General features: G+C 42.1%; 1 protein-coding gene across 1 annotated transcript; it reads right to left on the bottom strand.

The window, feature by feature from the left end:
- Positions 1-5,566: 5,566 nt before the first annotated feature.
- bcl9 (BCL9 transcription coactivator) lies at positions 5,567-54,959 on the bottom strand. The gene is given in 12 exon segments (XM_010886034.5): positions 5,567-7,083; positions 7,085-8,013; positions 9,286-9,567; positions 12,767-15,065; positions 15,293-15,392; positions 16,130-16,292; positions 16,533-16,643; positions 19,192-19,505; positions 25,699-26,064; positions 40,724-40,787; positions 48,618-48,786; positions 54,480-54,959. Coding segments are annotated over 9 exon segments (4,680 nt in total). The 5' UTR covers positions 25,995-26,064; positions 40,724-40,787; positions 48,618-48,786; positions 54,480-54,959; the 3' UTR covers positions 5,567-6,897.
- Positions 54,960-64,614: the final 9,655 nt, after the last annotated feature.

Here is a 64,614-nt window from a genome sequence, read left to right as displayed (position 1 = left end):
TTGCTACTTTATCCTTCCTGATGGTTAAGAAGTCCCACACAGTTCTGATTTTAATTTATGTGCTGTTGACCAACTTGGGAGTGTGAGGTGGGTGATGAATAAAATATTTGTTATATTTTACATACATGTTCTGGTAAATGTATATACTTATTTGCTACATGTGTATATTTCAGGATATGTCATGTAATTTGCTAGGAGAAAATGTCTGGACTGATGATCTAACAGAATCACATTTATTATATCTGAGAAGGGGTTGATGAAATAAATATATAATATTTATAGCAAGCAAGTTTATTTATATAGCACAATTCATACATGGAAGCAATTAAATGTGCTTTACAAAGAAAAATATATGAAAGTTCAATAACATAATACATAATACCTCACTGTAAAACTAAACGTCGGTGTAGAACCCTGCTGAAATGTGTTGTGCACATTTAAGATTTCACGGAACAGTTGGAGCAGGTAAACACAAGGTTGGAGAAAATTGTCAAGTTGACTGGACAGAAATTAACTTAGCTGTACATAGCTGTACATATGAATAAAAATCATTTAAGAGGAAAAGGGCACTGAATGGTCAACTGGATAGGATGCCTGGGATTTGCGATTACCGACGACCTTATAAATACCATGTTGCTACAACATGCTAGCGACCAACAACTTCGCTGCTACCTAATTTCGGTCGCCAGATAACGTCATAACAACATTGTGACAACGGAAAATTGTTAGCTGGGTTTTTACCAAGTAATGTCGATAGACGCCATTATGTGTTAAACTGAGTAAAGTTTCTTATTAAGTTTACCTCCACCACAAATAGCATCTATGAAATGTATGGCTTTTTCCACTGGCCGTTTTAACAGCTTATTAGCCATTCGTGGATGACATTGATACAATAACTACTCTATCAATATAGGTGACTATAACAGACTTTTTCGTCAAGTGAAAAGACAAGAGAATCATGTAGCCAGTGAAGTGTTTGCCTATCCTGAACAAATCCTGAGACATAATTCAAAAATCCACCAGATATAATCGCAGTATAGTAAACAGTTGAATTTTAGGCTTCTACTCAAGGTTGTAGCCAGTTTTTGTCTATCCTGAACAAATCCTCTTCTGCCACTGGCCATTTTAACAGCTAATTAGCCATTTGTGAATGACATAGATACAGTATCTATTAATATAGGTGACTATAGTGATGGCCATTCCAGGCTTCATTTGCGTTATTTTAGCAGCAGGATATTATGTTGGCAGCACTCATATTTTCTTTTCCACAATAAAAGCCATAATTGAAATGTATAAGACAACAGTCTGTGAAAAAGAACAAACAAAAATAACATTGGAACGGACATTAAACATAACATTTACAGACAAGATTGTGAACTATATTAACTTATATAGTTCAATTATGGCTTTTATTTTTAAAAAGTAAATCTGAGTTAGCACGATTAGCATAATATCCTGCAGCTAGAAGAACTGTAATGGTCATCACTAACGACAACTGATTTTTTTTGTCAAGTGAAAAGACGAGAGACTCGTGAAGCCAGCGAAGTGTTTGTCTGTCCTGAAAAAATCCTAATATCCACCAGAACCGTTTTATTTTAGGCTTCCTATTACGTAGCTACTTAAAGTTGTAGCCAGCGACGTTTTTTCTCTCCTGAACCTCAGGCATAATGCGATTTGACAAACGCGGGACCTGCTGTTTCGGAGCCCATGTCTCTAACCACTGCGCTATTTAACAAGGCTCGGTCAGTCGGTCGGTTGCTCGCTCGCTCACTCACTCGCTCAGTAAGAGACATTCGCGACATTACGCGATCCGGCAAAAATCGCTTCTCTTTAGGTTACATTCATTGACTAGTACTACGTGTGTTTAAGGATTTTTCAAGCAACAGGGTCAATAATTTGAGTTTCTGTATCAATGTGACCGTCCTATTTCATGACTTCGTGTTATGTAGTCATATTAAATGTGTATGTTAAAACCAGTGTAAACATAACCTCTCTAAATTGAAACCAGGGACTAAGCCCCCTTTGCCAGACTGATGGACCAAGCATCTCTATGGAATGCATCATTGTGGACATTCGGAACCAGTGGGATCATTGGGAAAATGGCAGGAGTTATTACAGTCGGCTAGGGAATTGCTACCCGGCTTTTGCCTAGGCACGAGCTGGATGGAAAAATGCATGTGAATTCCCTTGGGGTTAACCTACATACTAGGGGACAGAACTGTAAGGCAATTAAGTCTCAATACCTGGGACAGAAATCTTAGTATCTCAATGTAGAAAATAATGGTACCTTATGCACAAAGGGTCTCAAAGAAAATCTAGGATCAGTTATGCCTTAGTTTAGAAAATGAAAATATATGGACATTTCCTATTTCAGCACCCCTACTTTTAAAAAGCCTTAAACTTTCTTTACAAGACAGTCATGTGACACATCAGTCACTATAGCAACATTTCAGTGGCGAGATATGGTGCCAGGCAGTTTAGCTAGTTGCTAATACTGTGATTTTTACAAGTAACTGTTTTAGCGTCTTTCTAAAACTAAAATATTTATAGACCCATTGGAGTGGACGTCACGGTTACGTCACTGACGTTTGGTGTTGGCAGAAAACTGCAGGAACATGTGTAGGGAAACGGGCAAGAACATCGGACTAAAGGAAAAAAATAATATTGTGCAGTTGGATGTCAGAATAGGAATGCAAAAAAGGTGGCCTTAATTTTTATAGAATACCGTTGTCGAAGGCACCCTTTGAAATGCAGACGTTTATGGTTGCAAGCCATTAAACAGACAGACTGGACAGATGAATCCTCGGCCCGAAATGCTAATTTCATATCAGGCAAAGTTTTGTCCACTGTTTATCACACACAGGCTAAATCAGTTATGTAGTTATAGTAATAACGATAAATTAGTAACCAACCACAAAGCTGACACTCAAGGCTATTTCACAATGGTAAACACCATGGACCAAGGTTAGCAACATTAGCTAGCGTGTAAGCAGAATTAGCATGCAAACAAACCAAATTGCTCATACTTAGTTTAGCTTGCATTACTCAGTATGTATGGAAGCATATAATGAATTAATGGGACATACGGTAATTCCTAAATGTTGTAAAAAGGTTACTACCACTTTCTGCCACCAGTTCGGCTCCGCCCATAAAAACGTCGTCGCTATTTACTAACAAAAAGGGTCTATATCAGGTGTGGACAATCTTTTTCACTGGGGGGCCACATTGAAAATCCCAGAGAGCACCACGGGCCAGATTACTTTTTTAACCGACATGCCTAAAAGGCACAACATAGCTAACTCTTTTAACTTGCATATTATATTTATGCATTTTTCTTTTCCACGCAACACAATTTTCTGTTAACTGTTATGGCAGGCAAAGGCTTAAGAAATCCCTTTTCAAGGTTATTACTCAACTGAAATGTTGCAACACACTTGCCTTAAAACCTAACATATCTTGCCCAGGTCTGGTCTATATACATGGGGTAGTAGAATAATTTTTTATATGTTGTGTTTGAAGGACATTTCTATTATAGTAACATCGCTAGTTAGGTTGGGTAACATAATAGCTATAGTTTAAAAAATATTTGTAACATTTTGTCATGCCAAGTGACAAATCAAATTTGATATCCGTCTTTTCAGTACTGTTGTCATACGTTTGTAAATACGTAATTTGTGTAATTTTAATGGATGGCAAAACATTTGATTTACACTAAGTCTTATGACTGATCATGGCATATTATGTAAAATAAATCAGTGCTTGAGATTAAGACAGGTTCAAAACTTTGTTTTTGAATGGAAAAATTAACTGGACACAGAGTTAGAAAATTCTAATTTAAAAAATGTGAATGTATTTTTACATTGTGTTATTTTCTTTTACACCACAACGGTACTTAAAGCTCAATTGACAGTTTCCACATCTGCATCCAGTTAATGTTACACATTTGTGGGGATGAGGAGAGTTTTCCTGTCCTTTCTAAAGCACATTCAGCATTTATAAAAGTCCAAGACATTATTATAACAAACCTTGTAAATGGAGAAGTTAAACAGAAGGCTGATGCGTGATAATACATTTATGATAGAAGAGATTAAGTGTCAACTGGAGATCCATCTTGACCAGAAGTCTAGTTAAAAAGTGTACAGGTTTACTATTCAATACATAGTCCATTCAGTGCAATTACAAAAAACATTTAAAAGTGGTTGCCCTGTAGTATAATTTGTTTTGGCCTTATTATGGCCCAGGATTCAAACCAACCTTTCAGTCACATCTATCCTATTAATTATAATTCGGCTAATGTTTTTATTAGGGCTGGAACAACTAATCAACAGTGTTGCTGTTGAATGTGTTGTTATATAGCCGTTTAATTGATTCACAAGTAAAAACGACAGAGTAGTCAATTATCATAGGAGTTGTTAGTTGCAGACCGGGTTTATACAGATGGAAACATAGTTCCACTACCATATCTGAAATACTACCCAAGTTCAGATATGGTCCGGTTTCACAAAACAAAGATTGAATTCAATGGAGATACTAAGAGGAGTAACTGGACCACCAATAATGAACTCACCCACCTTATTACCCGAACAGCAACTGATGTTAGTATTCAGAATAAAAAAATAAATGCTTAATAATTAGCATATTGTCTCACACTATCGAGTAACTTTAAAAAAGTCTGCTAAAGTTAAACCACAGATTGTTTTAACTTTTAAAAAAAATATATAAACCATTTGTGGAAACCTTTGGGAACATTCAGAGAATCTTTAGGAAACTGTCCCAAAATATTCACAACTTTGTAACCTGAAGAGAATACTCCCTGAATGTTCATCCAACACCCAAAAATGTTCCCAAAATGTTTTGGAGTACTCCATTAAGATACTTGGATCACTACAATAATGGGATGTAATATCAGTCTTCATCCACAAGATGGTAATATTGCTCTAATAGTGTGCAAGATGGAAACAGTCACATTTTGTTGGTATTGGCACTGATGCAATTGTCATACATTACATTCCTCTGCTGAACAGCTACACATAAACAACTTATTCTTCATCATTCCAAGATATGGAAATTGATGTTAGGTATTCATTTCATTACTTGAAACCTTTGGCCAATGCACATTGTTAAGGCACCAAAATGGATGAGACACCAGTTAAGGAAATTAAAATCACATTTTGACAACACAAATTTCTAGTGTGGTTTGCTTAAATGATTTTTCAACGATAACCTACTTGCTACTGCTGATTTAGAATAGTTATTGAGTAGATAACATTTTTACAGAGATAAAAATTGACATAACCACCGAAAGCCTTTCTACAGTCTAATTGAGGGCTTCATAATCAATGAGTCTCAAGTAATTGCTTAAATTTCATTTGTTGGTTGCAACTTACTATAACTACAAAATGCATAAACATGTCAAGATATTGTAATTGCATTATGTAACAATGTATATTATAGCCATATGTGGTTTGGGCAATTACCCATTTTTAGCTACAGCAGAAGAGTCTGTCAGTGACCCTGCGTGATATGTGGAATAGCCCTTTGAAACAGAAACACAGCACAGGCCACCTTTATACCAAACAATATATTTTATTTGTCTTCCAACACCACAGCCCTGGGGAAGTGGTTCTGTACCAAATTCAACGGAGTCACAACATAACGCGTTAACACAGGAGCGGCAGGAACACAGACAACTACTACCGTACCTCTTCTTCTCTCATCTTGTTTTATGTAATAATAATTCAAAAAAAACATTTTCTACAAAATTCCATGGTCATTGCCCCTGCCAAGTAATCCTGACATGGTTAGGGCTTCTTTATTCATTGACATTTTTGTTGTGGATAGAGGAGAGACAGGTCTGTCCTTCCGTCCATCAGGGCAGAGAGGGTTTTGAGGTGTAACAGATTCATCCACCACCACCCTCCTCCCGCAACATAACCGAAATCTAAACCAGACCTCATCAACACCTCACTGCAGTTGCCAGTGAATTACTGCTGCCACTGTGTTTCTTGTGATTAAAAAAAAAAAAAAGGGAAAGGAAAACATTTCTTAATAGTTAAATCATGTTTGTGCTTTTTTAATAATACTATTATTTGTATGAGGTCATCGTTTGGCATATTATACAGAGTAACAATGGAAAAATTCTGTTTTAAAATATTTAGACACCCCTACATGGTAAACAGCATTTCAGGGTGGGAGGTGCAGCCACATTTGACTACGCTACCCCTTCCCACCGCACACCCCCCACCCTCCTTTACAAATGAAGATGGGAGAAAAACTAGAAGTCACTGGTAAAATCCCTTTAACAACACAAATACAGTACACAAATACAAAGAGCATCGAATCTCTGGAGGGTAGTGATGGGATGAAATGTAAACATACAGTTGAAAATGGTGCAACTCGAGACAAAAAAAAAAAAGTTCTGTGACCTTCTTGTCTTTTCTTTCATTTTGTTGTGTTTTTATTCCTTACCGTTAATTTCACTAGCGTTGCTGAGTCGTTCTTTTATTACAGAAAGTACAACTGTGGACCTCTGGTCCGCTTTGTCCTTTTGCAGAGTTATTTTCAAGAACACTGGAGCTTACTTCAACTCGTCCCGTACATTCAGGAGTTTTCCCAAACAACAGAAAGGTCAGTCGTTTTTAAATTGGTGTACACCCGCCTTCCCCTTTGCGGAACACACTGCAGCTTCAGCACCACACCAAACTACTGAACTTGGCCAAAAGTGTCTTGAGGGTGAGTGTGCGAGTGAATCTATGCATCCCAGTTAACACAAAAAAACACCTGTGAGAGCTTTAGTCTCACTTGTATTCCTCTGTTTGCGCAGGTTCTAGACTCACAGGTTCTAGACTTCGGTGGGTTCTGATTTCAGGTCTTTAGTTTATAGTTGTCTGTAGCAGCTCAGAACATGAGGTTCCCGGGGTTTCCAGGTCCAGGGTTGAAGCCCATGCCCATGTCCCCTGCCATGCCGCGGGGCCTCATTTGCGGAGGCATGGCCATAGTCTGCTGTGGGCCACCCATGCCGTGGAGTGACATCATCATGTTGGGTGAGCCCACAGGTCCCGGATGATTGTACATGGGCCCCCCCCCTCTCCTTACCCTGCATCATCATCCCAGGGCCTCCCATCATGCCTGGCTGCTGCCCCGATGACATCATCCGGTGCTGGGGTCCCATCATGCCCTGGGGCATGAAGCCAGGGTGTGGCTGGCGCATTGGGTTGTGGCCGGGGTTTCCCATGGGCATGTCCTGAGGCCCCCCCAAGTGTCCAGGGCCTGGCGGACCACCCATCCCTTGCATGGACATGCCCATCCTGGGGTTCCCCTCACCCATCATCCCCTGCATCTGAGGGAAGCCCTGGGGGCCGGAGGGGTGAGACGGTTTCCCCCCGGGACCATCGCCACGGGGGAAGTAGGACAGAGTCTGGCTGGGCTTTTCCGAAGGGATGATCCGAGAGAGGTCGAACTCTGGCATTCCAGTGGCTCCTGTTCGCATGACCTCGTGGAGGTCGTTATCGTTGTTGAACATGTTGAAGTCCTGCCCCCCTCCAGGGGCGTTTGGTTTACACATACCCCCTGGATCCCCTCCAGGGCCCATGTTGCCCATTCGGCCCATGGGGCCCCCATCCCCTTGGAAGCCCATGCCATGGGGGAAGCCACCCTGGGGCCCGGGGCCGTTGTGTGGGAAGGGCATGTGTTGGGGAGGGGATTGGCCTGGGGGGAACCCATGGCCTCGGTGGGGGAAGCTCATCCGGCCCTGAGGCATCATCTGAGGGTTGCCCATTCCTGGGTCCTGCCCACCGGGCATCATCATGCCATGGGGACCTATCATGCCTGGCCCCATGGGCCCCTGGTGAGGTCCCCCCATAGGGTTGGGCGAGGGCATTTGGTTAGGCATGCCGTGGGAGAGGGGCTGGGAGCCCATGGAGTTCATGCCCATAGGGCTGAGGGCGGCCATGGGACCTTGCGACGAGGGGGCCATCATGCGGTTGTGGCCCGGGAGGTGGTTCACCACCATACCTGCAGGGGGACGAGAAGAGACAGACGGTAAGATTTTTGCATTCAGCTCCATCACAAAGCAAATTCAAAAGAACTGGTAACAGTGTCCAAACCATAGACTGGTACTGTACACTTTACTGAAGAGCAATAGCAAATAAAAATGGTTTGGATGTACCATTTCATCTTTCCAGAACTTATAGTTACTTTTGAGACATCGTCCCATTGTCTATAGTACACTCTTGGTATTATCATGTTCCACCAGTGTAATGAGAACTGTTTGAACCACATCTTGTGTAGAAGTAATTATAATAGTATATGTAATGGTAAAATAATTATTGTTATCATGTGTTATGTAAAACAAGTAACTGATGATGCTGTGTTATAGACTGGTTGGGAGAGGGTAGGCTGTTCCCAAGGAATTCGCCAGAAACTCTGACCTTAATGAGATATTGTGGTGCCAGACACACAAGCAAAACACAGCATGCATTTCAACTGTATGTAACCCTTGTCTTTGCAATGTTCTGTAATGATTGGGGTGTTATGGGACTAGAACATATAAAGGTGATTGAGGGGTTGATTGGTATGCTATCATAATGGTAACCTTTGGGACAATTCTTATATAGTATTAAACTTGAAATGTATTTAGAAATGACAGTGGAACCTAACTATGGAGGACCAAAGAATTCAAAATTAAATAATTAAATATCTAAATAATTAAATAATTTATGACCCCCCCACTTGCATTGATTGACATATCCCTTGTTTCTCATGGAACATGCAATGAAATATGGCATCAAATATTGAAATGTCATTAAATTATGAAATACGGCATTTATGATGAAATATGCCGCGAAATTATGAAATATGCCATGAAATTATGAAATATGCCATGAAATTATGAAATAGGTCACAATATTATGAAAAGGGCCCTGATTTTATGAAAGTCATCTTGATGAGAAAAAACATAGGGAAATACAATGTATTATGAAATATCATACCATTATAAAAAAAAGGGGTGTTACAAAAAAAAATTCATAATAATATGCCGCTTAAAATATATTTAATGAATTAAATATATAAATCATTATTTAATTTTAAATCCTTCTGATCTCCATACTTAAAAGGCAGAAACCTAAGCCTTGGCACATTGACTGTTTTAGATTCCATAAAAATGGGACTATTAACATGGCAAATATGGAATATGTAAGTATTTTAGAATATATATTGTTAAGATGTGTTTGTACAAGCATGTTTGCCTCAGCATGTAATGTCAGCAGAACCGTAAGCTCTTACCAGACATATTGTTCATGGATGGCAGGTTAGGCGAGCGGGCTGGCGGCGAGTCGTCGTCAGAACTTGCCACTGTCTTGATGGCGTCGTGATATAGGGGTGTGGAGCTAGGCATGGCGAACTTGGACATGCGTGACATCATGATGGACAGGGGGTTCTGGGATAGCGTGGGCTCGGGGGGCAGGGCATAGGGGCTGCCGGATGGAAGACTGGGCGGGACATTCATCGAGCCAGGCTGACTGGAAGCACTACTTGAGGGTGGCGCTGTGGGAGGGCCATTTCCTCCTGACAGGGAAGAGAGATTTGTCTTTGTCATTTATCAAATCAATCAAATTTATTTATAAAGCCCTTTTTACAACAGCAGTTGTCACAAAGAGCTTTACAGAGACACCCGGCCTTAAACCCCAAGGAGCAAACAACAGTAGTGTTGGATTTCAGTGGCTAGGAAAAACTCCCTACATTTTAGGAAGAAACCTAGAGAGGACCCAGGCTCAGAGGGGTGACCAGTCCTCTTCTGGCTGAGCCGGGTGAGATATTAAGAGTCCAATTGGAATAATTTATAAATAAAATCCAGAGTCAATTTGATTTTAGACTAGGTCAAAAGTATGACCAGGTGGACAAGGACAGTGACAGCAACGGGCCCCCCAAACCAGGTACTCCGCTGGTGTGGACCAGGACCTCATCTCCTCCTAAAATGTAAAACTGGAGGAGACTGAGAAAAGTTAGAAAGTGCATTCCTCATATTCCCCAGAACAATAATATAGCAGAGTAACACCTTGGAACTGAGACGGGGGGGTCCGGCAACACTGTGGCCCTACCCGGGGGAGGTGTTGAGTTTAGATCCTCGATTTGATCATTTACAGATTTATCAATGAGCAAACTTGTAAGAATATCAAGGAATTTGTTTGTAGTCCTAGAATTTATAGTACGGCTTTTGAAACTCATTGTTTGCGGAGCAAGTGGATTTCTTGTTTTAACGGTAAATGTAATAAGACAGTGATCCGATAATCCAGGATTTTGGGGGGAAATTATTAGATCTACAATATCTATTTCTCGTGACAGGACTAAATCTAAGGTGTGATTGTGGCAGTGTGTTGGACCTGAGACATGTTGGATAAAACCCATTGTGTCAATTATGGCTTCAAAGGCTTTTTGAAGAGGATCATTGGACTTTTCTATATGAATATTGAAATCGCCAAAAATGTGAATCCTATCTGCCATGACTACAAAGTTAGACAAGAATTCTGGAAACTCATTGAGGAACATTGTGTATGGCCCGGGGGGCCTATAAATAGTAGCTATGTAAAATGATTTATCGGCCTGGTTAACTTTCATTAGTAAAAGAATGAAACTCAGTGATATATTTGAGAGTAAATTTATATTTACTGTCATAAATATTAGCAACACCCCCTCCTTTTCGGGATGCACGAGGGATATGATCACTAGTATAGCCAGGAGGGGAGGCCTCATTTAGGGCAGTGAATTCATTAGGCTTTAGCCACATTTCACATGAACCAATAACATCTAGTTTATGATCAGAGATTAATTCATTTATTGCAACTGCCTTTGGAGCAAGGGATCTAACATTTAGGAGTCCCATTTTGAGATGCGAGGTGATAGTGATTTATAATTTCACTGTTTAAATGTTGTAATGTAAACTGGCCTCATCTCTTTCAGTGTTGTGGGTGTGTAGTGTTCACACTTTTGTTTTTATTATTTAAATGTTCTTAATTTTCACTTGGTTTGGCAAAGTAAACCAATGTTTCCCATGACAAATTTCTTTAAACTGAATAAAAATGTAGCTGTGGTAAATAAGGGGTAAAGAGAGATTATTTAAATTCCCACAATTGCTTTAGGCAGATAACACAGGGCTGAAACCTAAGGGCCTATTCATACAACAATAACTTCATTGTCTTTAGAAGACTTTAGCCTGATTTGCTATAATGTTTTGTAATTACATAAACTGGTGAAAATCTAAATTGCTGACCGTCACCTACTGATGTGATGTGGGACACTACAGAAACTCCCCCACAGTCTCAATACAACACGTTGGTGGGTGGGTATTGTGGACATGTTAATGGAGACGTAAAAGGTCAAAAGGACGCTTCCTGTTACTGACATTATAAATATATAATGTCAGCATATTTATGAAGAGAGATGCTTATGCCAGAGGTTTAGGTGTAAAGTTAACCAGCTAGCTATCTACAGTACTGTGCACAAGTTTTAAGGACACTTAAAAGTGGAACTGAAATAATTGCAATATCATGTTCTTGGCAAATTTGCTCCAGGTTCTTCAAGTTGGTTGGAAGATATTTGTGGGCCTCAACCATCCCCAGAGACTACACCTTTTTTTGACTTGAGCCACTCCAAACATTTTTGGCCAAAAAACTCTTAGTTTTGTCTTACTAAAAAGCATTTCCCACATTGCATCTGGGTCACTCAAGCTTTTAGATGCCTATTTTTCAGTATTGGCTAATTTCTCCAATACATGCCAGTTTCATACAAATGAGGGCTTGTCTGGGATCTTATCTGTGTGGCTCCTCTTACAACCTCTTGTTTGCATGCTGAGTTTTGAGGGACAGCTTTTTCTTGGTGGTGCCTGGGTTGTTTGATGAAGCTTCGTACTCGTTTCCTAATCTAGGCATTTGTATTTCTTTATCTGTAACTTCTGAAGGGTCTTCATTTTTCTTCAGATTCACAGCCAGACCAATGATCCTTAAACAGTGTGGGTTTTAACCAGAAAATATGCCAGCAACTTTAATAGTTGGAGGCCAATGGTAAGATCATTGTGTCCTCATTGGGACAATAATTGTTTCAGCTGTGTAAACTGGGAACTTCCATAGCACAGAGGTTTAGTAGTTATCCAAGAAACACATTTCAGTATTTTTGTTCTTAAAAATAGTTCCCTGCATTTTCACCACAATAACTCTTAAAATGAGACAAAAACTGAATTACATTTCAATGTACCATTTGTAATTAAGAAATATAAGAATTGTTCAGGGTTCTGAGTTGCAAGGTCTTGTAAATTCACAAAACATGTGCACACATCTTAACCCAACACCTGTCCCAGCTACATTGTGAGCTACCATGCTACAGTTCATGATTTTGATGTCAGTCGGTCCAAAACACTATTTTAATTTGATGTGTCAAATAATAAAAATCAACTATGCAATGTAGTTTGCATTGAATTTGGGATAGCTGGCTTTAGTTTGATAGTTTGCCTGGGGGGAATGCAACGAGCCCTAGGGAATAAAACGACAGTTGTTTCCATATTCCTAGGATTAAGTTATTCATGTGACTATAGTCACTTGTGGTTCTATAAGTTTTACACATATCAACAAGCTTTGTCAGTGCCACAACTTTAAATAAGGTCTACTTAAATATTACTTAAATTAAACAACATTGTTCAATCTCAGGGCGCACCTTTAAATGCTTAATAAATACCACTAATACATCCGCTGCACTCAATCAATGGAAGCCTCACCTTGCTCCACGTTCCCCATCATGCTGCCAAGTGGGGGCTGCTTGTTGTTCTGCGGGATACCTGGGCTCTGCATGGGGGGCTTTGGGGATGATGTCCAGCCCGGAGAGGGGGCAGGGAGTGACGGTGACTTCATGTGCACAGGTGAGGCACCCGCTGAACCCATCATGGGGGGAGACTTAATGGAGGAGGCAACCGCCGCTGCCGTGGTCCCCTGGAGCATGCCGGCCAACTGGGAGGGAGTCTGGGGGGACTTGAGGTTCCCTGAGGGCGAGCCCAGCATAGGAGACTGTACCTGCCTCAGTGTGGGAGACTTGAGAGGGTTGACGTTGGGGGAGTTGGCCTGGCCACTCTGGATGTCCTGGGGAGCCTTGCGGCCTCCCATGTTCCTCTGGTTTGGGGGCGGGCCCGAGTTCAGGTTGGGAGCCGAATTGGGGGGCATGTGGCTAAGTCGACCGTTGCCACCGTGATTGGGTCCTCGCTGGTCGGGGCCGAACGGGGGTTCCCCCCTGGGGCCCCTAGAGTTACTAGGCCCTGGCCCGTGAGGCCCCATGCCAGGAAAGTGACGATTGGGGCCCATGTTAAAGTCCCCGGGGTGGGGACCTTGGTCAGGGAAGGGAGGCCCATGCATCATCTTCTGAGGGCCCATGTTTTCTGGCATTGGGCCACCTCTCATTTTCATAATCTCCTCTGGACTCATGTTCATGGGAGGCTCCCCACGCATCTTAGCTTGCATCATCTGGGGGTTGGGCCCCATGTTCATATTCCCAGGGCCCATGCTAAACTCAGGGCCCATCTCCCTGCCCAGGCCCTTGACAAACTCCATCCTGGAGGAGGGGCTCATGGGGCCAACATCGCCAGGCATTCTGGGAAACATCATGCCCCCTCCGTTGGGGCCATTGCCTGGGCCATCCATGGGCCCACGGGGGCCATTGCCCCCCATCATTCTGTTCATCTCCATGATCATGCCAGGGGGCAGCCCCATGCCCTGCTTTTCACCCCCCATGCCCTGCTGGAACATGGCCTCCTGCACAGCCTGCGGATTGGGGAATCTCTCAACCCGACCCCCAGGTCCTCCAAATGGCCCCTGTCCAGGTGGAAAACCCCGGCCATCCCCCATGTTGGGCCCCATGTCATCAGGCCAGTTCATACCGGGACGGGATCCTCTGGGGTTAGGGCCTCCTTCCATGTCTGGGTTAATCATGCCAGGAGGGAAGCCACCTGGCATTCTCTGCATGTGGGGGTGCATGGGGCCCCGGGGCCCCATGTTTATCTGCTCCGGGTAGTGCTCAGGGCCACCAGGGCCCCACATCTCCCCAGCAGAGTTTATTTGGTAGGGAGGCGGGGGCCCACGCATCATGGGTCCCCGGGGCCCTTGCTGGTGCATCATCATCTCGCTGATGGGGCCACGGTGCTGCATTTGCTCCTGCTTCCTCTTCTTCTCCTCGTAGAACTCCTGCTGCAGCTTCAGCCACGCCATCTGCTCCGGGTTCATCCCTGCGTGATCCCCGTGGTCACCGCCAGGCCCTCCATGAGAGTTCATGGGCGGCCCTGGAGGCGGGGGACCAAGCTCATCTGGGGAAAATCGCCCAGCCATGTCCCTAGGGCCTCCGGGCCCAAATGGAGGCCCGTCAGGCCGGGGGCCCCCTGGGCCTCCGGGCTTCCCCAGGCTCTGTGACTGGGCCATCATGGCCTGCAGGGGGCCCTGCTCCCCCGTCTTCTTGGGGCCCGTCTCAGTCATTCCGGCATTCAGCCCTGGTGGGCCGCCCAAGTTCCCCTGGCCCATGGCTGCCATGTCTTTGAGGGAGAACTCCTTATCGTCAGGAAAGAGCATACGCTGGATGTCCCGGAGCGTTTGCAGGGAGCGCTCGCGATGCTCCAGCTGTTCCTGTGACAGCCCCTCAGGGTTGTCCCCCATGCTGGACATTAGCTCGTGGGCCAGCTGTTGCTGCTGCTGAGCCGTGAGTTTAGCTTCAGCCCCTTTAGGAATGTCCAACGAGGTGAAGCCAGGTTGAGAAGCTCCAGAGGGTGTCTGGTGGCCAGGTGTGCCCCCAGGGTTGCTGTTAGGGTCGTGGGGTGTACCGTCCAGGGGGCTTCCATTTTTAGAGTCCATACCCCCTGAAGAGATCCCGTCCTGGGGGAGGCTGCCAGGCTTAGCCCCCTGCGGCTGGGCTGCTGAGGCCGGCTGTTGCTGGCCCGATAAAGGTGCTTTGGAGGCCTGCTGGTGGTTCTGTTCGGAGAGGTGAGATGACTGCTGCTGGGGCTGCTTTGAGTCGCCCCGAGGAGGACCCATCTGATTATTCTACAACACACGGTAAGGGGAACATAAGGATAGGTGGTTGGCATAGCAGGGTGACATTAATAAAGCTTTACAATAACTATTTTAATTTGGAAACATGGCAGGTGACTTAAAATTGACGGAACTAAGCTTTTAGTTTTAACATGACTAGATTAATCCACAATCACATTACAATCGTAAACACGATGTAATGAATACCAATAGTGAACACTGAAGTGGGTTGGTCTTACCACAGGTAGATGGGCTTTGCTTCCCTTGCTGTTGGAGATGTTGTTCATGTGGAAGGCGATGATGTTGTCCGAGTGGCCTGTAAAGACCGCATCAGCCGCCCTGCAGAGGGACGAGAACACGCCGGAGGAAATGAGACAGCATGCATCGCTGTGCTTCATACCATTTCAAACAGGCAGCAGGTGGATGTTTCATTTAAAAATTAGATTCAGACTTTTTCATTAAAGCCATTCCCAGAAATGCATATTGGATTCGTATTTTTTATTGAGCGCAATTGTGAACAAGGCAGATGTGAAATCCAGCTCATTGCCATAGCCCCTGATTCACTGCTGCTCAAGGATCCAATCATCTACAACATATGGCCAGGAGATGAACACGTACTCTGAATCTGTTCTAGCCAACTATGGTATCCCCATTATGATACTGCACTTTGCCACTAAACTGCATTCACACAGGCAGCCCAGTAGAAACAGTTTTTTTTTATTTTCACTTATTTATTTTGTATATTGACCAATCAGATCAGCTCTGAAAGAGCATTGATGTTAGCTGACGCAATGTAATAATAACAGGAGCAAAACTCTGAAAGTTGAAAACTACAAAGTTGAAAGGCAGCAATTAACTGAACCCGGGGTGCATTCATTTAGCCAAACTAAACGTTTTTATTGCATAATTTTTATTGAACAGAAACTAACTCATACTTAAGGTTCTATACATGATAATGGCCTATACTCATTGTAACAACTACCCAGCAGGTTTAGGAGAGAATTCAGTGCTACAGTTTCATATAGAAATCATGAACAATGTCCGTCAAACTTTACAAATCGCCCGAGCTTGCTTACTTGTTGGCCATCTCTGTTGTGAAGACGTAGACAACCTTTGACCCAGGCTTGGGACAGCTGCCACCCAGCTCCGTGCTCTGCCCTCCAATGGCATTGTGGGTCGATATTGCAGAGCTGAGCGTGTTGTTGACGTCCATAGGCTTCATCTCGGTGGAATTGCAGTCTGCAGAGAGAAACAGAGTGAGGCAAGGTGAGAACTATGGACCAAGTTTAGCTGACGTTGTGATATTTGATCTGTTCAGCGAGTGCAATAGACCCAACCTGGAACCATTCAGACAGTATATAGTGTCAAGAGTTTTAGAGAAGTAATGCTGATCTAGGGTCTTATTCTCAGTGCACACTTCTGTTTTGAGATCGTAGTAACAGATCTGCGACCAGTCGACAAAAGCGCTACAGCACTTACTAAAGAACCCTGGGTCTTCCTCATCACTCTCACCGCCTGAGCACCAGTCCGCTCCACTGTAGGGCTGCCGTCGCTCGGCAACACACAGCCTCTTGGCTCGGCTGCCCAGCTCTACACCAGAGGAGAGGGAGACAGAAAGAAGCAAAAGTTAAGTTGTGCTTCTTTAGATCAAATAAACCAAAAGCCCATATTCATGCATTAACATGTGTTTGGTTAATAACACCTTCAGGCCTTTCTGTGATTTGTGCATTTCTAATAAAGTAGTGCAGGATTTATAGCGTGGTTCCGGATCTTGATGTGCCATCTGACCAACTGAAAGGAGTTTGCTTGACAGCACAGACCTGGTGCCAGGCTAGGGGACAGCATTAACACGACAAAACCAAAACAACCACTAGTTTGATGCACTCAGGCGGGCCAACGAGTGGCGAGGGAGACCATCTGCCTCTAAGGCATGCTGGGAAAAGTGTACGGCCCTGAGTGATATCTGTCCTGACAGACTGAAACCCGTCAGAGAAAGATGAAGTAATTTAGCCCAGTGCCTTTGAAACAGGCAATAACCATGCGAAAACAAAGCAGGACACTAATGGATGTTCATAGAGCATCATGGAAAACTGGTGTTCAGATGCAACCCTGTTTCACTGCATTTGTTAACGGTTTCTACAGTTTATTTTGCATCTACTGAATATGACCTCTGTGCCTCTAATCACAAAAGCTCATGTAAACATCCACACATGAACAAATGTGACACAGTCAATAGGTTAAGAGATCATCTTTAACTTTAAAGTCGGGTTTCCTGGAACCAGCTTAAGCTTACCCCTGGAAATTTGAATGAATATATAATTCTCATAATAATTCTCATGTTAAAGCATTTTCTCCACGATTACACTTAATCCACATCCCTAGACACCCTACGACTGCTTCCTGTGTGTATTCTGGAAAATGAAGTCGGGCTCACACATCGCTCCGAGTGTGCCTCCAACTCCCTTGCTTCCAGACCTCCAGAACTTTCTGTCCTCACCCCCAGCCCCAAACCTGTGGGGCCCTCCAGGCAAGCAGCTGTGATCGTTGTGCTCCAGGCCCCGAGGCATAAAGCCTGAAAACTTTATGAGCCAGTTGGGAGGGGTGGTGGGTGTGTTTGTAATTCTTTGTTTGTGTGTAAGCTGGAAATTACAGTCATGACTTCTCTCCAATGGAATGGAAGCTCCCTGCACTACACCTGCTACATCCAACCACACCAGACACACAACTAAAGCTTGTAAATTAAATCAGCAAATGGCCAATAACCCAGATCCACAAAAACATTTAAAAATAAATCACTCACATCCAGAAGGATTTTTTTTGGGAATACTGTTTTTATTAATCTAATATACACTACACTATCACCTTTGTACTTACTTGTGATGAAGCAATTACCTGAGAATTTACAATCCATGTTAAAAATAAGGTGCTGCTGAGAGACAATCTGCAAATGTATTGTAATATATGGCTTTACATTAATATACATTAATGTAAAGCCAATACGAAGGAAATTATGCTTGAGTGTATTTACAATTTACTCATTTAGCAGATGTTCTTAACCAGAGCGACCTACAACTAGCACATGTATATTAAGATAGTTGTCTGGTTGTCCCATCTAGCCATGACACAGAAAGTAAAGGTTTCCTCAAAAAAGTCAAGGTACATGATTTCATGTCATATGCGAAGTGAAATCTCATCCCCCTCAGGAATAGCAATCTCAGGTGTAACCAGCAGAGGTCTCAGTGAAAGGGAAACATTAAGGGGAAAGGGACTCAACCCCTCCTCTAACCCATTGAGATGGTTTGTTCCAAGGCTCCAGCCCACACAGAGTTGTATCCACTAGGAGATAAACGGGGGTGTGAATGTCTTAATGCAGCACTAACGCCAGCCCTGAGGAGGATCATATACCACACACATTCGCTTCCTCACTCACACACATTCTTGCTCTTACGCACACTTGCTCACACAAACCTTATCGTTGCGCGGTCATATACACGCACGTTAGCTTGCTCACACACGCTTTCTTAAATGCACGCACAGCGAGCTAGGAAGACATCCACCCAGAGTTGTGACTAATGCCAGTTCCTGTGAGGTCCCGGGGGCCATTGTGACATGCACACAATAGCCCGGGAGCCATCTTACGGGGACCCGACTTGACATCCGCCACAAATCACAGGGAGTAAACGGGTGGATGGAGCATAAATACACACTGACACATTCCCACCCAGAGAAGTCCACATCAAGAGCTAATAATTCACTCTTTACACTCTGTGGTTCCTCCAGTCCAGTTGAAGCCCAGACAGATTGCAGAGAAGTATAACAAGGTGTTACGTCGAAGGTGAAACAACACTGGTTTTCAACTAACGTTTCTACAACCTAATGTTGAAGGCAGCACTCATTATTTGCCAGGAGCCATATTCTGACATGAGATCTGCTTGAGAAGCCCGACAAAATGTCACGGTGACATTAAGGAATGGCCTACGTGACTGTAGGAGTTTGACTCCAAATCGGGCGCCATGAGACACTGTCCAGGAACAGTCGACGCCATAGGCTTTTTATCATCGCCTTGTCTTCCACATCAAAAAGCCTGACTTTAAGCTGACAGTTTCAATCAGTTATTGACTCCGTCGCTCTGCCTTACCTTTCTGCTCCGCGTCGTGGTTGGGCGTCCCCGTGTCACGCTGCTCAAACGACTCCACCGAAGTGCTCCGTTCTCTCTTCATTTTGCCTTTGGCCCCGTTGCCTGCATTCAGGCCTTGTCCGTTTTTTAGCCCCAGGCTCCCCACGGGCCCTTTGGGGCCCAGAGTTTTTGGATCACAAGGAGAAGGCTGTGACTGGCTGCTCGCACCCCCGGGCTTTCCCTGATTGGGCAGTTTGGAGTCCATCTGGGCAGCGCTGGAGGGAGACATGACGGGTGGGGAGCGCACCATGGCCTCCTGCTTCTGTTTGGGACTGCTGATGGACAGGAGAGACCAACAGGGTTAGGATCAAACAATACGCCAGCACTGCTCAGTCTCAACCAATCACTTCAGCCTTGATAATGTAATTAATTTGCAATGAGAGAACAGGCCAGGTAACAGCCACCTAAAAAGCCCTAAAGCTGCAAGCAAAACACTTCAAATACAGTTAACAGTAGAAATAAACGTACTCCTTATGTAGATCAAACCACTGGCAACTGACGTCGTGATCAAAACCACATGAGGAAACATCACAGAAGAGTAATTAATATTCTCTTACATAAACGTTCCGGTGAGAACAGACAAGCTAGTACTACAGCTGGGACTTGTTCCCGGAGGCCGTTGAAGGCACATGGCAGCTCCTTGCTCTGAGAAAGTGACACTCTTATTCAACAGCGGAGTCATGTTCATTTGGCGCCAAAGGTTTCATAATGGAATGCAACCATGAGGAACTTCATCGAATTGTCCAATGAGAAACAGTGCCCCGGATTTCCACGGTGAAATGTATGAAAACATTGAGCCACAATGAACATAGCCCCAAACTCAGCCCGGGGGAGTCATGACACGCAGTAGAGTGACTAACAAAGGGTAAACATGGCCACCTCGATTCCTCAACCTTTCTTTGTTGACCGAGTTGGGGAGCAGCGGGAGAAGTGTGTGTTTGTTAATATATAATCGGTGCCTTGTTAAAATAGGCCCCTAGTACACAGACTTAATTCTCCCTGCGTTGAACCCAAACCTGGTGGCGGTGGGGGAAGAAAACTTGCCCTATTGTCATGGAGACCAGGTACACATAGATTAAGCAAAGAATCAAAACATAGGGAAGTTGGACATAATATTGGAAAGTAACACATTTCAAAATGGGTCTGACCACACAAATGTAGTATAAGAACACACTTAACCTTGCCTCAAGCTATTGGTAGTTTGTGGTTTAGTATGATCACTGTAACAGCTTAAAGTATGTTGGTGGATTGCCATCTAGCAATTCTGGCAAATGTCAGTGGGCATGTCATCTTATATTGGGCTGGACCAATCAAACAAATGTATTCTCGTTTTTATAAAATGTCATTATTGACAGGTCGGAAGCTACTTAATATACGTAATATAGCCTAAAATGTGAAGACCAAAACAAGGCAATCACCATCTAATAACCTGATATTTGTACATGGTTTTAAATTCGGGTTCAACCAATATGTTTTTTCAGGGCCGATTCTGATACCGATTATTAGTGATCAAGGAGACCGATGACCGATATTTGGGGCTGATTTATATTTGCGATAAAAAAAATATAATTACTGTGAAATTTTCAAGTACTAGAAAAGAGAACAGTTGAAACAATATTTTGAAGAATAAAGTGCAGGGAGCTCCTATCAGCATTTCTTGTGAACTTAAATTTCATATAGATAAAAATAATTAACTAAATAGCTTCCCGAATCAGATATATTTTACTGTTTACAATCTTTGTCAGGTTTCTTTCCTGTAAAAATTAATGAATAAACTAAAACGTTTCCGTAACTAACTTTTCTGCAGTGTAGCCATCAGCAATGAAAGGGAGTTTCAAAAGAGAAAGTTAAGAGGGTCAAAGAACTAAAATATGCTTAAATTATTAGAGCACAAAACATTTTCACTTATTACAGCATTGGAAATGTTTGGAAATCCTTTGGTTCCAATTATATGTATGGAATGTATTAACATTATTACTGGTGGAGTATTTCTGCTATTATGTCATGCTTAGAGTACGACCTCCCCTGATATAAGTGACTTGCAAGAATTAACATTGTCAAGTTTTTTGGAAGTCAGCTGACCAAATAAACGGTAAACAAATAAACATGAAGTTACACTAGCTTCGCATTCAAAATACGTTAACTAATTAATTCAAGACTCAACGTTGGCTACTGTTGTTACACTCATGTTCATAAAAGTGCAAATACCCAGGGGTAAGTAAAGTGCAAATGATAGGCAAAATAATTTCCTCACAACGGAAGACAAATCTTTAACGTTAGCAAAGCTGACGTTACTTTTGCTAAACCTAGCTACTATCTTGTAAAAACAAAGAAATACAGGCGAGTATTCTGTTATGTATTAATTGTTACCATACTAAGAATGTTAGCTATCTAATTGCATTCAGACCAGAGGCAGAGCTTAAATGAATGCGATGGGTGTACGGCACCCATGGCAGCCAATCAGAGGGCCCTAGAAGAAGTTTAAGGTTGAAAAAAATATTGCAAGCAAATTGAAATGATATTTTGCTAGATACTATTTAGTTGACATTGAAGTGATATACATCTATATAGGTTTTGATATTCCAAAATGCATTTTATGATGACCAATATGTGACCATGTTGCCAGATGCGAATAGGGTTGTATAAAAAAAGTAGCGTTTGTGCAGTTTTTATGTGGAGTCCGCAGGTGGTTGGGCAGTATAACATCAGTGATATATGACAACCATGGGTGTAATGTTGGATCTAGTGCAACATCATTTGTTAAAAATTTGAAATGTGGAAGATAGCTAAAGTAACAAAACAAAGATGGAACGTGGAAATAAAAGCAATACATTATGCAAACATTAATATAATGATATGTGCCCTTGAGAAACGTATTTAGTATAGTTGTCGAGGAGCACAAGCATGAAAAGATGTTGGAAAATTTGGTAGCAGTAGTAAGATTTTTGACAGTGTTACAAATATTTGACTACATAAACTCAAACATTAGTGTTAGCCATCTTTAACTGCAACAAAGATCATTAGGCGGGGATTTTTGCGTATTAGGTGTGGCTGATTCATCATGTTTGCCCTATTTAACAGGGGTCTGGAAAAATCACTTTCTAAAGTCTGTTTTCTGCTAGCAGGCTACAACAAAACACTAGTTCAGACGTTTTCGGTGGAGTAACGTTAGTCCACAAAAGAATTTGCCTGGGTATTGTCATCATAGAGAAAGATCATATGAGGGTCATGTTTGTTGCAACGTCAGTTTAGATTTTTGTGAGCATTATTGTGAATGCCAGCATTCTTACCTCTTGTCTCTCTGCATTCTTATTTCCCACGTCTCTCTCAGAAATATGACACACAGTGTTGATTGGTTGTACACTCACCTAAAGGATTATTAGGAACACCTTCTCAATTTCTCATTAATGCAATTATCTAATCAACCAATCACATGGCAGTTGCTTCAATGCATTTAGGGGTGTGGTCCTGGTCAAGACAATCTCCTGAACTCCAAACTGAATGTCAGAATGGGAAGGAAAGGTGATTTAAGCAATTTTGAGCATGGCATGGTTGTTGGTGCCAGACGGGCCGGTCTGTGTATTTCACAATCTGCTCAGTTACTGGGATTTTCACGCACAACCATTTCTAGGGTTTACAAAGAATGGTGTGAAAAGGGAAAAACATCCAGTATGCGGCAGTCCTGTGGGCGAAAATGCCTTGTTGATGCTAGAGGTCAGAGGAGAATGGGCCGACTGATTCAAGCTGATAGAAGAGCAACTTTGACTGAAATAACCACCAATAAAGCATCTTTGGGATGTGGTGGAACGGGAGCTTCGTGCCCCTGGATGTGCATCCCACAAATCTCTATCAACTGCAAGATGCTATCCTATCAATATGGGCCAACATTTCTCAAGAATGCTTTCAGCACCTTGTTGAATCAATGCCACGTAGAATTAAGGCAGTTCTGAAGGCGAAAGGGGGTCAAACACAGTATTAGTATGGTGTTCCTAATAATCCTTTAGGTGAGTGTACATCACAAGTAAATAGCCAATCTGATAATTCTGTGGGCAGGACATTGAGCAATACAAGCAGAAACTTTCAGCGAGAGGCATCTGCCAGATGCATTTATAACTAAGTATTTTATCTGCAGTTATATCAGACAAATGAACAATTCTGATTATTGTAAAAAGTATGAATATCGGATCCAATTATCGGTCAGACAATTGGTTGACTCCTACTTTAAATGAAGGTAAACGTAAAATAAAATATTGAATTAATCCATACAACTACAGGTAAAGCTTGGGGCTGTATATTACATTATTTATTTATGCATAAACAATTTGTTATGGTACAAAATGTTTGTCCATTTATTCAGCCCGGGCCTAATTAGGTCTGTGCTTCAGTGGATTCAGGCCATTGGTCTATTTGGTCTCATGCCAAGTGTTTTGAACGACCAATAATATTGTATTTTACTTTAAGATAATCAGAGTCTTTGCTTGCGCGATTAAAAACAGCTTGCAAACTACCACAGTTCAAGTCAAACGTAAGGCTATAGAAGCAAATTGTTTCTTGCGACACCAGACCTGTTATAAGCCATCTCCCAAAAAATTGTGTATATATTGTATACTGAAATAAAATACAAACAGAAAATGTGTTGTGTACGGATGTCACCATTCTTGCAAGAGACTGGGCACAGGCAGATCATAGTGGGCTGAACGGGGCAGAGGGTGGCACTAATACATACAACACTGCTTTTTCATAAAACCATGCACAAAAAAAAAGTGTGTGCTGTGAAAACGAATTTCAAGTGTATTTTGGGTTAACTACAGTACTTTTTTTTTGATTAAATCAATCATTACAATCTCTATATAACCTGCACATCATGTTGGCAGTGCCACAGCTTTTGCAGCCCAGAACATACGCCCAGTTGGTGTTTAGTGAGTCAGTGACCAGTAAACAGTGACGCTGACCTATCAAATAAAATTTCACGTTTTGTATTAAATTGGACCAATCACATGATGCTTTGCACAAGATCAGTTGGAAAATTGATGCAATGTCAAACTTGAGTAAATGGTAAGATAACAGCTAACAAATTAAAACTGCATCAACAATTTGTCTTAACTGAATTTTCACATGACAAAAGTAATCTAAGGAATTTTAGCTAAAACAAATAATTCAGCACAATGTAACATCCAAAACAGAAAATGTCACATCCAAAAAGGTAGATTTTTCTCTTTAAAGTATATTATAACTAAGCATGTCACAAGAGTTGATTCGGTGCCAATGGTTCTGATTTTCATTTTCAGCGCATTCGGTCGTATCATTTGGACAGAAAAATAATTGCACAGACAGGCTGTGTATATCAACTAGATATTTATCAAGCAGACAATGTCTAATCTCATTATGATTGCTGTTCGGTCAGAGACTTAAGCACTGACAAAAACTCTAATTGAATGCCAATGTTTCATGTATTGTTTGATTCTATATTAAGCTTTTAAATGTTCCTAAACAGGTGTGGCCAAAGTGCCCCAGTCTGTCCCTGCTAAAGCCCAGATAAAGCTGACTGGAAGAAACACCACACTCAACAGGAGTAACAAGTCAGACACAAGCCCAACCAGGCCTTGAGCACTCCTCTGTTTAAAAGGAAAGCTCCCCACCACCCAGTTAAACATAAGCCCTTGCACTCTCATCAAAACCTGGTGAGAAGCTCCAGCTTGCCTCTGTGCCAAAATGGCCTCGCAGTCCAAAATGGAGCCTACGGAGCCTATCACTGAACCTATATGGATGCCATTGCCAACTCTGAGATGGTGCTCTGGCAAGGCAGCTCCAGCCTTTATACTTGCCCCAGAGGACCTGAGTCAGTGCAGGCCGGGATCGGCTGGCAAAGAGGCAGCTGCAGGGCGAAGATACTCAGGTCACTGTTCCAGGGCGCATGCACAGCCAGGACCTGCTGTCAATCTTTAACGGGGACACAGGCCTTGAACTGGCGATGGGACCTCGTCACATACTGGCCGGAGCGGCTCACCAAGTATGGTCCTTGTGTAACCCATGGATCCAAGAACAGGTTGTTTTAGATCTGGGATTTTCGATAGGACTATCGGACAGGATTCAATACCACTGACCAAAGCATGGAGGCAGCTGGGACCCAACACAGTGGTTTTAGTTAGAGACGGACAAAGGACGTATTCCTATTTGTTTTTGTTGCAGGAATGCAGGAGGGCCTAATGGATCTCACAATATCTCAAGGACCGAATTAAGTCGATAGTCATGTTCTGCAATACGCAACTCAAATGTTTTTTAAACAACTGAATAAAAATCTCTTCCTTTATGCAGTTAAACTGACATGTTATAAAACAGTGGGGTGCACAACATACGGCCTGCGGGCCAAAGGTGGTCCAGGTGGGGATGAAAAGGTGCCCTTGAATTGGCGTTCATTGGTTTTAAAGGGTCAAGAGAGATTTAATAGGAGGCAAAGACCCAGCTCACCTCTGTGTGTTAGCCGACGGGGAGTTCCTCACTTTGGGATTGCTGGAATGCATTGACGGCGATCCCAGGGAGACGGAAGGTGGATTCAAGTGCTGGTGCGGGCTGGCCGAGGGTCTGGCCTTAGCCCGGGGGTTCCTGGGGCCTGTTCCAACAGGGGCGGTGTTAGGGGCAAGGCTGGAGGGGTTACTGTTATTGGCTCTGCCAATGTCTGGACCCGCCTCCTCCCGCTCCTTCCTGGCTCGCTCTTTCCGGCTGAAGTTTCCTGCTGTGGCTCTTTCCTCTTGCACCTCCAGCATCCTCTGGATGTCGGTGTGTGCGGTGTGTGCCTGGAGTCTCCTCAGGGAGCCCTCGCAGTCATTGGGCACACTGGTAAAGGGATGGAAGGAGGGGGGAGGGAAGGAGAAATAAGAAAATGTTAGGAACTTTGAAGTGTGTATGTATACTTGATGGTCAGAGTCACTCAAACCAAGCAGGTGACATTGACAACTAACCAAATACTAACAGGTGACTTAGTTTTGTTTCATTTCTCCAGAACATGGACTAGTGCTCACAGATCCGATGGGTTGGTTTTAGGGGAGGTGTTCAGATGTAAACGCCTTATGCACCAGAAACAAACACTAATGGGCTAGCATAGCATTTGGCAAGAGAAAGGCATTTAAGTAGCTGCTATTACCCTGAGGGCCCCTTTTCTCAGAATCACGATCATGAGACAAGTCCCTTGTCTTCTTGGAAGACACACCCTGATCCTCTACGGGCTGTTGTCCACTATTGTGACAGTGTATGTGAAACTGCCGAATCCAGAGCAGTTATTACGGCCATGTCCAAACGGCACACTATCCTATAGAGTGCATATCAAGTAGAGGTCGACTGATAGTGGATTTTTAAAGGCAGATAGAATAATGTTAGTTTGGAGCAGGAAAAAGCCGATAGCCGATTAATCGGACAATACCACCACACATTGTCGGGAATGAACAATCTTTGACTTTATTAAAAACAGGATAACTGTTGAACTGAACATCTAATTCAAAGAAAACTGAACATCAAACTGACTGATTCTAGTATACAAAATAACACTGTGGGTGGGAGTTATATTAGAGTCTACGTTAGACTTTTCTGAAGGCCTCAGGACATAAACAAGAGCTACCAGACATGTTTCAAATAGCCATATAATAGCCTACATTTGAACAGTAATAAAACTCAAACACTTTTTATTTAAATTAGTCAGCAGAATGAACTCTTCACAATCTTGGTAAACTGGGTGGTCTATTACATAATTGCCTGATCGCAATAATTTGAGCCAGATCAAAATGTTTCTATAGACAACTCTTATTGCACAATATATGGATTACAAAATCATGTTTCCGATCTGAATAAGGTATTTTTAGGCCAATGTCTCAACAAATACCATGTGAATTATATCCGTTTCAATTGGATGTCTAGGCCATGGGTGCACAAGAGTGTTTGACAGCTCTGCCCACAGTTATAGGCGCAGATCATTTACTGAAACTAATTTGCTTCTAAATCTCAGTATGTTTAAACCTGGCTTAGAATTGTAGTGCAATGCACCATAATGTAGCCTAATTTCGCAATATTATTATTTTATAGTCGCTTATTTGTTGGATCAACTCTGATCGACAAAAGAAATATATATATCTTTTTAAATAATGTACGTTGAAGTGCGCATATTCCCGGGGTAAGGAGAATCCTAAAGAGTGCGATTTAATTTCATGAATGGATAGTTACATGGCTGGATATAACGACACAGTGAAATTACCTTGAATTCTTGTATGAAGCCTCAGACTCATCGCAAGTGACCAGTAGAGGCCTGGCAGCCATTAGCCACTAGCCACTATCCGTGCCAATTTCTGTCGATAGCAATAGTTTGTAAAACGTCCTATCGGCAGTGATTAATCGGCCAAATAATTAATCAGTCGACTTCTAACATCAAGTCTACACACCCTTACTAAAAATGCAGCTTTTGTTTTTGTAAAGGCTGAAATGAAGAAAAATCACTGTCAATGCTTTGGTTGCATAAGTGTGCAAACCACACAACTAATACTTTGTGGAAGCACCTTTTGTTTGAATTACAGCACTACCTCTGTTTTGATAAGTCTCCAGTTCACGCCAGATAGTCTTGCAGTTCCTTTAAGCTGTAGTTGGCCTCTCGGTGAACTCCCTGATGTGTCCTCTCCTTGCGCTTTCATCAAATTCAGAGGGATGTCCTAATCTTTGCTATGTCCTGATAGTGCCCTTTTGCCACCACTTTTTAATTATGGTCTTGACAGTGTGCTATGATACATGTAATGGCTTTTAAATTATATCCCTCTCTTGGTATTAAGCTTTCAACAATATATATTTTCTTAATTGTGTGTGCTAACACACATACTACTTATTTGATTTTGGTTGTATTTACTGTACATATGCGGTTGTATAAATTCAACATATGATTATATATTTACATCTATTTGTTTACAATATAATGCACAGTAACTGGTATTATACATTTAACAGTATCTAGCAACCTCCACCAGTCACAGGGTTGGAAGAAAAAAGATTTTGGTCTTTACTGCGTTAGACAATTCTGCTAGTTTCTTCATTAACAAGACTGGAAAACAAGCAGATCACACTCTTACATACACAAGGACCCATATCATATCCCACCAAACAGAAGGGCCAACAATCCTACACATAAAACTTCACAAAAAACCTAAACAATTCCCATGGGAAATAGGGGACATAAAACTACAACTCACTGGCAATATTAAAGTCTTTCCAAACCCTCATAATAATCAAACAGCAGCAAAATTTTAATTAGAAAAAACAGTCTGGGATATAACCAGCAAAGGTATACAAGAAAGTGCGAAAAATCACAAATGCTCTTTTTTCCCCAAACCATAATCCAGAAAATGTATCATTCACAACCTCCTATTTCTATGTTTTTCAAAAATAACTAACTATTTCATCCTCTAGGAGCCAAAGGCATTAACCTAGTAAACAATAATAGTGGTTGCGTCTTCAATCCTCCTCTCAATCTTAAATTTCACATAGAATTGTTTTTCTTTGCCCATGAAAGAGCTGGGGTAAAGCCATTCCAATGTGCGGTGTGCATATCCTGCTAATTACACGTTCCATATCAGTGCACCAACAGCTGCACATGAAATGTGAATTAATAGCAGTTTATTAATATTGTAAGTTAACATGTTCAATCTGCCTCACTAATGTGTCTGACGTAAAGCTCCACTAAACTAAAACCCCTTTCCAAAAACACCAGGAAATAAAAACAGACTAAAAATTTGCAAATGATTGAAACCCTATATTCAATAGACAACATATCAAATGGTGAAGCTGAATTATTTTTATTGTACCTTGAAAAACATATGTCCACTTTGAATTTGATAACAGCAAGTGGGACAGGTGCAACAAAAGACTTGGTAAATTGTGTAATACAGTACCAAAAAAAGATCCTAGTGGAACATCTCAATTAATAAGGTTAATTGGCAACAGGTCAGTAACATGATTGGGTATGAAAAGAGCATCCCATAGAGGACGACACTTTCAGAAGTGAAGATGGGGAGTTCACCACTCTGTGAAAGACTGCACTGGCAAATAGTGCAACAATTTAAGAATTCCGTTTCTCTATGTAAAATGATGAATCTCATCATCTACAGTACATAATATCATTAAAAGATTCAGAGAATCCAGAGAAATCTCTGTACACAAGGGGCGAGGCCAAAAAACTATATTGGATGGTCATGACCTTCAGGCCCTCAGATGGCATTGCAATAAAAACAGACATGATTCTGGAATGGAAATCACTTCATGGCCTCAGGAAAATTTCTGAAAACCATAGTTGTTGCTGCATTCACAAATGCAAGTTAAAACTCATATCTAAATAGATAGATATAAACAAGATCCAGAACCTGCCCTCTCTGGGTCTGAACTAATTTAAAATGGACTGAGGTGAAGTGGAAAACTGTTCTGTGGTCCGACAAATCAACATTTTAAAATATATTTGAGAATCATGGAGGCAGCATCCTCCAGACTAAAGAGGAGAGGAACCATCCGGCTTCATATCAGCACAGTTCAAAAGCCAGCATCTGGAGCACCATATGCTGCCATCCAGAAAACATCTTATTCAGGGAAGGCCTTGCATATTTCAGCAAGACAATGCCAAACTGAATTTTGCATGTATCACAACAGCATAGCTCCATAGTCGGAGGGCTAAACTGGCCTGCCTGCAGTCCAGACCTGTCACCCAATGAAAACATTGAGAATTATGAAACAAAAATCACGACAAAGGAGACCCCAAACTGTTGAGCAGCTGAAATCCTATATCAAGCAAGAATGGGAAAACATTTCACTTTCAAAACTACAACAATTAGTCGTCTCAGAGCCCAAACGCTTAGAGTATTGTTAAAAGAGGTGATGCAACACAGTGGTAAACATGCCCCTGTCCTAGCTTTTGAAATGTGTCGCTGACATCAAATACAAAATGGACACATGGACATATTTTTCCAAGAACAAAAAAAATTTCTCAGTTTCAACATTTAATATGTTGTCTTTGTACCATTTTCAATTGAATATAGGGATTCTCTTTATTTGCCTCCCAACGTTTTGGGGAACGGGGTTGTACTTTTATATGTAGGATTATTGGTGATTACACGCAATGCCTACAAAAACTGTGCAGATATTGTGTATAGCGAGGTAGCGATGCCATAGCCAATTTTTCCAACGTCAAATGCATTTTTCTATTAATTCCGAACTTGACCCTGGAAGCATACAACCGCAGTGGACTGCAGAGGAAGACAGTTAGGGCAACATTCTAAACGGTCTAGTCTATTCCCTGCTTGCAATTTCTTAAGTGTGTCAAAACATGTGTGGTAGTAAAATGAAGATCAACTAATTAATATAAGAGCATAATGGACTTTAAAGTTCTTAGGATAATGAGTGCCATCCGCCTATGAAACTAACGTAAAATTAACTATGATGCATTCCTCATAACACGTCTGAACAGAATCTGGATTTTATTTTTTATTCTACAGACCAACAGAAGGCTGGAGCTGTAACCGGCAGGCCAGTTTACCTTTCAAAATAGACAAAAAAAATCCCAATATAATAAAAATGCATTTATAATCTCACAATGTTTTGTGGTTTTGCCATGGTGGGGCGGTGCAGTGAAATTATAGCAGCAGAGGTGCTGGTACATCAGAGTATGAAAATATCAAGTCCCAACTCAAATGCTACACTAAACCACAAATAAATGTAGTTACAGTATGTGACCAAAATAATTTTATGAAATGTACAACCTACGCTCATGAAACATGCATGGAAATTACAACATACAGCATGTACAACATTTGTTGACAAATCCCACATGTTCAAATATGAGAGCCATGTTTTATACATTACTTTTCCATATGGGTTGTAATGAGAATTATAATATAATTATAATAATTATAATATAATTATTATAATTATAATTCTGAAACCAGGACATTGACAGTATTTTATATTATTATTATTAGATAACTTCACAAATGTTGTTGGTTACAAGATCTTAAAGGTGAAAAATGGTCTGACATGGTTTGCCTGTCAGCCTTATCATCAACAAAAGTTGCATTTTCTATAAGGGTGTAATATCCACTGTGTACTGTTTGCCCAGGCCCAAACTCAAGAACTATGTTGAATTCCATGGAATAGGGTGTTGTTTTATGACGTGACCAAGGCTAACCAGGCAAGCCCTGTTTGTAGCTGTGGAGATGTGCATGCATGCATGCATGCTTGTGAGTGTTTGCATGTGTGTGCTAGGCAATGTGCATTTCCACTGCAAATAAAACTAAATATTGCTCAATGTGCTCCAATTGGGATATGAGAAACTCCCCTGTAATGCTGCACTGTCAAGATAGCATGAAATATTCAGGATTGTTGCCAAGATATTCCAAGTGCTTCCTGCTCTAGCAAAAGGTTAGAGGGCTGAAACCAAAGGGAAATTATCCAATTGGAACTGGGGCTCCAACTTGGCCCTAATAACACAAGCAACCCAGTCACAATTAACACCAAACTCTGTTTTTAAAGATGAGAATGTAAGTACTTCAAATCCCTGTGACGGTTTTCCAGCGACAAAACTATTTGGTTCTGGTTTCTGAGATAACCAATAAGGTAAAAGATTATTCACACTACAGAGACGGTAGAAAACAAAAAGTTAATAACCACTTAAACATTCTCACACTTGCAAATGGATTTAAAAGACGGGCAATTACCTGGATTTGTCCAATAAGAAAAAATGTTGGTTGCAAAACATTTTGCTACGTTAAGCATTTGTTAAACTAATGAATGTGACTCAGCAATGGGGGCTCTGCTCTTTCAGGTCTCAGGAGATAAAGGGCTTGTTTACATTATGAGAGAGAGAATAAAAAGACTTCTGATTATATTACCATTTACATAGTGTTTGAATTCTCAAAGGCATACCACGCAGGACTGAGGCCACCAATCGCCTTAAATCGAGCGATGTGTGTGCTTATTACCGATAGAACGGTCTTCACACATCGAAAATGTGGTGAACGCTACCTCGGAAGACGGCGTCTCCAGCTTTCAGTATCTGCAAATTAATGTAACAAAATAATCTAAGCATCTCCAGTCTTCTTCGACCCATCACGGACAATGTGGCATAACGGAAACCAGCCCTTAACGTGCTGTATATTGGCGTGTGAGTCAGGTTCTGTTGGGTTCCTGCTATATCTGACACCTCAGTGCCCCGCGGGGCATGAAGCAGACCACATTACTCATGGGGAAAATGAGGTCATCGAAACCCAGGAGAGATGGGAGAGGAGTCGTCAGTGGGGAGGTTCTGAGAGGTGGGAGGGAGGTACGCTCACAAGTAGCTAGCCTTAAGCAGCTCGACCTCTCCCATCGACGCCTAAGGGAAAACACTGCAACAACAGAGCAGCCATCTAAGTGGGTTTTGTTCATTAGGATACAAAAATCACAAAACATTCATATCCAGAAGACACTTAGGATTGGTGTCGACAAGACAATGACTGATTAAAACAGGGCCGTGTTCATTAGGGCACATCATTTCAAAATGTTAAAATGACCACTTGAAAAGATTGGGATGGAAAACTGATTGAGCATCTCTTATTAGACAAGTTCTAAGGTCGACTCGCTCGTTCACTCGGTTCAAGCTTTTCTCCACGCTTAGTGAACACAAACATGGCCAGTTTCCCTAGGCAAGGTTTTTGCCCTTTCTTACCAAGTGCAGTGGGTTCATGACATTCAAAAGACAAAACCTCATCGGTATAAGACCATAAAGAGTCCAATAAGGGGGGGGGGGGGGCTTCCATTCCACCACTCGAGTGTGGTAAGCACCGGCAGAGGCACTGGAGTCAGTCGAGCCTCCGCGCCGTTGAGACAAGAGGCATTACACTTCACCGACGAGCGTGCGCCCACACCGTCGCCATGGCAACTCCGGTGGTGTCAGAATCAGAATGACTCCCAAAACAACAGCTCGTACCGCTCCACGCAGTCAAGCGCCCACCCCCACATACAATCCTGAGCGCACACATACACGGTCAGACAGTGGGAGAGACAGAGACTGGGCTGGCTGGCACACAGTTTTAAAATGCTTATAGATGCACTAAATTGCACAATTTCAGCCACCTCACTTATATCAGAAATAACTCAGACAAACCCATTCAACACACAACGCTGTGAATTGGGCGTATTAGACTGGATTTTGTTCTTAATTATTATTTTTTATACAATTGCTTCCAGCTGAGTATGGACATTTTCATTATTAGTTATGTCAATAGTTTATTATGTGTAGATTATAAAGGGCCTAGTTTGAGCAGAATATTACCTGTCAGACAATGTAAAGGCAGATGCTCTTAAACAGCTGCTGGAGAAAGGAAATTTTTTAAGCCCAGTAATGCATTTGCATTTCTTAGCAATGAGTATGTGCTCAGGTCATTTTATTCGTTAAATATTTCCTTCGGTAATGATACAAGATCCCACAGAGGTAGTTTTTTCTTAAAATACATTTTGATGCTGCATGATTTACAGGAAAGGTTTCAAAATAAATTAAGCCACATGCTGTGTTGAATGCTTCTTGAATACATCGGAGCTGGAAAAAAAACAACGCTATTCTGTTTAAATGAGAGCCTTTGCACACATTGCAGTCAAAATTGTCGGTGCTATTCCAACTGTTGTTTTGTGAGCTGAAGTCGAGGAGGCACAGCTAGTTCCACAATCGCTTGTGGTGGTATTGATAAAGCAACATTATTGAATGTAGCCGCTTAGCTTAACAATGGGATATTATTGTGCTGGGGGACTAGGGTCAGTCTGTCCAGTCTTAAGTCCCAAATGTTTACATTGTATTCGTTCATTTGACGAGGAACAAGGGTCAGTCAGAAAAGTATGCTCAGGAATCCAAGGAATGCTCTCTAACTTTCTTGGTGTCCAGTTTGACCTTAAGAAGACATGAGCCCTCGAGCCATGCCTCAGGACTACCTGGCCTAAACGACTCATATCTGTTCCTGTCCAAAGGTCTCCTGGTTGTGCTGCAGATCAAGTTGCTGCCTGATGATTCCTGCTGCCACTGCCCACACTCCAACTGGTGGTTCCAGTCCTGACCTGGTTAAGCAGCGGACTTGGATTCTGTTAAAGGACTCTGGACATAGCCCAGATGCATTTACTGACATGCTTGTCAGAGGTCAGGTATTGATGTGGCCTAAAAGGTACTCAAATAATTTTCAGCCAGCACAGCCAGAAGAGGAGCGGCCACCCCTCGGAGTCTGGTTCCTCTCAAGGTTCCTTCCTAAGTTGACAGTACTATGGAGTTTATCATAGCCATTGTGGATTAACTCTGTTGTTGCAGCATTACATCCGCAAAAAACTAACAATTGAAGATCAGTGTGCGCATGCTTTGTTCTGAAAAAAAGTTACATCAAAATATTCACCAATTTACTATTTTTTTTTTTACAAATCTAAACCATGACATGTAATGTAATGTTCTTTGTTATGACAATTTTTACTGGGGGGAAAAGTTTCACACCAGAAGACATAAGTGTCACGTCAAAGAATGATTCATGCAGTTAAGGGAATCTCAGGCCTTGTGGTTACAGGCAAGCATTCTCCTCCTGTTCCCAGGGACAAATGCAGAGTGGCAGCAGATCCAGTTATCTGCTTCAAGATTCAAATTTTACTGTCTGAGACTCCTTCCGCTGCAGTCGTATAGGTGTTAAAAGCAATTCAATCTGATTCATTAAATGGCTCTTTTCCCTGTCTGCAGTCAGGTTCTGACCCAATCCATCACGGAATCTTTCGATTTCTTGTACCGCTGGTTCGGTTGTTTTTGTGACTTGAGGTCACGTTGCCCGGCATCACCCTTCCTTAACGGAAACCATGTAGTGTGTGTGTGCGCGTTGGGGGCAAGGAGACTAGTTAGCCTCCAGCACTGCCTCCAGGCCTGGGGTCTTCACTCACACACACACACACACACACACTATTTCTTCACAGAACCAACATAATTCCAGAATGTGCAGGCGTGTCCCGCTCCCTCCCTTTGGGATGGACTGCATAACGAGATGATGACACGGTTCTGGCAGGGCCACTGGTTCGGCGCCAGGACAGGAGCACGTAACGAGCCCCAAACACACAGCAGCAGCATCACATCTACTGGGTCGGGTCAGGGCAGTTCACTGTACCTTGGCTAATGGCCTTCTCTGCAACGGACCAGAAAACAAGCCAAAATGGTAGGAACCTTATTTTATGTGCTACGGGTGAGGGAGGGAGGGACCAGCGAGGGAGGAAAAAAAGGGGGCAAATGAGGGAGAAAATAGAAAGATAAGGGAGAAATAAGAGAGCCAATGAGGGAAAGTGAATGAAGGAAAACCACCGAAGAGAGAGAGACCCACTTGTAGGAGAGGGAGATGAGGAGAAAAGTGACAGACCCTCACCCCCCGGCATCGCCTTCCACTGGTAACTAGCCCAGTTAGTCTCAGTCTAGCGGTCAGAAGCAACCAATCGGAAGCATTTAAACAAATAAACAGATCGACCAAGCTCAGTGCAATGCCATAACGGGGAGGCAACGACAGACAGTCTTCAGCAGGCTACTTTGGTGCCATAGGAGCTCTATGCTTATAGCTAATGTGCCTTCTTAAACGTCCCTATGAACCACAACCGCCCTTTGTTTACGTAAACGAGAGAGACCAAGAGAGGCTGAGATAGAGAGAGAGAGAGAGAGTGCAAGAGAATGAATCCTCAAACATTTTCATTTTGCAGCGCTGGAGGGCTGTGTGAAGCACCACAAAGCTTTGCCACATCCCCTCTCAAAGAACACTCATTTCCATACTCCCAGCACGGATATGAGCGCTCTGAAATTGACCTTGACGAGGGCTCCAAATAAAACCCGCTGTGAAGACACCGGAGCATCTCACTTTTATCGCACTTAACGCTGGATAAACATCATGCAAATTGTGTGAAGGAACTAAGTCTCCCGTAAAAAAATAAAATACTATCCTGAAGGCGGACGCTGGGTAGAATAAGCCTAACCCTACAAATCCAATGCGATCGAATGCGCAAATGGGTGCCATATGAACGAATTAAATGAAAACATGAACCCTGGACTCACACTACACTGACTGCTTCTATAGAGACATATCTGACATATATTTGACCACGCTGCAGATCCACGCATATCCTCGTTTTTGTGTTAAAATTAAAGTACAGAAATATATTTGCGAATGTGTTCACCTGAACCTGGGTGGTTGCATGGTTGCACTAGGCACAGACCAATACATTCATCCAAATGTTAACCATTATCCCACTCAAACACACAAAGGAAAAAACACCCACAAACACACAAAATCACAAATGTGTACAAGCGCGCTGCCTAATTACCTATGGTCAAAGATGAAGAGGGCCTTACAACGGGTGGTTCTGGGACTTAGGGTTATCCTGGGAGGGTCCTTCACGCCAAGTTATTCAGCCTTTGGTGTCTGTCTGACTTTATGCCTATCCATCATTCTACCTTCTGTATGGAGTCGACTGAGGGAAACCTCATTGCTTGTGCTTTACTGACAAATGCAAGTAGACACCGGAGACATCAACTGGTTTGTCTGCCCTCAGAGAAAGATGGCTAATAAAGACAGACTAACAGCACACCTAATTCACTGACTGAACTGTCAGTTGTGACACCGGCGTCCTTCCCTGTGCACTTTATACCTAGGTCTTCTCAAGGAGGATTTCACACTACGATAATGGGGCCTGACTTGGGCCGGTGTGTGAGGATCCAATATTATCCCTGCCTCCCGGCAGAGCTATCAGAGGTTGCTCACAGTTGTAAACTGGCAGGCTGAGAGGCAACTGAAAATATTTCAGACACGTGCCAGACACGAAAGCCAGAGATGGCAAAGACCACTCAAGATTCTCAAACATCCTTTCAGTGAAAAATTTGCTAATTTTCAAGTTTTACCAAGAAGGGCAAACCTTCCTCATACTCATCATCAAAAAAAACTAATAAAAAAGTTACATTTAATGGTCAGAACAGAAAGCATTTGTGGCATCCTTTGAAGACAATGTTTCAGCAAGCCAAAAAAACTAATTTCAGCGATTTAAGATTTTAAGAGCAGCTAATGTTGTAATGAGCGGCTAAATGGCACAGTCTTAGCACTACATATGTGACAGATAACTCTGCAATTTTTTAATGCTTTTCCCTTAAGACACCCAGAAGAAAATTATAAAATTCCATGCGAATCGGCACATGCAGCTTGGGTATGGTCCAATTACAACCATACAAAATTCTAGTTGGAGTGCCAATTAGTTGGAGATATCGGTCTAATCAATGGAAGATTTCACTGAATTTAAAAAAAAAAAGTTATAATAAGAACAGGCTTTATACTGAGTGGAGTTGGAAGGAAAATACACTGAAAAGTACATTTTGGCCAAAACCTACTTCCCACAGCAAAAGGACGACATGTACAGCAATTTCCATTACACATGAGATGAACCTTACTGGCAGTATGTCAAGATTCCTTTTCTCCAAGTTCCTCCACTCTAGTTGTGGTAGTACACAAGATGTCCAGTCAGAGAGGATGTTGATCAAGACCCACACCACTGAGATCACGTTTGGTGTTAAGGGTGATGGTGTGTTCCAGTTGAAGACCGCTGGGTGTAATGACCAGGCCAAGCAGAAGAGTTTGCCTATGAACGCTGTCTAGATGGCATCAAGCGCCTTTCCCAAACCCCTAATGAAGATTAATTTACAGCTGACACAATAGCTATGCAAGATTTATTTTAAATGCCTACTGCTATTGATGACATTTGGGAAATTCCCAACACCCACAGTGGTTATGAACGTAGCTTTAATGGCAGGAATCACCACACAGCCATTTGTTTTTAGCTACTTTGGTTCCCGCAAAACTGTTTGATTTTCAAGGTTTACAACCATCTAATCAAACTCTTTTTTGTTGCTTTTTTGGTCTAGATGCTTTATGGACATGAAGCGGCTCAATTTCCACTAGCCAAAGGAACATTAACGTTATGTCTTCTTAACATTGTAATTATAATGTGCAGGAAAACTACCGCCATATGGGGAGAAATGCTGAGTCACAAGCCTGGTTACAGATGCAACTATTAGGCAAGGACAAGGAAAGGATATTTTTCATGGGGAATATAAACCGACAGTAATAACGAGTCATTATATCATTTAATACTTACTGGTAGCTAGCAGGTTTTCTGATCTCTCGCGAAATCAGAACAACACAAGGATTAAAGCAATTTGATTTTCTTTTACAGCTCAGTACACAATAATTCTCCCTTCTGGACATTTGGATACACTATAATTTGTTTACTCAGATGGATGGTTGTCAGCCCCATTCACCTCATATGAGAAATGGTTAAATTTCTACTAAGGTAATTGATGATTGGCAATGTACGTAGCATTTCATACAGTAATAGTCCCCTTCTGTTATACATCTATTACTATATAATGCAGTGTTTATTTTCCTTTACTGTGTAAAACCATTCGTCTTTCACTACTTGCTATTACTGTGGATAACCATATGACTATGTCTTGCATCATCTACTTTTTATTCATCATGGTTTTATTTCTGTTGTTCAGGAACACTCATTTGCACTTGAACAACATGCTCTTCTTAGCCTAGAAGCTCCAGTGTCTCTCTAATAGGGGATTGATGTCATTATGCCAAAAGCCAAACCTTTTGTTGAGTCTCCTTCAGAAAGACCAATAATATTGGAAGTTTCAGACTTTGACAATGTTGGTTATAGTCAGCCTCAATTCCATTGTGAAATACATTTGGAATAAATTGTAATTATCAGTGTTTCAAAATGATATGACAGGAATAATGCTTTAGATCTTTAATTTGAGCTCTGGAGTGAAAGAGCTGTGCGCTTTGACAGAGTACAAAAGATCTGGTCCCCTTACAATACTCAGGGTAAAAACATAATCAGATCTGGGTCTTCTGAACACATTTCGGTGTAGCTTATTTTCTTGTAGGAAATTGATTACAATGAACTTTGGGGACATTGCAGGGAAATGTTTTGTTGAAAGGCAACTACTTTTTGTTTGAAAACGTAAGTCTTTGTATTGATTTAATGGAAGATATCCAAGTCTAGGTGCATGCCTCGAAGAGAAGAACCAGGCCAAAAGGAGAATTTCACTTTTTTTGTTCTCACCCTCAACACATACACAGATACGATATATTGCAATTATGATTATGAATTGCAATTTTCAAATACTTGTTAACAGCATAGATCCCTTCTAAAATAAAAATAATAGAAATCAGCCTACATATAATGCTAACTGAATAAGAAACTGGTTACATTTAAAAGTGCTTTTGAATCATGTAAAACTTACTACTCATTTTAAGTTACAGATAGTATTTTAACATTGTAGTGTACTCAATTAAAGCGACGTGTACGCACTGAGATAAAAAGGCATAAATGTAAACCACTAAAATATTTAGAAAACTGCTAAGACAGGCTTTGTTTGCTATGAACAACATCAAACCCTTACCCCCACTGGCGAACCGCAATTTCAGTGGAGCATGGCTGAAAAAAACATTGATGTACAAGTAATTAATCAATTATTCTGTTTTAAACATTAGCCACCAATAGCAAATAAATTAAATGGAAATATTAAGGGTACATGAGCATGTTGATTTTTGATTGTTCAAACCAACTTTAAGTCATTAAAACTAAATACCAAGTTGATTTGAGAGGACAGACATTTTTAGCTTACAACACGATTACTATTTTGGGTAGCAATGGCAACATTTTTTGCTGAAGTTTATAATGTCTGTTAAAGAAAAATCTTTGTTTACAGTAATTGTTGACCAAGAAAATTTTCTGGGCGAGGAACCATCTAACAAAATCATCTAAAACAGTGTCAAGTAAGTCTTTTATTTGTCAAGTGCACCGAATAACGAGTCATTCTGAACAATGAAATTCTTGTGACATGACACGCCACATCTGTTCTCTATTTACAATTTAATTCTAGCAACTAGTCATCTGCAAGCACCTTTTTGCCAATGTCGCAAAAAGGGGCTGAGTCGCAAAAAGGGGCTGAAGCAAATGTCATTCAGAACCACTGACCGACCGACCGACCGACGTGTTAGCGTCTCAATCTGCCCGCCACTTTCTCTAAACTCTACCTCTTCCTCCATAAATCAACCAACCAACGTGCGGCTTTCTCCCCATGGCTCAGCTCCTGCTTCACCCACCTGAAGCTGTGACACAAGCACTGAACCAAGGGATCCCTCCTGACCCCTCCCTCCATATCCCCTAACGCTCACGCTCTCCCTCCCCAGGGGTGACCTCCGTTCCGACCCAACTCACTCACTCAGAGAGGGCGAGGGGAAAAAAAAGAGGAAAGAAAGAAGAGCAAGCCTCTTCCATCTTTCCTCTCCTGTCTGCTTCTCCATCCTCGTCTCCCAGGACCCCCTGCAGCCAGGCTTGCATGTCCGACAAGGCTGGGGGGTGGGTGTGTGAGTGTGTGCGTGCCACTCACCATGTCCCTCCCACTGTGTCACGATATAGCCGTGGCCATGTCTGCTCTTCAATCCCCAACGCTGCTGAAGACACAGAGAGAGAGAGAAATCATCACTCGGCAAATCACACCAAAAACGCTAAAACATGGCTGGCCAACATCCAGTCACACTCTCTCAGCAGTTCGAGCTTCTGGTACGCAGCGAAGCGGATCCCCACTCCATGAAAACCGGGTTTGCCAGGGGACAACAATAAGACAGCGAGTGATTCAGTATTAGGTGTTCAAATAGTGCCCCGGGGACTGTTCACATGTACAAATACGCATCAGGGTTGGGAACAGGAATAACGTGAAGTAAAGCAAAGTTGCCACGGAGCAGGGCGCAAACAGAACACCAGGGCCGGATATATTCAAACTGGTTCGAGAATGCCATTTTTCGTTAGACTGTCTGTTCGTACCAACCCTCACTTGAGCTCAACAGAGCTTTAGACAATTGAAGGTAACATGTAAAACCGCAGAATGAGGAGAGTACAAAGAGCGAACGCAGACCAGCCATCTGCTGTCATGACATAACCTGGGCACTGGTCAGAACATTAGGATGTTCAGTCAAAATGAAGGATCAATGTCCATGTATAATGACATTGGTGGGTGTGGGCGTGTGTGTGTGGGTGTGTGGCGGTGCAATGTTCACCTTTCAGTGGGTGAGCTAATCTGCTTACAGTGGCTGGTGCCAGGCCCAAAATCTCATCAGCACTGCCAAAGAGGATCATCTGGAGCAGGTCAGCACACTCACTTAACTCCTCTAATCTGCACACCGTGTGTTTGTGTGCGCGTGTGTGTGTGTGTGTGTACAGTAACAACTATACTCGTGGGGATCAAAAACCTGCACAAGGATTGTAAAAGGAAAATTCAACCTAGTTGGAACAGGTTTAGAGAGAAAAAGTTACAATTGAGATCAGAAATAGGATTAAGGTTCAAGTTAAGGTGTTTTGAGTTTGTACAGTAAAGCAATGCAGGGGGTCTAAAACACCTTTGTCACATCCATGTCCAGAGGAGCCATTCTCCAATCAGGAATTGATCAAGCACAGTCCATGTATGAAAACATGACCCAGGTCTGAATGAGATGGAAACAGCGCTGCAATTCATAATCTCCTGCCAAATGTATGGCAACATTAGAGCCACAACATTATACACACCTACAGAGTTTAAAACCAAATCAAACTCCCAGAAAGTCCTATATTTGTTAGGCAGTCAATGCAGTTTCCACAAGGAGAGAAGAGAGACCAGACATTTATTATCATTTATGATCAGTTAAGGAATAAAAAAATAAAGACACTCATCAACATGTGGAATATAATCTAAAAACGTCCTCAGAAATATTGTAAGCCTAGCAAAAATCGGTGAAGTGAATAAATGTGGACAGTCCTCACAAGTGTGTGCACCCATGTGACTATGCGTTAACATTGCGTGTCTAAAACGAAAGCGTGCTGGCGTGCGCTGTACTGAAAGCCATCAGGAATCCCAGTCACAGGGGTTGCATTACGGCTTCACTGCAGCAGAGCCGAGGAGAAGAGGAGGGGTGTCACCGCTTCTCCCACACATAACAAGATGAGCATGATCTACAGCTGTGCCCCTCCATCCAACTGAATGCTCGCAACAAAACTGAGATACTCAAACCTAACCCACTAACCTGATTACTGGCCAGGCCGTACAAAACACAGAAAGCTCCAAGACTCAGACAAACAGCTCAGTAAAGCGATTAAGCTACTGACAAACTAAGGCCCACACACCACTAAACTGATTACAAACAAAACCCTACGAGAACACCCAGACTGACAGGCAGACCGAAAGCACAATTAACGGCTTACAAACAGCCCGCACTGCGTGACGCAAACTGACACAAACTACATTCTAGTTGAACTTAAACTAGGTGGTTTCCCGCGGTCTGTTTCCTCTGCCTACTAGTCAAACCAAATCAAACGTGCATCTCAACTCTATAAGGGGATGCCCGAAGAGCACAGAAGAACAACCCCAACTCACTTCCCTTTACATTAAATTAAGTGAAATGTCCAATGGCAGCAAAACTAATGGATACATTCTTCCCTCAATGGCACCAATGTGTAATGGCTATTGAGTAGTGTTACTTGATAGGGTTCAATTGGCAACATCAACCGCTCATGGTAGCTCATGTTGCTTTTGTGGCAAAAATCGTATCACTAGTTTGCGGGTATCTCCTCAACAGACCATGTAAACATAAATTCCCAATCTCATCTCTTTACACATACAGACTAGAGATGCAATGGTACACGGTATTTTGTCAAACTGTTCTGTATGCCCCCTACAGTTCAATACACATGTGAACAGCGGTGTTATGATATGCCAGTCGTTTATATAATTTCCCAAACTTGTTTGTGCTGCAGACTACACGCATGTTGCAGATTCAGATCCACAGAAACAGACATGCAGCTTGTGAACAGGTAAGACAGGCAACTGCTTGGGGCCCCAGGCCGTTAGGGGGCCCCTGAGGGCTGACCAGCTTTACTCCACAGCAATGTCTCAACTGCATGGTACCGGCTCGACTCTACTTGCCTTGACTCTACCAACTTTGGGAGCTTTTCCACTGCATGGTGCCAGCTTGACTCGGCTCGCCTTTTTTAGAATTTTTGCTTTTCCATTGGCCAAAAGTTGGGATAGTACCTGGTACTTTTTTAGTACCTGCTTCGTCGAGGTTCCAACCGTACGGAGGGGAAGCCAAAAGGTGATGTGAAAACACGCAAGACTTCTGATTGGACAAGAGTGACTGAAAGCGTGCAGCAAAGCAAAACAAGCTGTTCTGCTGTTAGCCGTCCAGTGTCTGAGAATGATTTTATGAAACGGGAATGGCGCATTATTGCGGGTCTGTCCCAGGAGTCCTTGCACTGAAATGGGTTAATTTCAATGCCAGTGCATAGGACCAGACTCGTAATTTGAGCCATCACATTTTCCCCTAACTCCTCTCGGTTTGGACCTATGTACTGGCGTTGAAATCAACTCATTATCCCCGTGAGAGATCCACAAAGACACTGTTTTTGTAGCCTACAAAAGGACCTTGTCCTTTTCCTCCTCTGGGTTTTTCTATAGGCACTGCCATACATTGCACTGGTCAAAATAGTAATGTGAAGCCAAACAGAAGCAGCCTACCAAGCTTTCTAACCATTTTAGCAGTCTGCAATGTATTAAGACCAAAGTTACTGCTCACGTGTGCTTCCTCACTACTACCAGTATAAACGCTTCCTTGTGTACAGTAGGCTACTCTTGAGTCACTCTGTGTGGTATTATAGACGGCAATTATTTATACCTTTTAAATCGGGATGGTTGGGTTAGGTAGGTGGTTTTAAATGTGTTGGTGTTGAGTTGTTAGGTGTATACAATTATATCTAACAGAACATTGCAGTTACAGTTTTATACTGCAGGGCGATAATTCTATTCAACTATTTTTCAAATTTGTCAATTTAAAAGAAAATGGATGGAGTTCATTCAATAGATTTTTTAATTCACTGCAGGGTTTACGTTGGTTGGCAAATGCTGTCTTGTAGCCGGTTATCAGATGTTCGATATCTCCATTGTTGTTCCAGTGTGTCGCGTTAGAGAAGGCGTTATGAAGTTTTCCTGTGATGTCACTATGGGCGGATACAGGGTACTATCTGCAGTGGAAAACCAACTGAGGCGAGCGGTGCAGAGCAGAGTCGAGCTGGTACCATGCAGTGGAAAAGCTCCCAAAGCGAGTAGAGTCGAGCCAGTACCATGCCGTGGAAAAGCGCCATCAGTGACCACACCCCCCTCCCGCTTAAACAACCAATGGACGATTTGCAATGACATCTCAGTAGGAAACCTCCCTAAAGGAAACTAAAAAATATTCTCTCAGCTCCAACATGCCAATGGTGAGCGCTAGGGAGACAAAGAAGAAAATCTGAAGAGGCACCGCCATTTTTTAAATCCGCTCTATGGGAACATTTTGAATTCAGTGCTCAAAAGCATTCATTTCGTCAACAAAAATAGTGACAAATACCTGTCCTTTACAGTGGCAGTTGACGACACAATAACTGACTAAACAGAAAATATTTTTCATTTTGGTTGACAATCATGACACTAGACGAAATTACAATAGTCAAATATAACTACCATAGGACTTACGAAAGGTTCTCTGTATTTTTTTAAGATGTACTTTCAGACGTCATCAAAATACTTCTGAAAGCGCATCATCCCAATACATACGCACAGGCAAAGACAGTGATGTGGTGCCTGGAGACGTGGGTAGGCCTATACCCTAATTTGTTAACTGTCCAAAGTTACATTTCAAACTGATATTTCCATCCATGTCAATTAAACTGCTTGAACAACAACGCGTATGTAATACGCATTTTCCATTTTGGAAATTTCATGCCTCCCTGGGCACAAAGTTGCACTTAAAATGTTCATAAATAGGCCTAATAGTAGGCAAGTCTGTGATATGTTCCATTTACACTTGATATGGTGATATGTTCAGGCTACTATAGGTGAATGAGACAATAATTGTGATTGGGCTAGAATGTGACTAAAACATAAGGGCATTATGTTGATTATAATGGGTCACTGTTTATGTCATTTTGACAATAACTAGACAAAACCATTATTCAAATAAAACTGAAAGATATTTTAGTCAATATGACTAAAACTAGACTAAAAATGTTAATTGACACTGGTTCAATACGAAGACGAGGGTAAGAAGACTGTAAACAAAGTAGTCTTTGTCAGCTACTCGAGTGGAAACCCTTCTAACCTAATATGTAATTCATACCGAAACCGTACCGATAGTGACCCACAAACTGCGATACATACCAAACCGTGGGCCCACTGTACCGTTGCGTACCTAATCCACACCTTGAACTTACTCGAGTATCTAGAGTCGGGTTTGGGTTAACGAAAACAAATGTAAAATTGTGAATGACATGCTAATACACATTCCATGCAAAACCTCTTCATTAGTTAATCTATGGTGAAAATGCTACATCTAGATAACTTCAGTGGACTAATGACAAACAGTCTATAACATACGGCATATTTCACTGAAGCTCCCGCATTCGGACCACGTGTAACAATGAGTTTGAAACGAAGCAAATTGCCACAGCCTAGAAATGTTCTCAACACCTTCTCTAAACTGTATCCTCCTCTCCAATTGAAATAACTGTATAAGACATGACAGGTAAAACAAGTTCATAGAGGGGGAGTATCAGCTAGCTAACGTTTAGCTCAGTCATTTCAGAGGATCAAATGCAACAGGTAAGAGAGAATCCCAACACAACATAGAGGCCAAGCTCAGGTTTAAACTCTAAACAGTCCTGTCCATTTATCAACAAGCCTGTTTTATGACGCCTGGCATTCGGCACTGCCAGTTGGTTTTACTTCGCCATCACTCTTGGCACTGGTTCGCGGACACAGACGAACGTGGCCAAATGGCTGGCACTTGTTTCGACGTGGCGTCACACATCAGCTGGCGATGTGAGTGACGCATATTGGCATTGACCCACACACACACACACACCACACACACGGTTGCGGTCACAATAGTGCTGAACAATGCCTACGTTCCAGTCATGGCATCCCAGCACAGGGGACGTTTAACCTGAGGGTGGTGAAAACCGGTGTCCCCGTATCAACCGCATAAGCTGGAGTGGGCGTGACGCAGGAACAGATCGTTTGCCAGTGAGGCAGACACACACACGGGCGGTTTAAAAAGCAGCCCATTTTAATGGCCTGGCAGACCTCAGCCCTCCTTGGCATGCCGGCAGGATGACAAAACCTAGCCTTGGCATCGGGCAGGAGGCATTGGCAGTGCGGCGCCACTCCAGAACCCAGCTTGCTCGCTGAAGCCTCGCCAGTGCCTTTGCATGGCGTGAGGTTACTACGTTTTGCCAACGTGCAACCATGCCATATATCGGGAGTTCCAGAGCAAAGAGAGGAAAAATGTGCCTTGTTAGCAGAAGGGATTATTTGGGAGAGAAAAAAGGGGAACGGAGGAGAGAAATCCCAGAGTTCTCCTGTTTCAGAGTGGAGTGCGCCAACACACCCCTCCCCCGCCTGTAAGTGAAACGTTCCAAATCAGAGCACCCCACTTTTCTTTTTTCAACCTCGGTGAGGGATAAGGTATCAGGAAGGAAAAAGACCTGGCAACCCTCAGAACGTGAAATGTAAGCTCATGGGATGACGGGACACGAGATTTCATTTAAATCAATACAGGGAGAAACGGAGTTACGCTGAGTTACAACTAGCCAATCAGAGCCTTTCCCTTTAAGGGGGCGCCACTAGAAAAATGCAGAAAGCCTTTCACACTCAGAACATTAGGGGTGCCACTACCTCCCTGCCGCCTGGGTCCCGAGGGTCTCTCGCCGTCCGCCACATCCATCTGACCTGTCACTCAGCCTGGGACTCGCAGCATTGACCAGACCGGCCACACCACAATGTGACAGTTCATTAAGGAGTCGGCGGTCAGCGAACGCCAAGCCGCTTCGAAACCCCATTTCAGATTACGCAGGGTTAAGTAAGAGCAAGACCTTAGAGGCAAAGAAATCTGGAAAGAGATACAGAGTCGCTCGTTTACATCACGAGAGCGAGACTAAAAGGCCAAATAGGCGTATCTTGGTTTGCACAGTCAGTGATTCTGATTTACATCCTTTGAATGGACACCGGTGTGAGTTGTACCATGCAGGATAGTGTCCATCATTCAGAGGAAAATATAGCGATGTGTGTGTACACTGCACAGACAGTCCATACAGTTCCCAAACAGTTTCCTTCACACAAAACTCTGGGGGGTGGGCCATTTATAGAAAATGTGGCGCACGCTACCTCTGGTGGGATCTGGAGATATCGATATCTGCAAGATTACACAACAAAACAGTCCAGCATCTTCATCTACTTTTCTAGGAAAATGTAGCTTAATGTAAAGAAACCCTAAAAGAGTGAAAAGCAAGAGAGGTGATAAGAATTCCCATTATGCAGTGGGGGGAACAGCAAAGAGAACGTTTCATTTCTCCAAAGGGGCTTTGAGGAATGGTAACTAACCATGCCAGATTAAAAAGAGCCCCATTTACTAGAGCCATGGCCTGTGGCAGCTGTGGCAGTGACAGATGGCCCAGTGCACTATGGGAGAGTAGCCGGGTCACAGTCAGGTCAGTTGGGCACTGGTGGAAAGTGCAGCGATGTGCGTGTGAACGCACAGAGAGACAGAGAAGAGAGGCTTAACCAGGACGTTCAGGAGGCATCAAAATGGGTAAAAATAGACGAAAGCAAAGAGACCGAGAAACCACGTAACACTGCCCCAACATCCTTAACACTTAACTGGACTCCCCCGGGCCATCACCACAGCCCTCCAATACCTCTCACAGGCCATCTGAGCTGAGGTAACCTCACAAGTCCAAACGTCCTGGAACTGTGGGGGTTGGAGTATACGAGATGACGCCGTTGGCTACATTTCGCTGGATGTAAAGAAACGGACGGGAGGCCGAGCCTGCTGCAATACCGTGAACTAAGCATGAGGGACAGATAAGAAGAGCTTCACAATAGGTCATTCTGATAGAGCAAATGCAGCAAGGGGCTAGCCGACGTGTCGGGAGGAAAAAAGCGTAGCTTCTTACAAAAGGGACTAACTGAACAGGACAAACTGCAGGCAATACTTTCAAGGAAATGTTTTTCCTCCCATCAAAATATGAGGCTCTGCACTCTAAGGTGATGGAAGAGGCTACTCCTATATTGTGGTTTCGTGTCAGATGCGGGCTTCAGATTTTCACTCAACTATAGTCAGACTGCTCTGGGTGAGGTTTTAGCAAACAACCAGCTGAGCCATGCACGGCTACAATTTGGACAGAACACGTCTTGTGTGTTTGCGTGTGTATTTGTTAGTTACCTTATTGACCCCAGGTCTCAGTGACCCCGGCTACTCCTAATGAGGAGCGCCCTTTGACAGCGGTCCAGCGGACTCAGTGTGGCTTAGCGTCGGCCTGGAGTCCCAAATGTCAGAGCCTCAAATTCCGGCCCTCCCTGTCAGCAAAACACCACAGTGCCCATTCATAAACCTGGGGAGACAGAGAGAAAATCACTGTGGGTATATTCATGACTTAAAAACAGTCAGAACAGTGCAGAAATACATCATCATCTAGAGCTGACACTCCTATTCTGTCAGAGAACGTTTCCAGGCTAAACGATACATTAACTCATTGTTCGGAGTCCATTGCTGATTGAGACATGGAAAACACATAGGTTTTGGGCGAGGGAAGAAAAAGTGTTAACAGGCCACAGATGTTTAAAACGCAACCATCCCTATGTTTTAAAGATCTTTAAGGCATGTTATGCTTTATGGGACAGGAAAGCATTGAAAAACAGAGGAGAGCCCTTAGTGAAAGAGCAGTGGGCCTGATTTCAACCCATGCTGCAGCTGTACATGTCCACCAGACAACAGGACCACCCTAGGCCACACCCATATTCACACACTGGCCTGCCCATATTCTGGGATCTGTCCACTCCCCTACTTTCTGTAGCCTCACCCTAAAACCTCTACACATTCATCATGGCCATCAGCAGCCTTATGGGTCTTACTGTCACTCCGGCCCCACCCCCTGCGTGGTTCCCAGGAAACAGAATCACAGCATTCACAAAATGCAGTCCTCTTTGACAGTCTCTGCCTGAAAACAAGAGTTTGGAACGCAGATTCCTTTTTGCATGCTACATTTGGTTACTCCAGTGTCACTGAACTCCTAATGTCATGTATTCCTCCACTGGGTTTTTCCGTAGGTTCTTTTGTTTTTAAAAAGGTACATGTGTTGAGACCTGTGAAACTAAGTTTACATAAATGATGTAAACCAGCTGCTTTCAAAAGCACAAATCAAAATCGATGTTTGATTCAAAGAGAGGAATTCGACTTTCTGAAGGTTTGAGGGAAGTGTCAAAGGAATAATTTAAAGAGAATCAGGCTATGAACAGTCCAAGTCAAGCAACAGTTTTTTCATGGTTTGTCATAGGGGACATAAAATTGACCAATTTCACCTTTCCGAACTAAGATGCATGAGGTTAAACAAAAACAAAAAGTTGGCTCATGCATATTCGCAAATACTTGAGAATAGCTATATTTCAGTGCCGCAAGTGCTTTTTTTGCATTCAGAAACAACTGAATAAGTATCAACAAGTTGGAAGGATTTCTTGTAATGCTCAATAGGCAATGTATATTCTGTGATATGGCGAGAAGAAATGTCAGACATTTTAGTACTTAAAGGTCTCTTCCTTGAGGGATAGAACGAAATTTAGTGAAGTGCTTGGCAGCATCTAGCACAGACATCTGGCACCAAAGTACATACTTTAACTGTGAGAAGTCAGCATGATGATGACCCCAAAAACTCTGACTAAAGGAGATATCCCAAATTTTGAAAGAAATTTCAGCTACCACAAAATGACCAAGGGAATAGGGTTCCTTCAACATCCCTGGCTCATGTAAGGAGACAACAGCTTAGTGACACCTATGGCAACAGAAGACAGTACACCATCAGTTCACTAATAAAAACATAGTATTTAGGATGCAAAAAATAAAATGCACAACAATCATTCTGCTATAACTGAAGAAATATATGTATTTAATTAAAATATTCTGCCTAATGCCCCTTTAAGACCTACTTGGGACCTATTTGGAATAAATTCAGTAATAGATTGGCTACCTCAGAGCATCTACCACAACACAACCAAAGTTGTGTGAGTTCAGAACAAAAAGCAGCCGCAATAGAAAGAAGCTCTATGGCAAATCCTGCAAGAAGCTTGAATAAATTTACCTGATAAATTGGGGAAAGAAATATGACAGGTAAACAAACTGTTAAAGTTTGACATTCCTATAAGAGGCACCAACAATGACTCACATTGGCTCTTAAAAATAGTTAATTACTTTTCTATTAGGCTAATGTTTGTTTCAACTGCAAACAAACACTTTACATAAATGGCTTTAAACAATTTTCTCAGATGGCCTATGACATTTGCACAATACTGTAGGCACAAGGTGAATGTGTAGAAAATCTCTGAAAATGTTGCCCATGCATGGGTCGGAAAATAATGCTGAGGACCTTTAAGTGATAAGCACTTCAGTAAAGGACACAATAATGGCAGCAAATAATTGTATCATTTCATGCATTTATGATAATATTACTGTAGCTTGTAGTTCAGTTGCATTTGTTAAATTAGAAAAATAAATTCTTAACTCTGTTTCAAATGTGTCTACAGAAGTGACCACTGCACCTTTTTCTTTCCTTTCCAAAAAAGGAACAGAAGCATTCAATTTGCAGTGGTCTCTTAATTTTAACCCTTCTGTTCCTCACTCAAAACCTTCCTTTTTGACTTTTTTGGAAAGGAAAGAAAAAGGTGCAGTGGTCTCTTCATTTTTTCTGGAGGTGTAGAAATTTGAAACAGTGGTAAGAATGTATTATTTTTATAATAATTTAACAAATACAACTGAACTACAGGCTACAGTATGAAACCACAAAGCCAATCCTATCCACAGAGTAAAACAAACAGGTTAAATACCCACGTCCAAATGCCCCAGTAGACCTTCGTTGGCATAGCATATTGATTCATTTGTTTCACTCATTCAAGAGGTAATATTACCCATTTGACCAAACACAGCATACAAACTTCAACCAAAATGGAAAAAAGCTAGAACATAAATAGTCTGAGCGAACTGCCGATATCTCCTAGTCAAAGCACAACCACCATGGAAGAAACCAAAGGTACACAATCCATACACACAAGGTGACCATGCACCCAACTTGGTGGAATTATAAATTATGCTTAAGCCCCAAGCAGTACCACTCTAGGACAGCCAGGATGAAATAGCATTACATCCAAGGGGACATCAAGACAATGCCTAGCATTTGCCTAAACACCATGTTGTTACCATGGTTACTGCATGGTTCATTAGTGTGTAAGTAGTTGCTTGAAAGATGATGCACGTCTCTACAAGTCAGACTGTTGAATATAATTTACTTTGGATGTACTTTACCGATAAAACGCTGTGGAAACTACATGCCCACTGACATGTAGTAAGAACCTGACTTTTTGGGGCATCTGTGTTTTTGTAGCTCTACCAGCATGCATGTACTCTATGTCAGAGTTTTCTAACCCATAAAAGGTTAAATTATGAGACTTCAGGGTACATTGGCAATGCAGACTCAAAGGACTTCGATCCAGTTTCGAAAAAACATCTTAAAGCTAAATTAATTGTTTCAACCTTCATGAGCTTTGTTAAAGCTGTTTTCCAATTACATTGTTACAAGTAGCTTTAGTAATGTAACTTTATATACAGAAGGTTCCCACTTAGAAAATAAATAGGAATAGTTTTTGCTTATGTGAACATCAATTCAATCACAATACAATTAACCACATATAGCTACAAACAAGCCAAGAATTTTTTCAAAAAAAAACAAACATTAATGACAGCTGTACAGGATAGGGCAATATAATTCAATAATATTTCTCCATATTTCTCAACCAACAAACTGAAATTCTATAATTTTCATACTTGCTCTACAAACAAAAAATATTTCTCCACCATATATTGTCACAAGACAAGAAATAAAACACACGTCAGCTATTGACATGTGAACCGCAGTGATTTGTGAAGTTTGGACACTGCCATTGGACGTGATGCACGCAAGTAGTACACCAGCTGTCATTTATTTCAAAGGAGGCATTCCTTAATGGCTGATGCTTGACACAATGGTTCTAGTGTAGCGCTTACCGAAAACCTACACTAGAACCCTCGTTCCCTGTAGCCATCAGCCGTTAAGGAATGCCTCCTTTGAAATAAATGACAGCTGCAATCATACTTGCGTTGCATCAAGTCCAATGTCCAAGCTTCACAAAACGCAAAGGTTACATTCTCAGTGGTTGACATGCAAGTTCCATATCTGGTGAAAAAACCCAAGGAAACATAGAAAGTAGACTTTGTAGGGTTTCTGATGTAACCGGTAAAATGCCACATTGACACGATGTGGAGTTGACAAGGCGTGATCGAGCACCAATATGATCTTTGTGTATAGCTTAGTCCTACAGTGGTTTGTGAACTTCATCCTTTGCCTACGTGGAAAACAAATGGATAGAGTGCTTTGATGTCAGCCCAAACCAGCAGTACGAGATGAGGACCAAACTAATGTGTTTACCTCAGCATCATTTCATAAAGTAATACACTAGACATAGTGTTCTGTGCATTCCACTCATATTTTGAATTTGAGTCATGTTTTCTGCTATTGTTTGTTGCTTGATCAATGTTTTTTTGCCTCCATAACTTAGATGTGTGGTCCTCCATAGCACCATGGGAGCTGTACTCATCTTGTCAAATCAGGAAGTATCCTGAATGACAAATAAGCAATTTGAATGCTTGTTTGCAAGAAACAAAAATGCAACTGTTCTGGGTTCTTTGGATTACTAGGACCACTAACAACCCGCCATGTAGTCAGGCAGTCAAACACATTTTCAGTTTAACCTTGGTCCTATGGTAATAACATGCAACTCCAGTCCTGGACAAATGGGGGGGTAAAAAAATCTATGTTTGGTTTCTGCCTGCTAGTTAATTGCCCTCACCAATGTCCCAGGTCTAAATCAGTCCCTAATTAGGTGGATAGGGACGAAAACCAGAGATGATTCAGAACCCGGTCATGGTGTGGATGCAGATGCTGTAAAATATGAGTTCCTTGCTGGCAAAATAAGCAGCATATGACATCCTCACCTATACTATCATTTGGTGGACCAGCAGCATTTACCCTGTTATCATTCACATTTTCCACATGAATAGCCAATAAGACCAAAATTAACATCCGGTATACATTGATTCTGCCCAGTCACGAGGTAAACGTTTCTGTGACCTAACAAATCTATAGGCAGAAATCTCAGGTGAACACAGAACAGGACAATGAGACGTATTATTTGGCTTCTAAGGACAGAATAACTCAGACCTTCCTCAAAAAAGGGCAAGTTACAGACCAGACAATGAATAAAGATATGGTGAAGCAACCCTTAAATTGTACCACTAAAAACACACTGAACACTGTATATTTCCAGAATCTCAAATCAAGTATTTACACACACAAACGAAGCATTAAATTAATTTCTGAAATATGTTGCAGACGTTTCATTGCATACAAAATTCGAATGAGTGGAAAAATGTTCTTGTAAAAGTTAGGTAAGAAAACGTTCAACAACTATAACACGAAACGATAACTTAGCCAACCATGGCGACTCAAGCCTTCCACTAGAAAACGTCGGTGGATTACAGACATTGAGATCACAGATCCGGACAAAAAGGTTCAGGCCAAGTTGGCGAATCACGGACAACATTACCAGATAACTTTCTGTCGCTTACACTGATTTGCAATGATTTCACCACGTGTCGACCTGGATAGATACACTGATTTACTATGTGAAACCGAAAGGAAGATTTTTAGCGGTGAAGAAAGGATTTTAAAAATGAAAACGTTAAATTGTACCCCCCACATCTACCCGTTACGAAAATAGAAACAACCGACATGTGTCTTGCAATAGACTCATTCACACAAATGCATGTGGTAAAAATAGTATTACAGACAACTTTAAATTTCAAGTTTGAAACACTGAGACATAAAAAATATTCTGTGTGACTTCTCAAGCAAAGGATAAGGTCAATATGTTTTCAGGAAAACAGCGGACATGGGATACAAATGCAGGTTACTGTTGGTAAATGCTTTTATAAGTGCAATCTTACCCATTGTGTCTGAATATCCTTCAATACTGCACACGATATCACATATAATTTATACAGAGCTCCACGAGTCCCATCCTCTCTCGTTGGTGAGGACAAATTATTCCATACACATAAAGGCTTTCAAGAATCATTATCCCGATGAAAGTAGACCATTTTCAAAAGAAGTGACGCAAAAGGCGAGGTTAAAGGGTTCTTTTCCACGATAAACAAGAAGAGTAGAATAAATCCAGTTTTCGCATAAATAAATCTCAACCCCTGGCTATTATACTCCAAGCGACAACAAGGGCTTCTCCAAGACGTTCCAAACTTGTGCAGCTTTTTTTTCTCTCAAAGGAGTTGTTCCTGTTTCGCCGAAGCTTGGGGGAGGGGTGCTTTTCAACAAGCTGAAAACCCAAGCCAGTTCAGAACACAGACCTAACTCACAGAGAAGTGAGAGCAAAGCCGATCCGATAATAGAGTAGGATTAGAAAAGACTATGTAAAAATAATAGTCGAAGAACCAATTGGAAGACTAGCATACAGTAAATAGGCTACTACCTATGAATGGGCAGTACTGTCTAAACATTTTGTCGAACCATTCGAGTCGGTTAAAATGTAGTAATCATTATAGCAGTGGACCAGGAAATTGCCTTCATCATATACTCTACATACAGTGGCTTCAAATACTATTCAGACTCATTCACTTTCTCCAAATTTTGTAGTAATAGAATGTATTTTTAGGAATCAATCTACACTCAATACCCTATAATGCCATTTCCTATTATGCCTTATGCCTTATTTAAGTTAAAATTGCATTTTAAATACTAGAAATATATCCTACAGATACACCCCTACATTATTCCCTTACTGCATTGCCTCTCCTAGTGTTTCCTCCTCAAACCAAGTGATTTTTGCGCAATATATAGATGTTTTATAGAATTATATTAATATTGTTGTTTTTAAAAGCAATTTTACCAAAGAAACGTTCATACATTTTGACAATATACAATGTGTACAATATGTTACGTTTGACTGATAAAGATTACTCAACTTAAGTGTAAATATATTGCATAAAAAAAAAAACGTTGTTGGTCATCAAAAGTTTTTTTTTTTTACTTTGGTGGTCTGGGGAATGGAAAAGGTTGTAAACAGGAGTGCTAACACCTCTTTGGGAAATGTTTTACCCCATGGTCAGGTGCGGTGCTGTTGAAAAGAAGAATGTAATGAAAAAGCAACCACTTTCCTGCTTATAGTCTGACTCTTTTAAGATGTGCTCAAAGGTTTGATCATTAAAGGTGTAGGCGTGTTTTGGCAGTCCTTCCTATCTCTTTCCGAACTGCACCTGGCCACAACACCACCGCACCCAGATTCCCTCATCCCTTGCACTTATCTTTTTTTTTTGTTGTAAATACATAGTTTGTTTAGTTGCTTGTTATTTTTTTGTGTCATATTGGCCTTCCTGGCACCTGCATGCACAGTTTTAACCCTGTAGGTTATATATTGGTTTGGGTTTAGGTCTGTTAAATCCAAGTGAATGTGAGTGAATTGAAGTCAATCATTTTGTTTGTCTGTCTTGATTAGCCTTAGTACTCTGGGCATTAACAACCTGGACAGGTTCATTTGATGGATCTTTTCAATCCATTGGCATCTCAAAAAGACAAACTGTAAGACACCCTGGATAAAAGCAAATGCCAAAGCTGAATTATTAACATGCCTGTGTAAATGCACAATGCAATGTAGCTACAACTAGCAGCCACTACAGAACTCAAAGGAAAGCTGATGCATATCCTTGGTCACATTCGGGTTTGCCTGGTGGCCCTTACTGGGGTCATCCTACTGTCCGTCACCTAAATATTATAACATTTCACTCTGACCGTACTAACAGGACACCTCAAAGGTATGGTCAAACGCACTCACAATAAAAACAAAATAAATATAATTCAGTCTCAGATACCTATTGTACTTTTTAAAAGCACTTGTCTTCCTCAAAAACGTCTTCCATCGCATCGCTAAGCTAGTGTGATCAGCTGCAATGGGGATTCTTTGCAGGAACCCAGTAGGAACATAATGGAATAGGCGCAGGCAAAATGTTTACCTCTCTTATTGACACAACAAGCTATCATTAATACATGTTTGAAATAGCAGCGAATGACGAGGGACCCATCGGCATGCATCTTTCCCTTGATTTGATATTTAAACAAAGACACTGGATTCCACAAGGAGGGGAGGAAGCACTACATTTCTGTTCGTTCTGCTGAATACTAAGCGTGCAGCGAGGGGGGGGGGGATGCTGGCAGACTCGAGGGATTAAAAGCGTTTGTTTGCCATCTAATCCTTCGCCTGAACCCACACCACCACTGCGCACCCAACAGACTCTGCATGGAAAGAGCGGAGAGTGAGACAGTGACAGAGAGAAAGATGGGGAGAGAACAGGAAATAGAGAGATGGGTGGAAAAGAGAGAGACTGAGGGAGAGAGAGAGATAAAACAACAACAACAATCTAAGTGAATACTCCATTCTGGTGGAAAACAATTCCCTTGGATGTTACATGGCAATTGCTTTTACCGTTTTACTCAGTCAATTCTTGAGCTGGTTCCCTTAGATAACACCATGGAGACAAAAAAGGCAATCCTTTTTCCTCTTTGGAAGTTATGTGAACGATAGTCCCCTGCTGATAGAAATGTCTGTTCCTTTACCCCAAGTGAGTACATGACAGATGTTTCAGACATACATATGCCGTTTACTACATGGGCAAAAGCAGACAGATGTCAATATTTGCATATGTTTATATATTAGAATGCCTGACACCCAGAGTGTTAGAGGGTGGTGTTCAGTAAGTACACAGTGGCAATCATTTTGCAACAGGAAACAGAAAAGGAGTTTTTCCTATTGTTTCCATGAATACTCCCTCTATTTCAATCTGTTTTCTTTGGATTAACGCCTAATGAACATGGCCCAGTTGTGTGCCGACAGAGTTAAATGTTTACGCAACAGTGGTAGTAATAACATCAGGACCAACCAGGTCATCGTTTACACACGCTACTTTTTCATGTTTAACATCCCAGCGAGTGGTGACATCTGGTAGCACGGAAAAGCAAAAACAAATCCTAGTTCACAATGAGGCCAGAGGTTTATTTCTACCCCGCTGTCTCGCAATCCAGTCCTAAGCTGACTCTCTAAGGGAATTTATGTTGTTGCCATCTAGGTTAATACAGAGACCAACATATGTGCTTGCTTAGAACAGTTCTAGACAGAGAAGCAGTGAGATTTATTGGTGCCAGTCATCTACAGTACAAGGATGTGTGTTTGTTGCCGGCTTTTCAACCGTAATAGGTTGAAAAGGTTTTCAACCGTAAAAGATAATAGGTGTTCGTTTTATACGTTTTCGTTTGCGTCCACGTATGTCAACTCTCAAACGTTTCTTTTGGCAGCCCCACCGTGGTGAGGGACAACTTGAAAATGATATCAATATTATGTTTGAATGTGTTAAAGATTTACAACTGAGATCCAGCTGTACAGACCACTGACCCTATGGTAAACATGAATTGATAAAAAGTGCGTGATCTGAAGATTTCTGAAGTCAGCAGGCTTTAAACAAGAGACAAAAATAATAGTTTAAAATTTATTAGGGGAGAAATTATGTCGTTCATAAAAAACAAGCATTTAAAATGTTTTCCTTGTCTCCTGCTCCGTTTAAACTTGAGGTCTTGGCCCACACCTCCTGAGTACCAGGCCCTAAAAATGTATTGCTGTCCCTGTCCAAAGTCCTCCTGGTTGTGTTGCAGATTAAGACGATACCTGACAATTCCAGCTTCCACTCTGCAATTGCTGTCTCCTATCCTTCCTGACTGATTCTTCTCTAGTTTTGGATTTTGCTAGTGTCCTTGTCACTACTGGTAGCATTTGGTGGTACCATTCACCAGAGAACACCAGAATTGGCAGGGCCGCCATTGGTGCCCCGTTCTCTTCACAGATGAGAGCAGGTTCACACTGAGCACATGTGACAGACGTGAAAGTGTCTGGAGATACCATGGTGAACGTTATGCTGCCTGCAACATAGAGATCCCCCAAGACACCATCTGTCGTCTCATCAGGAGCATGCCCAGACTTTGTCGGGAGTGCATACAGGCACCTGGGGGCCATAAACGCGACTACAGCCTGTGATTTCAATTGTTTACTTTGACTTTCGCTGTGAGTTGGAATCCAGCCCTCAGTTGGTTGGTGATTTTGGTTTCCATTGACCATTGTTATTTGTCATTTTTGTTTTCAACGAATTACACAATGTACAGTAAAGATTTGTATCTTGAATATATTTCCTTCATCGAGACCCAATGTGTTATTTAAGTGTTCCCTTCATTTTCTGGAGCATTGTAATATCTAACTCATCACTACTACTTTGTATCTCCTTATCCCTCTCCTCTTCATTCTTTACCTCCCATCTCCTGCACAATGGAAGAAGATATCTTAACAAGCACCAATTGAATTATTGCGCCAGAATAAAATTAGCTGCTAATCAACAAGGATTTTGATAGCAAACCATTCTATTGAGTGCTCCATCATTCCCTAAATAACCACTAATCAGGACGTTGAAAACAGCAATCAAAACGGGAGGTAATTGTTTTAATTAAATCATACACTCAGTTAGAGTGGATACAACAAGCTGCCAAATGAACAAATTAAATATTGAAATCCTATTGAAGTGCATCCTATTAGTTTGTGAATAATGCAATCCAGCCAGGAACCTTTTAAAGACAGTTTGTTCTCTCCACCTAAGTCCTGTGTTTATCTGTTCGACTTCTTGGCCGTGCCTTCATCCGGCCCAGAGTATTCATCAGATCTGTTGACTATGCACAAACGTTGTAACAAAACAGACTAGGTTGACCTGCACTCCTGCTTTAACTGATATTCCCCCTTTGTCTTACCAGCGGCCATGGTTTGCATTGTCCCCAACTCATGGTTGTCTGCTGTCACCACAACACAAAGCCTTTTCTTCTCTCACTCTGCAGGTAGACGGCTGTGTCAAACAAATCCTATTTACTATGTAGTGCACTTCTGTTCACTAGAACCCATGCGTCAGAAGAGGTGCACTATTGAGTATAGGGTGTCATCTGGGACACGTTCAAGGCTTTTCATATTCCTCACTGCTGTGGGCCATCAAAGGAACCGGCAGTTTCAGGATATTCTATAGATGCCCTTGGTAAACAGTGGCCATGGAATCACAAGGCATAAGTATTGTTTAATGTTAGTAATGACATAGAGTGAGTGACACAGCTTGTGTGTGTCTGTGTGTGCGAGTGCACTGTGGTGCGCCGGCATGTGCTTGTGTGCGTGCTCTCCTGTGTGTCTGTGTGTGTGTTTCCGTGCGCAAGTGTGCGCGATTAGTGCAAAGAGACTGGATCATGGTAGGGACCCATCACCTCACGGTCGGGGGGGGGAGGGTGTAGAGACAGTATCATCTCAGAGCCATTCACCTTCTAGGGGAGGAGGGTGGCGAGATGGGTGTTAAAAGAGATAGGGGGAATCAGGGTGTCCTGACTTCAGACCCAAAGCTCCTCTTTGTACGGATGGGGCCCATTCCACTATATAATAATAAATGTGACATGAAAGGTACTGCTGTTTGTGTGTGTGTGTATGTAGTTTTGTGTGTGTTTGTGTGGTTTTGTGTGCATCAACAGCGTTATTACAACTATGAATTCCTTTATAAAATGACTCCAGTGCACATACTGCTGGATGTACTGTTGGATGTAGGAGCTGGATGTACTTTTGGATGTACTTTTGGATGTACTGTTGGATGTACTGCTGGATGTACTGTTGGATGTACTGCTGGATGTACTGTTGGATGTACTGTTGGATGTACTGTTGGATGTACTGCTGGATGTACTGCTGGATGTACCATCTCACCTCAATCAAGAAAAGCATTAAAAGCCATAAAAGTGTTTACATATAAAATAAAACAGACTGGACTGCAGATAAAGCAAATCCCTGTTGGCTAGCAAGCGCTGTGTCGGTCTAACAGAATAAGTCATTATCACAAGAATAAACAACCTGTCCAACTTTAGCAGTTGAATATTGTAATATGTATCCGGTTCAAGTAGTTGGTTCCCCTTACTCCATTTTGACTACACTGGGTTTAAAGAGGCAAGTGATAAGGATTTTTAAACCAGAGTTTGAAAGCATGTAAACGGAGGCGTGTCTGTCAGGGTGCAGAGTTGAAGTAGCGGTCCATTGCGCTAACAACTAGGCTATTTGCTGCAGTTGCTACATCCTGCCGTACTTCAATAACATTCCTAATTGTATCGAATATGCACATGGCTTAGTGGTGAAGATGGCTTGGTGGTGAAGATGGTTGGGCCGGTAAACTTTAATATCTGACCAATCAAGGTAGAAAAAAAACAGGTTACCGTTGCTTCTTTAAGTTGACCTGGATAATCTGTGAAATGATTCAAATGTATTCTATTTTATGCAATTCATTTACTACTTAATACATGGAGGGATTAGATTTATTTACCCTTATTTTAGCAGGTTAGTGTGACTTAGATCACATTCTCATTTTCAGCAAGCTGAGCCAACCCAGCCCAGAGTTCGTTCAGCCCAGCATATTACATCTGCGGCTAAGTGGAAATCAGAGTGACCAGTGGTGTCAACGGCCAGCCTTGGCATGTCCACTCTGACCTGTCAGTCAGGAAAGCACACACGTGAATCAAGGACTGGTTCTTTACATTATTACACACAAAAATCAATGATTGAATGGTCTTGGTGTCCATGTTTGTAGTTCAGTTCATTGGCCAGAGATATTGCTACGCAGCGATCACAAAGCAGGAAACAAAGCCAGATTTGTCAAGGGGTGATTCGTACACGTTTGTTTCTAAATGGTTATTTTTTTAAACATTTCATTCATTTCCATTCATTTCTCTCTGTGATGACCACAATGGAAATTATCTTCTAGGTTATATTTTGTTTATATCCTTATATCCATCATGTTCATTTACCAGTATGTATTGCTGGCTTTGACTGAAACAAAGCACACTGCTTATCCGCTAAATAGAATCAATCCATCAATCCACAAATCCGTGCATCAATAACAGTGTGGTTACTGGTCACCTGTGGAGCAAACAAAGAGAAGGTCAAAGGTAAGTTTCTCCTGGGAAATTGAAGAGAGAGGCACATGTCCAAAGTGCTCTGAAGTCGTCCCGCTTCCCTCCAGTGTAAATCTACCTTAATGCTCGGCTCTGTAGTTTGAGAAGGGCAGCCTATAAGAGAGAACCAGGAGCTCAGAGAAATCCCTCACACCCATTTTTCCTAAACCCCACCCAGCCTCAAACTCCTCCTGCGTAGACGCTGTGAATATCAAGGGGTTTTCACAGGATGGACCCTTTCGTTTTCTGAAGGCATGATTGACAAATAAGTAATTTTCTCCAAAACCTTAGCCGTGTGGTGAGCTGTTGACTCGGGAGGAGTTTTACCTTCTTGTCAAACAGCAAAGACTGCACACTTGACCGCAGACCCAGACTCCGCCAGTTTGGGTGGAGGCATCTATTCCAGTTCAAAAGTAGTTAAGCAAGTGATTATTATTATTTTTTTTACATGGCCTATTCCTTTTAATAACTACATTTAATGGAATTGCTCAAATTTCTGTCTAGACATATTGTCGAGTCCTCCTGTAATGTCCCGGTTATGTCAACAATGAAAACAGCACCCCGGACAAATATGCTGGCAGGTTGGCACCTAACCGTCTCTTGTTGTGCCAAATCGGCTAGACGGGCATCTATCCGTATGCTAATGCCATATAAACTGGGCCTAGAGGGTAGAGACGAGATGGTCCCGATAAATGTTTACTGGTTTGTAAATGTGCATTGGTGGGAGGATGTCACGGTTTATGAGGGCCAGCCGGCAGTGCTGAGCAAGATGTGAGGTGTGAGAGAGGCCAGTTGTTCAGTCACAGGCACACGAGTGCATGGTCTTTGACCACCCCTTTGCAGGAAGAGTTTTACGAGTGCAATGTAACTGGCTAACGTGGGCATGGGTGTTTTCATGCGTGCATGGGTATTTTTAAGTAATGGGGAATTTTTGGGTGATATAAAGAGATGGGTAATTGAAGTCAGTCCGGAGACATTATTACTTACATTCTGGTCCTGATGAGGTATCCAAAGTTGTTGGGGAGTTTACGTTCTGCACGGTTCAACCAGCCCACTAAAGGCGGACATACTGTCACGCGCTATCTTCCATTTCCCCTGAAAACCGTATGCATGCGGATGTTGACGACGAGAACTAGGTTGTCTAAACACATACACTCACCTAAAGGATTATTAGGAACACCATACTAATACTGTGTTTGACCCCCTTTCGCCTTTAGAACTGCCTAAATTCTATGTGGCATTGATTCAACAAGGTGCTGAAAGCATTCTTTAGAAATGTTGGCCCATATTGATAGGATAGCATCTTGCAGTTGATGGAGATTTGTGGGATGCACATCCAGGGCACGAAGCTCCCGTTCCACCACATCCCAAAGATGATCTATTGGGTTGAGATCTGGTGACTGTGGGGGCCATTTCAGTACAGTGAACTCGTTGTCATGTTCAAGAAACCAATTTGAAATGATTCGAGCTTTGTGACATGGTGCATTATCCTGCTGGAAGTAGCCATCAGAGAATGGGTACATGGTGGTCATAAAGGGAGGGACATGGTCAGAAACAATGCTCAGGTAGGCCATGGCATTTAAACAATGCCCAATTGGCACCAAGGGGCCTAAAGTGTGCCAAGAAAACATCCCCCACACCATTACACCACCATCACCAGCCTGCACAGTGGTAACAAGGCATGATGGATCCATGTTCTCATTCTGTTTACGCCAAATTCTGACTCTGAATGTCTCAACAGAAATCGAGACTCATCAGACCAGGCAACATTCTTCCAGTCTTCAACTATCCAATTTTGGTGAGCTCGTGCAAATTGTAGCCTCTTTTTCCTATTAGTGGTACCCGGTGGGGTCTTCTGCTGTTGTAGCCCATCCGCCTCAAGGTTGTGCGTGTTGTGGCTTCACAAATGCTTTGCTGCATACCTCGGTTGTAACGAGTGGTTATTTCAGTCAAAGTTGCTCTTCTATCAGCTTGAATCAGTCGGCCCATTCTCCTCTGACCTCTAGCATCAACAAGGCATTTTCGCCCACAGGACTGCCGCATACTGGATGTTTTTCCCTTTTCACACCATTCTTTCTAAACCCTAGAAATGGTTGTGCGTGAAAATCCCAGTAACTGAGCAGATTGTGAAATACTCAGACCGGCCTGTATAGCACCAACAACCATGCCACGCTCAAAATTGCTTAAATCACCTTTCCTTCCCATTCTGACATTCAGTTTGGAGTTCAGGAGATTGTCTTGACCAGGACCACACCCCTAAATGCATTGAAGCAACTGCCATGTGATTGGTTGATTTGATAATTGCATTAATGAGAAATTGAACAGGTGTTCCTAATAATCCTTTAGGTGAGTGTATATTGGGTAAACATAAAAGGTGTCCCAAGGCAGAAAACCAGCATGTCCTCAGAACCAGCACATTTAGACTGGTGACAACACAAGCATTGAAGTGAATTGTCCACCAGCTTCAAGACTAGCATTCAGGTGAAGACGACCACTGAACATTAAACAGACAGATACTGAAGAATGTACAGAAAGAAAGAGAAAACAAAATGTGTTCATTATCATGCTTGAAAGTAATCATGTACAAGTCATGTACAACTAGCAATACATTATATTTTGGAGTGGTTTAACTGTATACAAATCCTTGTAGTGTAATGTGTACATACTAATGTTTTTTAAAACAAAATGACAACCAAGTTATCTGTTCGAATTTGTGGTCTACTCTTTGTAATTGTAGTTTCACTTCTTTCAGGGCTCACTAAAGGGCCGTTTTGTAAACTACATCTTCAAAGTAGTTTGTCCAACACTTTGAATTTAACTACATGAGAGGTGTGTGTGTATGTGCATGTGTGTGTGTGTGTGTGTGTGCGTGTGTGTGCGTGTTTGTTTGTTTGTGCGTGGTAAAGGAGTCAGAGGTCAAGTTTTACAAGCTTCCTGTAGCCATGAATTGAGGAAGCACAGGGCTTCATCACAACCTATCAGACACATACTGAGCTCACAGACCAGCATTATCCTAAACCT

This window comes from Esox lucius, chromosome 22, assembly GCF_011004845.1.
Source record: "Esox lucius isolate fEsoLuc1 chromosome 22, fEsoLuc1.pri, whole genome shotgun sequence".
Taxonomy (NCBI): Eukaryota; Metazoa; Chordata; class Actinopteri; order Esociformes; family Esocidae; genus Esox; species Esox lucius.
This window is presented reverse-complemented; position numbering and strand designations above follow the sequence as displayed.